The following is a 66,704-nucleotide window of genomic DNA, read 5'->3' as shown; positions in this document are numbered from 1 at the left end:
CTCTTTCATAGAAAACAGCGTGGACAAAGTCAACGTTGAAGAAAGTTTTATTCTCGAAAGCAGATTGGCTCACGCAAGTCTATGAATGTTTGTTCCAACCAATACAAGACGAAACAGTGCAATATTTAATGGGTAGAGATTGTGTGCCATGATCAGCGAAGAAAAACTGCATGTTCAGTTACGACCTGGGTCCACCCTGATAGCATCTTAAACAATGTCACAGAGTGTGTGCATCGCACTAGTTACTAAGAGGAAACGGCTGGGAAATGTGGGTGTATCTGTAAGGCAGTGCAACTGCAGCCACAGTGTCTCAAGGTGCTGGCTGCCACAACAGAAGAATGGGAGAAACTGTTGTACTCTGCCTATTTCTATGCGATGCGACACACGTGTTCTTGCTCGTACTATGCGACGCGATGCAAGTGCCAATCATCCCAAACAACTATAGTTGTCATTGGCACGAACTTTCGCCGAATTGTTCAATAAAGAATTTAATGAAAGATTGTGACCTAATGGTTAGAGCATCTGGCTATCGTGTTGAGGGGTCGAGGTTAGGTTGTACCATCACACTTTTTTTTTTTAATTGAAGACGCCATGAACAATGTGAGACGGGAATCTACCTACCTCAGAGTGCCTGATATGAGCAAAAAGTATGCTTAGCACTAATAGTGTGTTCCACGATGCTGTAGAGTGCTCCAACACAACCATATGCTATGGCGTCTGAATCGTCAAATGTTGCATCCTACACACATTTATGTCAGCTGCTGGCGAGTGCTTCCCCACTCGGATCTGTCGGGCTCGGCAAATGCCAATGCATAGAACTGTATGAGGCCCGATTTGTTACTGTACTATATAAGATACGTCCCCGACAAGCAGCTCTGTTTAGCAATACAGCCGGAAGACATGTGCTTCGAGCTTTCACAGTGAGAGCGGTCAAGGGTATATATTTCATCAAGATTTCGTGACATCTGTCACATGTACATATATGTCATGCTTGTCTGGCAGAAATTGCCAGTCAAGCAGCTGTAGCAATTTTAGTCGGCTTCCTTTGCGCTCTAGTGACCTTGGCATCAATTCAAAACTGAGTGCATCTGTCCAGCTCCCTTCCTAAAATTTGCAAATAGAGTCCCTTTGTGGGTGGATACAATTTGTTGTTTTGAGTAAAAAAAAATAAAGTGTACTAGTGCTGGAGCCTTTTGCTCGTCTATCTGCTGTTGTTCTTGGTTAATAATGTGATCGCTACCACGATTCCTTTTGTTACGAACTACTCTTGCTACAAAGTATAATGTATGATATAGGCCATGCATTCTATATAAAGAAAGAAAATGCTGAGAAATCATTCGGAGCATTTAGTCTATCATTATGTATGCTACGTATAATTAAAGGGAAACTAAAACACAAAAACCATATGTAGTGCGCTTGTGGAACACTCACTGTTCCTGCGACAAACAATTCACCGACAATTATGATACTCCCTAATGCGAAATTTGAGCACAGCTCTATACGTGTTTACATTTCGTGTTATAGTACTGGCTGGTGCAGACAATCTGTCTCGTGCGGCACGTTGGAAACGGATCAAAGTGTGGCGTGACTGCCTCACTAACCGGGAAAGTGTGAGAGGCAGCGCGTGGCTGACATGTGGGCACGTTTCACAGCAGACAGACCTGCTAGACAAACGTGCACTAACCTGGCACCATTTCGTAGCCATCGTCGTCGCACTACGCCTTCCTTCTCGCGTCTTTCATCCCCCGCAGTTGCTCTTTCATCTTCACTGTGCTCATTCGTTTTGTTACGCTGACCAAGATCTGATTGTGGAGCATAGGGCCCTCCGGAATAATTTTTACCACCAATACACGGTATAAGCTCGTTTTTGCATTTCGCCCGTCGAAATGTAGCCGCTGGGGTCAGGATTTGACCCAGCGACTGGGCAGCCAGCAGCGAAATGCCAAAGTCACTAAGCGACCATGGTGGTTAGAACGAGGAATGGGTTACACTGATTTACACAATCAGTCAATAAATTTTATTAAAGTGCGCAGGAAGAATCAGGTAGTCTTGGTTGGAGCGGCTCTAATTCCAGTATCAAATAGCCAGTGCCAAGATAGCCAGGCTATCATGGTAATGGGGAACCAGCGCTGGAGTTTTGACGACGCCTGCAGCGCCGCCCCGGCGGTCAGAACGTGCACAATGCAGCCGCACCTGCGGAAGAAAATTGCTACTGGTAGTGGCGTTGCGCGCCCCGAAAATCGAAGGAAAACAAAAGGACGCCGACGATACTGTTGCGTATACAGGTGCCACAACTACGTCGGCATGAGGGAGGATGTATCCTTCAGCGTCTTTCTATCTGAACCCTAAGAGCAAGAACGGAGGCGGCGTTGGATCCAAGCAGTCAGGCGAGCGGAGTAAGTTCCCGTCTTGTCGCCCTGTCAAGCGGTGTCGGGCTGGTTTCTAAATCGAATTTCGCGTGTGTGCTTGGTTTATTCGATAGTGAAGACGGTCAGCCATGACAGAAAGTACCAAACAGCAGAATCTGCAGTTGACATTTCGTCGGAAACAAAATGAGCAATAGCATGCACCATCCGGCATATGTAAAACCATTTTTCCTTCGCAATACCACCACCACGCCCCTTCCAACGCTACCGCACCAAGCGAACGATACGAAAGGTAAATATTATCCATTCATTGCCAAGAATTATGTGGTAGGGAAGCTGCCTTGTAATACGAGTTGTGTGTGCATACTGCCGGCGCACGCGCGACTAAGCCGCCTATGTGTTTTTAAAAATGCGCATGCGGATGAGGACACTGCGCTGAGATGCATCCGGTAAATTTATGTAATTAGTGCTAAATGTAGCCAGCGTTTTTACGGATCCAGCAGCGGAGCACTCAAACCTTTGCTTACGCGAGTCAGCTGGTGCGATAAAGCTTTCTTTTCCATTGACTGCTGTGGCGAGGTAACGTCAGAATTTTTTATGTGTATCCAGAGAAATATGGAATGCCTTCAGGCCAACTAATACTTCCGAAACCATAGCGCAGCACGAACGGAGCCATAACTGCTAGATTTGTGAGGCAGCCACTCAAGCATGACAACGGACCACAGCGCAACCATATGGCGCAACCGTTAAAGAAACACACGTGCTCGCTGCGACACACTGTGAAAAATATATAAAGCTTAAAAAGCTTCTTTCGTCATTTTTTCACTTGATGGCGCTAGCTTCTTCACGAAAACTGTCCGCTTGAAGCGGCGGGAAAACGGAAACATACGAACTAAATACGGCCGCGCACGTGTGTGTCGTCTGGTCGAGAGGCTGGAATATGCCGCGTTTCGTCGCCAGGACGGCGTGCAACGCACTCTTTTCGAGTGCGTTTTCGAGTGCGTTTTGCTTTAAATCAGGGATACAATCAGGACTCGACGGGAACCAAAGGTCAGTGGGTCGCCTCGCATTGGGCGCTCACGGGAAGACTACAAATGAAACTGTGCAAGGGGATATGGGCTGGACTAGTTTTGAAGTGAGGGAAGCTCGCAGTAAAATTGAGTATGAAGAACGGCTGAGGAATATGGAGGAAAGTAAATGGGCTGGGAGAGTGTTCAGGTATCTGTACAGGCAAAACATTGATTCACAGTGGAGGAAAAGAACTAGGAAGCTTACCAGCAAGTATGCGGCCTGTGGGGTGGGCAACACAGCAACAAAGAAGGTCAAGCGGAAAGTCAGAGAGGCTGAATTAATCTCATGGGTGGCGGCAATGGAAAAGAAACCTGCCATGAGTAACTACTTAAGGGGAAAAAACGAAATTAGGAAAGAAACCATTTATGATAACTCAAAGGGAAGCTCATTACTTTTCGAAGCGAGATCGGGATGCCTTAGAACACGCACCTATAAAGCGAGATATAAGAAGGAAGAAGAAGCATGTGCTTGCTGCGGTAAAGCTAGGGAAACGACGAAGCATATTTTATGTGAAGACGTATATCCAGCGGTCGATTTAGGCACCACTGGCCTCCTTGAAGCCCTTGGGTTCAGCGGGAGCAGTGGTAAAGCAAACAGGTCCGCAATAGACATCAGTAAGAGGCGATTGGAGGATTGGTGGAAGAAAAGTAGGGAAACGACAAAAGACGGAGACGTACAAAAGCACAGTTCGCAATAATGTATCAGAAAATTTGGACGTGGTAGTTCGTGTTTTTTTTTTTTTTTCATTGGTTAACCTAGGTAGGATATTAGGCAGCATAGTAGCAAGAGCTTGGTGGCGCAAGCCACCGCCCCGTTCCAAAGGGGACGCTCATAACATCCATCCATCCATCCATCGACGCGCCGCCTATCCAGCGCTGGTTCCCCATGGCCTTGATGCGTTTCCTTCCTTGAAAACGCCGCACCCGCTACTTTCCTGTCGGGAATGCTATGTCATGCTGATAAGGCGCATGCCGTTCGTTACTGGAAAGTACCGGGCTCGTAGCGTTAAAGAAAGGAAACACGTCAAGGCAGATGACGACTATCGTGTGGCAGATATACCCTCCAAAAGGTGCAAACATCTTTTAGAGTGGACGAGGCTTTGAAATTTGTGCCGGGAAGCGGAAGTTTTGCAAAATGCTATTCTGCGTTTTCATCAAGATGACGAAACGTGACGTGAGCTGCAAATTTTATCGACTAATACATTAACATTTATTGACTAATACAAGCTATATTGCGACGTTAGCGCTTCAAAAAGAATGTGAGCGGTAGCGTACAGAAGCCAGTGCAATGCATCTGCAATTTCGCGAATATGTGGTGGTGATCCAAGATATGCGCCATGCCAAGTTGCCGATTGGCTGAAGGCATAGAGTTTCTCACTATAACACCTAGAAGGTAATCTGGCGCCACCGTCTATGGGAGTTTCTTAAGGGGGCACCGTGCCGTCATGGGCTGCCGCTAAATCGGTGAAATAACCCGCCGTGGTTGCTCAGTGGCTATGTTGTTGGGCTGCTGAGCACGAGGTCGCGGGATCGAATCCCGGCCACGGCGGCCGCATTTTGATGGGGGCGAAATGCGAGAACACCCGTGTGCTTAGATTTAGGTGCACGTTAAAGAACCCCAGGTGGTCAAAATTTCCGGAGTCCTCCACTACGGCGTGCCTCATAATCAGAAAGTGATTTTGGCACGTAAAACCCCAAATACTAATTAATTAATTAAATCGGTGAAATAGCGTTCCGAACGCAAAACCAACGCGCAAAACCCAAACACAGCTTGCGTCACGCGCATGCGCAGTGGCTTCAATGCTATTTCTTTGGGGTCCCAAAACGTTTGGGTCCCCTATTCTAAATCTCTCTAAAGTCTGTCCGACGTACCTTCAGAGGCAAAGTTCTGACTGATGTTGCAGAATTCGCAGGGTGCGGTAGTGCTGAACTTAGCGTCACAAGTTGGCGGCTAGACGTAATTATGTTTATTCTACCGTGTTTCTTACTAAATGTAACAACGCGTCAATATTTCGCATTACTGGCAGCGCCTCCAGGACACCAAATCCTGAACCCGGACTGGTCCGTGGGTTAGGGCTGGCAAGCTTGGGTCTCCGCGGCCCCAACCCACAGGCCGCCCTGCTCCCAGCTTTGATCCCCCTGCTACCCCTGGGAGATCCTGCGCCGCATGCTTTATTATAAACTCGGGCGCTCTTCTGAGGCCTCCGTTAGCCAGTTCCATGTGCCCTCCTGGTGCAGTGCTTGTCAAAAAATCCAAGCTATCGTCGCGACAAAAAAAAAAAAAAAAAAAAAGCGGCCCGCGACTTGCACAACACTAGTCAGAACCTTGCGCCTTCAGACCCACCGATCATCAAATGGGGCGTTCGTGCCCACTTTCTCACCGCGCTGGCAGCTAGCGGCGGAGCGTAAACAAATTCGACCACACTGCGCAATGCCGGGATGTCTAGGGGACAAACGCATACAGAACGTGCTGAGAAACCTCCTCCGTAGTGCCTAGGCAGAGTCATATATTCAAGGAACAAAATCCACCAGATTTTCTCTCTCGCGCCCGCTCTTACTCGCGCCTGCGCACGAACGACTGGCGATCCCTCAAGTTAACGTCTCGTTTACCGGTGGGGACACTTGTGACGTCACACGAAGAGCTTCGCTCGGCTGCTTGGTCAGGTTTCGATTTCGTTTTTGCGCTTTTTTGTTTATTTAAACTTATTTTCGAATTTGCGTAACAAGTCTACTATCAGACGCGTGGCAGGGGGGTGTCGGGAACCTAAATATGCCTTTACCTTGACAAGGTCAAAAAATCGCCGGAGTTGTACTGTAAGCGCTCCCCACACTTGGGCCGATCTAGAGGCTAGTGCAATACCGGGCCGCCCCGCGGCGGAGGTGACGCTGTGGTTAAGCACTCCCCATACGTGGGCCGATCCCCAAGATAGCGCAATATCGGGCCGACCCGCGGCGGATGTGCAGTGCAGTTCGCCATTAAGGGATCCACATACACAGCTTCGCTAGTGATACTTCTTCAGAGTGGAAGGTCACTGAGGTTTTGTTTGATATCGATCTAGCGCCTGCTATTCTTTCCCTGAATTACCATTGCAATTTTCGAATCAACCATATGCACCCAACTGAATGCTGCAAGACACGTAGGGGTGGTTGTCCGGCTGTGTATGCACCCTTCCTTTATTAGAGTGTGCCATTACCATGATACTGTGGCTATCTTGGTACTGGCTATCTTGATACTGGAATTATAGCCACTCTAACCAAGACTACCAGATTCTTCCTGCGCACTTTAACAAAATTGATTAGTTGATTGATTGATTGTGTAAATCAATGTAACCCATTCCTCATTCTAAACCACCGTGGTTGCTTAGTGACTTTGGCGTTTCGCTGCTGGCTGCCCAGTCGCTGGGTCAAATCCTGAACCCAGCGGCCACATTTTGACGGGGCGAAATGCAAAAACGGCCGTATACCGTGCATTGGTGGTCAAAATTAATCCGGAGTGCCCTACTACGACGTGCTCCACAATCAGATCTTGGTCAGCATAACAGAATGAACGAGCACAGTGAAGATGAAAGAGCAACTGCGGGGTATGAAAGACGCGAGGAGGAAGGCGTAGTGCGGCAACGATGGCTACGAAATGGCGCCAGGGTAGTGTGCGTTCGTCTGGGAGGTCTGTCTGGTGTGAATCGTGCCCACGTGTCAGCCACGCGCTGCCTCTCACACTTTCCCGGTTAGTGAGGCAGTCACGCCACACTTTGATCTGTTTCCAACGTGCCGCACGAGACAGATTGTCCGCACCAGCCAGTACTATAATGCGAAATGTAAACACGTATAGAGCTGTGCTCAAATTTCGCATTAGGAAGTATCGTAATCGTCGGTGAATTTTTCGTCGCAGGAACAGTGAGTGTTCCATAAGTGCACTACATATGGCTTTTGTCTTTTAGTTGCCCTTTACTTATACGTAGCATACATAATGATAGACTAAATGCTCGGAATGATTTCTCAGTATCTTCTTTCTTTATGTAGAATGCAGGGCCTATATTCATATATTATACTTTGTAGCAAGAGTAGTTTGTAACAAGGTATCTTGAACCTGCGTCTACAACTAGATGTTCAAAATCCCCGGGCCCTGATAAAATCCCAAATGCGTTTCTTAAGCGTTATGCAGAACAACTTACCCCCTTTTTGCATAAAATATTTACGCCTTTACTGAAAAATGGTGCAGTTCCGACAGACTGGCTTCGCGCTAGAATAATCCCAATTCATAAGAGTGGTAACAAACTTTCTGTGGAAACGTATCGACCCATATCAATAACTACTTGTTGTTGCAAATTGATGGAGCATATCCTCAACAAAGCCATCATGGACTGCCTAGAGTCTAACAATATACTGTACCCTAAACAGCACGGCTTCTGTAGAGGGCTGTCCACGGTAACACAACTTGCGGAAATAACTCATGACTCATGACTTTGCTGGCATAATTGATTCTAAACTTCAAGTTGATGCAATACTCATAGACTTTGCGAAAGCATTCGATCGCGTACCTCATTCTAAATTAATAGCCAAGCTTGAATCGATTGGCATTAAAGGGCCCCTGAAACGGTTCGAACAAATTTTGTAGAAGCGCAGGGTACAGCTTAAGTAGAACATTCGCACCACAATTTAAGTTAAGCGTTACGTATTAATGGAGCTACAAGCGATTACAAGTTACCCTCCTCGTTAGCCATGCTTTTCCTCCTCAACCCATTCACCAAGCAATCGGGGCTAAGCTCCGCCTTCACAGTTTCTGCGTGACGATGCGATGTCACATCGTCCACTTCCGGTTGTTTTGCAGCCTGCCCCCGCCCGTGCGAAACGTCTCCGCTAGCAGCTTGGCCGTCAACTCCAAGCGAGAGCTATTGAAGCAGCGTGTGTTGCGAGCATTCTGTCGTAGCGCCGAACGTGTATGGTATTCCGGTAATCACACACTAGCAGAGTGTTTCGACGGAACGGTGAAGGCATAAACTCAAGCTGATGAAGGAACTTTAGCGTAGATGTACGTGAGCTGCCTGATCGGTCTTCAGGGTCCAGCCACCCGCTGGCGCAGAGCTTAACCTGCCAAAGAAAAAGCTAATATTGCTCTAACCAAGTGTAAAACATTTCAAACATTTACAAAAACGTGTTATGCACTCCTGCGAAAAATTTACACCAGCAGCAAAGAAGAATACATTTTGTTACTGCTACTGTGTGTGGTTGAGCTTTATGCCACCAGGTAACTGCACCGTGCAGACCATTCAGATTTGCGCTTCTGTACATCCCCTGAAACGACCCACAAGGGAACACGGCCAGGCCCTGTACCCTTGCGCTTGCGTTTACCCTAATACCGGACTCGCGAAACGCTATTGCGTTAGTAATCTTCTGGTGTAAAGTGACGGCCGCAATCGCGCAAATCCTGGCGTACAGTGACGTTCAGTGTACAAGCTTTACGTACAGTGTACAAGCTTTACATACAGTGACCAAGCTTTCAATGTGGATCAATTCATTTTAAGGGAATGCCAACTTGCAATGTTTTGTTAATAACTCAATCGAACTATCGGTATAACTCTTTTTTGGTCATTAAGTGAAGCCGTTTGTGCAAGCAAAACCTTTATCCATTTCAGGTGTGCAGAGACTGATTGAATTAGACAATTTGACAACAGAAAAGCCAGTCAATACAAGAAATTACAGAAAGCCAATCACAAGTATAACTATTAATGTCAAGAGTGCTGACAAGTTGTTTTGCCTGGCTTCACCAGAAATTCCCTCATCGTTACTGAGGAACATCCCACCAGCTGACCTATTTTCGCAATCCTTCCTCAGCACAGCCATAAGACCTCGCCCTTCTCCACACTGTGACTGGACGCCACCAACGCCCTAGATTCACTCGTAGCATCTCACGAGCGCAGCCCTGGCTTACAACCGGTTTGTTGGCCCAGAATTTTTCACTGTTGATCTAATAATGTCTGATTACAAGAGCCTGCAGCATAAGAGCTGTCCACTGCATCATTTGTAGCTGCTGAAAGATGTGCAAATCTCCCCAAATTTCTTACTCTAACTTGCATATTGTGCAGACAACATTTCATTAACACAGAGCATAAAGGCTTAGTTTGAACATTATGTATGTGACAGGGCATGCCATTAACTTAACATGGCATGCACAGATGCTTAGTTTATTGCTTAGTTTGTTGTGTGACACTTCAGTGTCACACAACAAACTAAGCAGATTTTTTTATCTACATGAAAAGCCATTGGGCACCTTTGGAATCACCAGCATCGAGATTCATTTTGTGACACACTACACCTTTATCACTGTGAATGCCCTCAACTATCCTCTGAAGTTTAGTTCATACTTCAACTTGTTCTTCAGCATACTTGTACTGTAGTTGCATTACAGCAACGCTACAGAGTGCCTTATCCTTTTGTAAGCATGAAATTAATCATGCAACATTCAAAGCTTGGTCCTTGTTACATGCAATACAAGGGATGTAGTAAAAGAAATGTCAAGAACTTGTGCAGGCAGCAAAGGATTTGTACTTGGTGCTGTAAATCAATAAGATCCAAAGCATATAGATGAAATAGAGCAACACGCACTGCATTTGAAAGAGTTGAAGCCAAATCACAGCCAAGAAAATGAAGATACCAAATCAGTAACTGTACTATGCAAACAAAGACACAATTACTGAAACAAAGCAGACAGTGTCAGGCCCGTAAAACCTGCCCACCAGCGACACTCTTACTACGACTAGAAAGGGCAGATCTATAGTGTAATTTCAATTCAGACAAACTAGGTGATGGATGTTGACGAGAAAAAAGGGACACAGTGAAAATATATGGTTGTAAAAAAACAAGAGAACTTACAGATTATGTTTTGAAAATATATGCAAGGGTGCCGACTATGCAGGAAACAACAAGAAATAGACTGTACAGAGAACGCATCTTGAAATGGTCCATTCCAGACCCAACAAATAACCACTGCTAATGACTCACTGCGAATGCTCTAGTATACGCAGGGCAGAGCGTGCAGTAGAGGAACAATTAGACACACAGGGCACAATAGCACAAAAATGAATGAGGTAATTTACACTGATTGCCAAGTGTTGAGGGTGGTAAGGTGTGTAATGATGTTGGCATAATGATTGCGTTCTGCTTATTAACACTACTACTTTCAAGCTCGACAGCTGATAGAACTCCAACAGTAACTACTGGCAAATAAGAAATAAAAATACCCGATTTATACATCCAACATGCATATCCCATCAAACACACACTTCTGGACATACACCATCATGTCAAAGTGTTTTCGAAAGCATAAAGTTAATTCTTCTGCCAAACAGTTTTTGACAAATGACATTGAAGTAGGCCCTTCTGAACAAGTTTTTGGACTTTTAACCTTGTGGAAGAGATATGCACAGAGGTGGAAAGTGACCTTTGACATCATTTGCATGACTTAACAAAGCACCGGTGTTAGGGCCGACACGTTAAATATAGATCTTGGAAATTATAGATATTCGTTTATATTACGACAAGTATACATTATGCCCCTAAAACATAACTATGGTGTAGTAGAGGTGCAGGTATACACTCTCAGTTGCATTCGAACAGGCACACAGTTGCAGCAGGCACATGGACTACGATCGGGTCAATTTTAGAACTGAGGTTAAACATCGCGAAAAAGACGAGGACACAAGGAAACAAATACCACAGACAAGCGCTGACTGCCAACTGGAAGTTTACTTGAAATTCACCGGACATATATACCAATTTCCGCATAGGCATGCGCACACCAGTCGCAAAAACATCTGCAAATCAGCAACATTATAATCATTCATCCAAAAATGTCATTTCTTTTCCCGACAAGGCAAGAGAGGGGGTGCTTACACATTTATCTCCTTCCTTTCTAATGTGAAAAGCCTCTACTATTTCCCTTTCCCTCTTACCTTTTCCTTTCCCTGTGAATTTTGTCTTTTCAAATATGGGGGTGCAGTGACACTTGTTACAGTGTGCAGCTAAATGACTCCCATAACCATTCTTTAGGTTACTGCTGTGCTGACGAGTTCTTTCATTGAAGCACTGTCCCTATCGACCTATATACGATTTTCCACAACTTAGTGGTATCTGATCGATAATGTTGCGCCTGTACTCAGTGAAACGAGTTTTTTGATTTGTGGTGCACAAGTGCCTTTCGCACTTGTTCATGCGATCACATATTGAGGACAGCTTACAAGGGGCACTGAAAACCAAATTAATATTAAGTCTATTGGAAACTTTCTTAAGATTGTGTGACAACTTGTGCAAGTATGGCACTTCGTAAAGTAATGACACTCTCCTCCTCCGCCTTCACTTCTCCTCGTTTCTCCTCTCTTTCAAGCTCCCTCCTCGACTGTGGCGCCGCCTACACTGCTTGAGCGTAGCAACGGCGCCAACATGCGCTCCTCGCCACTCCGTAGACGCTTCTCGAGCAAAAATGGCGCTGATGCACATCGCGAGAGCCCACGTGATGCTATTAGGCCAATAGCGACGCGGCATCGGCCAAAGCACGCGAGGAGGAGGTGGCATTCTTCAAAGCGTGCCACGACTTTACGAAGGAGCTTTAGGCTGGATGGATGGATGGATGGATGTTAGGAGCGTCCCCTTTGGAACGGGGCGGTGGGTTGCGCCACGAAGCTCTTGCTATTATACTGCCTAATGCCCTAAATAGGTTAAACAACAAAAAAGAAAAAAAAACCACTATGAACTACCACACCCAATTTTCTGAGCCCCTAGTGCGAACTGTGCTTTTGTACGTCTCCGTCTTTTGTCATTTCCCTACTTTTCTTCCACCAATCCTCCAATCGCCTCTTACTAATGCCTATTACGAACATGGTTACTTTACCACTGCTCCCGCTGAACCCAAGGGCTTCAAGGAGGCCAGTGGTGCCTAAATCGACCGCTGGGCAGACGTCTTCACATTCTAATAAAACATGCTCCATAGTTTCCCTAGCTTCACCGCAGCAAGCACATGCTTCTTCTTCCATCTTATATGTCGCTTTATAGGTGCATGTTCTAAGGCATCCTGATCTCGCTTCGAAAAGTAATGAGCTCCCCTTTGAGTTATCATAAATTGTTTCTTTCCTGATTTCTTTTTTTCCTCTTAACTAGTTACTCATGGCAGGTTTCTTTTCCATTGCCGCCACCCATGAGATTATTTCAGCCTCTCTGACTTTCCGCTTGACCGTTGCTGTGTTGCCCACCCTACAGGCCGCCTACTTGCTGGTAAGCTTCTTGTTCTTTTCCTCCACTGTGAATTAATGTTTTTCCTGTACAGATACCTGAACACTCTCCCAGCCCATTTACTTTCTTCCATATTCCTCAGCCGTTCTTCGTACTCAATTTTACTGCGAGCTTCCCTCACTTCAAAACTAGTCCAGCCCATATCACCCTGCACAGCTTCATATGTAGTCTTCCGGTGAGTGCCCAATGCGAGGCGACCCACTGACCTTTGGTTTCCGTCGAGTCCTGATTGTACCCCTGATTTAAAGCAAACAACCGCATTTCCAAAAGCAAGTCCTGAAACCATTACACCTTTCCACATACCTCGGAGGACCTCGTACCTATTGTATCCCCATAGCGCTCTGTGCTTCATTTTGGCTGAATTTCTCTTCCCCTGCACTGTTTTTGTTTTTTTCCTGTATTTCCAAATATCTATTGCCTTTGTTTATCCATATACCAAGGTATTTATATTCTGTTACCCAAGGTATTTCCTGGCCCTGTATCTCCACTGTCTGTTCACTGTTTTCATTGAATGCCATAACACCTGATTTTTTAACACTAAATTTCAAACCTCAATTGTTGCCTTCCTGTCCACAGATATTAGCCAGACGTTGCAAATCACTTTGCTTGTAGGCTAGCAACAGAATGTCGTCCGCATAAAATAAACCTGGGAGCTGCTGCTCTACTACTGTTCCCGCCTGTTTGTATGAGAGATTAAACCCGATATTACTTCCTTCTAGCGCCCTCACCATCCTCACCATGTACATCATAAGCAGCAGCGGGGATAAAGAGCACCCCTGCCTCAGTCCCTTGTTGATATGAACTTTCTCCTCGCTCCTCATCCCTTCCCATTCAACGTAAACGGTATTTTTTAGGTAAATCTCTCTCAAAAGGTGTAGACAATCGTCACCTAATCCTTCCCCTTCCAGAATATCCCACAAAATGTTGCGGTCTACGTTGTCATAGGCTCCTGTAATATCTAAAAAGGCCACATACAACGGTCTGTTTTCTACTTTTGATATTTCAATACACTGAGTAAGAACAAACATGTTATCATCCAAACGCCTACCTATTCTGAAGCCATTCTGAAGTTCTCCCAAAATGCCATTATTCTCTGCCCATGCTTGAAGCTTTAATTTGATTGCCTGCATTGCCAGCCTGTATATTACCGATGTAATGGTCAACGGTCTATACGAGTGAATTCTATGTTTCTCGCCCTTACCTTTATAAATTAAATTCATTCTACTTTGTCGCCAACTGTCTGGTATTCGTCTATCTTTTAAAGTTTTTTCCACTGCTTTCACCAGAGCTTCCTTGCTTTTTAGTCCTAGTTCATTAATCAGCCTAACGAGAACCTCGTCTAGTCCTGTGGCTGTGCGCTTAGGAATTTTCTCTTCCGCTTTCTTCCAGTTGGAATTTGTCAGCACCAGCTCCTTTTCCACTTGGGTCTCTTTCATGCTCTTTTTTTTCTTCAAGTACAACCTCGTCATTGCCTTGGAAAGATTCGGCTGTTACTTTTCGGATGTAATTTCTTGCCGCTTCTCCTTCCAGTCTGTTTTCATCTTCGTCTAGGATATGGTGTTATATTGTTGTTGACTTCCTGCCTAATAATTTTATGTGGTTCCAAAATATGCTAGGTACGGCCTTCTTTTTCTCACGTATTTCCGACAACGTTCACTTTCCCCTTTTAATTTTGCTTGCACCAGTATTTGAACCATAGACTTTTTCTCCAGGTATATTTCCCATTCACTGGTTACTTCATCCGGTGGCAACTGCGCCTTCTTTGCCTGCCTGTGCTCTCGAGATGCTTTCTGTCGTTCGGCGATCGCTTCCCGTATCTCCCTGTTCCACCAGATTTTCGGTTTCTTTTTTCCTTTCCACCGAACATGTTGTTTTTCTTTCCGTATTTCTGTCGTTATTACAATTAGAAGGTCACCATATTCCCAATCTTTACTTGGCCATTTGCCAAGTTCTTCCTCGACTCTAGTGACTATATTTGCTATTTGTTCAGCGTTCAAATTTGGACTGGCCATTTCACGCTCCTTGCTCTCTTTCCCAACTACATATCCCATCTTCAAAATGATGCGTTTATGGCCAATCCCTATGCTGCTAAACCCTTCCTCATCAATGACCATTTCTCTCAATTTATCATGAATTCCTTCTGTCATCAGACAATAATCAATGGTCGATTGCCGGTTTCCCACTTCCCACGTGATCTGCCCTTCACGCTTAGGCCCTGTATTCACGATAACGAGGTTATGTTGCTCATAAAGGTCTAGCATTGACTTCCCGTTGTTGTCGGTAGGCAAGGAGTGACGGAGTCGCCATCTGTCGGAAGCGCCTCCCTTGCGTAGTATGAGGGATCACGCGGCGCGCTTCTCATAGGTTTCGCTTACGGCGCTCAATAAAAACAACGCGCGGCAGCCCTCCTGGACATTTATGTAGGTACTCTCAAAACGAGGGAAGTTTTTGACTGTCGATGTAGTAATCTTGGGCAGACTGAAAGCACAGAATCGTTTACAGAGGCTATTTACCGAATACGTACAGTGAACGCCACTGCGCGCAGTCGCCGCGATGGAGTCTCCTGAACCGGCTTCTTGCGTGAAAGGTAGGCAAATGCTGAGAGTAAACTATGTGAAATATGTTCTTATATGGGCTGTCTGTATAACCAAATGGGGCATAACAGAATGAAGCCTCAATGCAGCGATCGCACGGGTTTGCAGCAACCGACTGCGCGTCTGCATGCACGTCCGCGCACAATGTTTGGCTTTCGCTGTGAGCGCGTTTTCGCACCATGCCGTGAGCGTTAGGGCGCAGCATATGAGAATTTGACAGCACACTAGCAACTTGCGTGGACGCTATCAGAACTGTTCGAAAATAATTTCGTTATAGAGACTTCGACGCCTACTACGACTGTGATGTGCCGTCGCGACGATTCAATCTTTCTTTTTTGTATTGTAAATTTTTGGAAATTTCAATATTATTTCTCAAGTTGCGTCGCACTGTATGTTTATCGGTCTCCTCAGCGTGCGATTTCCCTCTGCTTCTTTTTCCTAATCCAGTGCATTAATTCATAACACAAACATGACCATATGCCACGCCTTTTTTTTTAACGTGCGTCTTGCCGCTCCCTTTCCGTTGCAGTGAACTTGCCAGTATCTAGCATCAACAAGTTAGTAGGCCAAATCGCCATGACATTAGCCGGACAGCGGGCGCGGACGAGCGTCTCAGTGCACGTTTTCTTCTACTCACCGAACATCGCGCAGTCCCAGCGCCGCAGCATAAATCTTCCTCGCGTGTGTGCTTGCTGCATACCCGAGTTGTAGCAGATGGCTGTCTGCCGGTTTTAAGTTTCGCCAGCCAAGCTTCACGCAGTTCCTTGCCCTGCGGCTACGTGTGAATAGACAGTTTTAGTACTGCGTCTCCGCGATACGTACGGAGCACGCAAGCGCGTTGCGGAACGCAGCAGCGCGTGTCGCGTTAGGGCTTTTAGTACTGCGAAAACGCTACGTACGTAAGCCTACTGCGCCATCTCGTATATAAAAATGAAAGCTCTTGTTGTCTAGAGTTAAGCCAAGCCAATTAGAATCCACTAGCCTGATTCCTAGCCAGAATATGGCACAGTAGACGCATACGAGTCGATAAGGCTGACACCGGGCTCCGTTGCGTACGTCCGGCACTGCGGCACCGAGCAGTAGCCTACCATGCTGCACGCCTCCAAAGGCAGCCACTGCCTATTATGGTACTTCCAAATGTTGTCAAGCAGACACACAAGGCGGTAAAGCCTCACCACTTAATCAGAACCGCGGCGCAGGTAGCACTTTAAACTTTCGTTTTCAGCTCGCTTCGGCGCTTCCGAAGCAGCCGACGCGGCCGCTGTGTCCACGTGATCCCTCATGCCACGTCACGCCGACGGTGGCGTCAGCTTTTCCAGTGGTGGAGCTCGCCCCCATATGACTCTGCCTAGGCACTACGGAGGAGGTTTCTTAGCGCGTGTTGTATGCGTTTGTCCCTTAGACACGCCGGCATTGCGGCGTGCGGTCGAGTTTGTTTACGCTCCGCCACTGGCTGCCCGGGTGGTGAGGCAGTGGGCACGGACGCCCCATTTGGTGATGGCTGTGTCTGAAGGGGCAAGGTTCTGACTGGTGTTGTATAAGTTGCGGGTCGCTTTTTTCGTCGCGATGACAGATTAAATTTTTTACAAGCACTGCTCCAGAGGAGGGCACATGTAACCGGCAAGCTGAGGCCTCAGGAGACCACCTGAGGTTATAATAAAGCAGGCGGTGCAGGATCTCCAGGGCACCCAAGGGGTACCGGAGGGATCAAAGCTGTAAGCAGGGCGGCCCGTGGGTTGGGGCCGTGGAGGCCGAAGCTTGCCAGGGGTGTTCCCATAAAATGTTCCGCGGACAGCCGATCTGTACACCCTGGCACGCGCCTTTTGTAAGTTACCCTTTGTAAATATACTTTGTAGATATTCTCCAGTCTTAATCCTTCGTTCGGGTAACAATATCGTGAATACAAAACACGTATAGAGCTGCGCTCAAAGTTCGCCTTAGGGAGTATCGTAATCTTCGGTGAATTTTTGCATTCGCACCAGGGTCGGATTAAGAAAAATTGGGGCCCTGGGCTAATGCGCATGCAGGCCAGGAAAAATGGCCAGGCCAGGAAATTACAAAACATTATTTGAAAATAATTTCGCTACAGGTAAGACCTCCTCCCCCCAATCAAGGACGACACCAAATAAACGTGGCACTATCAAAAACAACAAAAATACAGTTCTTTATAAGCACGCTAAATATCACAAGAAGAACAAACAAGGGACGAACAACGAAGATTTGCATATCTTGAATTACACTGCTCAGCGTTTCATTGGCAACGTGGAGGCTGGGAGGCGACACAACGAACTTATTGGAACTATTCATGTATAGCGCAAACAGTCCTCTGTTAAAATGGCATCTTTCGCGCCTTCGCTTTGGCGAAATCAGATATAGTCTGTTCGAAGTATAGATGGCGGAGCAGGTCACTTTTAATGGACATGATAGAAAGCGAGTTCACCTTGTCGTCAAGGAGGCTCGAACGAAGGCGATTTTTTATCAGCGACAACTTGGAAAGCGATCGTTCGGTCTCACAGTTGGCCACGGGTATGCTTAAGTGCATTAGCAAAGCAATAGAAAGGTTCAAAAACACACCAATGAGCTTTCTTTCGTGCAGCAACTTCATTATTCCCGGAGGACTCGTGTCCTGGCACACAGAGTTGTGCAGAAAGTTCGCAAACTGAACGATTTCAGCGGGAAATGCTGGCTCCAAATAATTTTTGTATGTTTTCACCAACTTCCCAGCCTGCTGTGCCAGAGAGGTCTCGCTCCCAACTTGTGTCAGCAATTTTAAGAATCCGAACCTTCCGCAGAGTTCAGTGTAGGCAGACTTTCGCACTCGCAAAGCAGAGCCTAGGCTGTCAAGTACAACATTGTAGGCCTCTACGATAAACTTTTTTCTCCCTTGTAGCGCACTATCGCTTTTTCCGTCCGGGTGCTTACTCAAAACGATGCGTTCGCCCTCATCCTGATAACATTGATTGGTACTTAGCGTGCGTGCTCTCTCTTCGAAGGTATCAAAGATAGGTCGCAAAGAATTAACAAAGCCTTCTAGAGAGCTCAGCAGGTCTACAGCAGTTGAAATGTCTAGGCCTGGTCTCTGAAGTGCTACGCTCGTTTTGTCAAAGCGCTCCAAGATTTCACTCCAGAAAATTGCCATGAATGCAGTCTCTAGTTTTGTCAGTTCCTTGAAGAGAAAGTGCGCTTCGTTCCTAGTGCCATCGTTTTCTTCCTCGTTCTTTGATATAGCTTCAAGGCAACACAAGACTGCATTGAAATTTTTCAGAATGGGCTTACATGATTCAGAGTATCTTGACCATCTGGTCTCAGAGAGACTTATCAGGACAAGCTACTGGCCAGTTCCGCCCATGCTGTTCAAAAGATAACTGCTTAGGTGGGGCAGCAAAGAACACATACAGTCCCTGAATTGCAGTGAAAAATGTGACTGCCTCAAGGCAACTGTCAACGCTACACGCGCCAACTAAGTTCAGTGAATGACCAGCACCACGGGACTTAGATTGCCAATTCGTTCAAGTGTTTGATTTGAGCTTGCAGTCCTTTGTATTTTCCTGACATATTACTCGCTTTATCATAAGCTTGGCGCCTACAATCATTAATTAAGATGCCATTGTTCAAGAGGGACATCACGGTATCGAAAAGATACAAGCCGGTATGCAATTAAGTTGGAACAAATCCAGAAAGCGTTCGTACACTTTCCCATTTAAATAGTATCGTAAAACAACTGACAGCTGATCAACGTGAGTAAGGTCTGGAGTCGAATCAACGATTAAAGAGAAGCATTTTGCGCGTTTCACTTCGTCAACGAGACGTTCCTTGACAGCCTTTGCTATATGCTTGATAAATACATCACAAATGGCTTTTGACAGATACGATGGGTGACCTTTTCCTTTGTTCCCGTAGCGTTTGATGTGCTCCTCTAGAAAAGGATCAAACTTGGCAATGGCCTCAATCACTCCCATATAATTGCCATTTCTCGGTGAACCAAAAATCTCCCCAGTGCCCCTAAACGCTAGGTTGCGCTCAGCTAGAAGCTTAACTACAACGACTACGCGCTTCAACACCTCTGCCCAATAAGCGGTCTCAGTGACAAGATGCTTAACCAGCTCCTTGTCAATTGTGCTGCTCGAGTTAGAACGGGCGAGCCATGCTGTCACGTAGTTTCGGTGCTCGACACTATTTTCATGTGAGCAAACCTTTTCTTCTGCTCTTTTCCAATCAGAAAAGCCGCGCGTGGTGAAAGCACTGGGGTTGCTTGAAATCGAAAATAATTTGCACATTAAACAGTAAATGGAACCTTTGGACTCCGAGTACATTAACCAGTGTCGCTCGTACGCCTCCCCATTTACAGCCTTTCGCACGAAAAGATGAGGTGACATATAGCGTTTCTGAGTTTTGTATCACCTTTCGGAAGACGGAAAATTTTCTACCCGATTTTGAATATACAATGGCCCTTTCTCAAGGCATACACTACGAAAGCTGTCAATAATAACGTCCGGCCACTTACAGGATGACTTCGGATAATCTCGCAACGTACCTCTTGCTGCGGGGGTGTCTGTACTTCTCTGTGGCCGCAACGCGAAGCCATCTCGAGAGAATCCGTCCTCTCGAGGCACACTTTATGGGCACACTTTCCTGCCTGGTGGCTGCGCCCGCGAAGGTGCGCAGCCACCAGGCAGGAATGGGCCCTGGAGACAGGCCTTTGTGTCCAGCTCTCCAACTTCCCCCTTCCCTCTTCCACAACCCTTGCCCGAACAGTGAACATTCCATGCCCCACGGCACGCGGACAAAGGCACGTACGACGTCTTCTTTCCTTTCCTGGTTAGACTCTGCCATCAGACTCATCATCATCTGCTATCGGACTCATCCTCCCCCGCCCAAATTACCATCCCGGTAAAGAAAAGTCGAATGGGAGGCACTGTTGGGTACTGCAGCACATTCTTTCTATGGGAAGGACAGCGGCGGAAATATATGAGAGGTGGAGGGGGGCCTGGTGGTGACGAGGGGCAAGGGAGATTTAGGTCCTCATCCCACATTACATGTTTTAGGTGTTTCCCCCTTGCCCCTCCTCCCCAGACAGCACTGGACAGTCGGACTGACAGGAAACCACGAAATCTCTTCCAAGCAAACGCACCTCGCTTCGTAAGAAAGCGGGCTTCGCCGGGGTGGCGGGGGATTCCTGTTTTTGCAGCTCGACAAGCTCTCCTCAAATGATCGGGCTAAACGCGTGCTGTTACATTAGGCGGGTGGCCCCGTCTGCTCGTTCTGGTTTTCTCGCTTGATGCATGTCGCTCGAAGTTCCGTTGCCCATGGTTCCACATACTAAGCAGGTTAGAATAAATGGGCCCCCTTCTCTTACTGTCCGAGGTGAGGCCCTGGGCTGCAGCCCCCTTAGCCCCTCCCCTCCCCCCCCCCCCCCCAATCCAGCGCTGATTTATTAAGAAACATTTATGTAATTGCTTTCCGACGGAGTATGTGAATTCGGTAAAATACACCGCATTATTTTTTATGATAATCTTTCTTGGCACAGCCATTTAACATGCATCCGTACTAGACTCGGGAGTGTTGCGTGTTTATTATTCAGTATAATATCGTTTCTTCCGATGTCTTTTCAAAGCGCGCTCATGCACTTGCTCGCGTAGTATATTGAGGTACGGAAAAGTGTTTGCATTTTCTTCTGTTCGTTGGACGTGCAGAATCGATGCCATTTTAAATAGAATTTTGAAAAGCATCGCTTACAGTTCTCCTGTGAGGAACAGCGCAGATATGTTTTCGTCTGATTGCTTGGCTTCCTTCAATTCACTGTTTATGCAAACAGTTTTCAGGAGAGAGAGAGAGAGAAAGAGAGAGAGAGTAAAACATCTTTATTAATAATATTTGAATGGCGAGAGCAGCGTGGGAGGAACCCTCAGTCCAGGGTCCCTAAGGTGATTCCGGCGATGTTTCGAGCCCGTTGTATCACAGCTCGGATGACCTCGGGAGGTCCGTCGCGGAGGGCATCGTCCCACAGCACAGTTTTCAAGCACCACAATTTGAACTACGTTTTGAGGCATGCCTACACTGCGTCGATCACTCCGAAAACTTCCTCGTTTCGTTGTGCCCCGTTGTACTGCGAGATATGGCAAAGCTAGAAGGCGTGCTTATATTCTCCAATTTTCAATGAACTCCCAGACGATATACTCACTGCGACCTCAAAGCGCACCCTATGCAATATGTTAAATCATCATTGACTCGTGTAATGCATCTACTTATTTGTCGACCGTTACCTAATTTCGTGGGAATTTTATCACGTTGTTTTCTGTTTTTATTCAGTTCACGAGGCAGTGACGAGTGATTGTAATCCTGTTGAATGTCTCCTATAATTTTTTCCGTTGCCAATGTTGCGGGGTCCTGTCGCGCACGCCGCTCTGGCTTTGACAGATCCGATGATTCAATGTACAAGCTCAACATGACAATAAAAAATTATTATTATTATGTGTTTTAAAAACATATATGAACTTGACAGGAAAGGGAAAGCTTGTAGTAGGCTGGCAAATGCCACTGGAAGGGGCCAGGTGCCTGCCTCGTGCCTACTCTTCAGAAAGGAGGAGGGGACACAAATTTATAAACCCAACTAATGGAGAAATAGGTGCAGTATATAAACAGTGCAACCTTATATGCATCCATACAACCTCGGCTAAGTAAAAACGCTGCGGTCCCTGCAGTAACCACGTGCTTTTTTTGTTATTTACGACACTGCCAGTCGCGATCGACAGCGTACCAGGTGGACATATTCAGCGTACATAGCAGACTGAAAATGTGATATATATATATATATATATATATATATGCACTTGCACCATACATATTCAACCCATATTTGCGCGTCTGATTTTCGACACTTCCTGCAAGTAACCTACATGATGGAGAACTGTTCTCTTCTCTTGAGTAGTAAGTATAGTTAAAATGAACGTAGAACCGGCAAATGTACAACAAAATTTCCCACACCAAAAAAAGCAAGAAACAACGATATAATAAGAGAAAGGCTATCAGATGATTAAAGAAAAAAAAGTGATTCATAGCGAGACAGTCAGCGTGTTGAAATCGCATATGTGCTGATTGTCAGTTTATAGTTAAACCCTCCATTTTCGTACAGAACTCAGACAGTTATTGCTTATTATTTCGCAATATACTTGGTTCCATTTCGGTGTTGCATATGTAAAAGAATGGTGTTTGAATCCGTTGACCGTGTGAGAATATTTTACCTATGTGTGCAGATGCTTATGTCGGCTTTCATGTCACTGTGAATAAGCGACACATTTAGTGGTCAATTTTATAAGTATTGTGAAGAATTAGGAAGATAAATATTAGTTGGGCCTCTCTGTCTCTCTAGCTTATGATGTCTGAAGGCCAGAGGCAACCAACAGGTTAGTAGGGGAATCCGTATGTTTATCTTTGTTATCAATAAATGTAACAGTCTTACGTTGAACAGTTTCTAGCTCTTTAATGTTAGTTTTTGATCGCGGAAATCATACTGTATTAGCATACTCTAAAACAGGTCTCGCGAAGCTTGTGTAGGCTGTAGGTGTTCGGTAGACGGGGATCTATAGCCATTTTATTTGGGTTTCATTCCCTTCTTGTCCTCCGTCGCACCGAGTGACCGAAACCGGCAAAACTGGTGGCGCGATGACCATTACCATGTGTGCGAATGACATCATTGCTTTTTCTTGAGTGACATTCGATGCGTACTTGCTCCCAGTTTCCAATTAAGGCCAGTTGTCAACATGAGCGCTCGTATGAGCCAACTCGCTTCGTTACTGCTTCTTTTTCTCTGCTTTAGCGGTGAAAGGCTTGGGAGAAGACTAACGAAGGAAAGGGTGTATAAAGATGACAATAAATATATCTTTGTTAAAATACTAAGTGCGAAGAATTGTTGCAAAGTTCAAGCCTCGGATTTTTTTTTTCAGCTATCCGTTTCTGCTGCTGCAGCCTTACTTTTGAGCTGTTCGTATACGTAACGCTGAGCGCAATGCATCACATGTGGTGGAAGATGTTCTTTTACGTCACTGAGTTCTTGCTGTCAGTCCTTTCAAACCATGCACAAAGAAGCAACTGCAAAGATAGCTCTGGCAGGATTGCGTTGCTTCTGCCAAGAAGTTTCTTTCGCCTCATGTTGTCAGCCTGGTTTCACCAGTGGACGAGCACTGAAAGAGCGCTGTAAGTCGACGAACTCGAAAGAGTCGCCAATAAAGCTAATTAATTCAATAACGTTCACAGATTTTCGTAGGGCATACCAGATTTAGATCCAAATGTCCCGTTGCCGAAATAGGATGCCTTTAGTAAGACACGGGGAGCCTGTGCATGGAATTGGTGACGAATACTCTCTAGGGGCTGGTAATGGCAGCTTAAACATTAGGGGCGCAATAATGTTGACCTTATATGAGCAGTTGATGAAAGTAGTGACAGACACAAGAAGGTCTCAAACGCACACTCATATCCAGCTTCTAAACGCACGCAACTACATTTGTATGTTCTATCTGCTCCACCTGTCAGGTCTGATGTGACGTTAAATCGCAACGTCTGTTCGCAACTTTGAAGAAATGGGTAATTATTAAAATTCACTTTAACTCGGGGGTTTCACTTCCCAAAATCACAGTATGTTCATGAGGCACGTCGTATACCAGGGCTCGGGAATGGTTTTGACCACCTGGGGGTTCTTTATAACGTGCACGTAATGCACGGTACACGCACGTTCTTGGCATTTCGCCCCCATCGAAATGCAGCGGTCGGGATTTGATCCCACACCCTCGGGCTTCGCAGCGCAACGTGGAAAGCACTATGCCACCATGGCGGTTTGAGATGATAAAACGTGAAACTTGTAAATCAAGGTTTGTTGCGTTGTGTTATGAGTACGAGCTAAGTGGACAAGTCAACTATGTGCCGTACCGTAAGCAACGAAGTTCATTACCGGAAGGAATGCGCCATGGGAACTGAATGGTTGCGCTCAGACTTGAGAAGTCAATGCTAGCGAACCTGTCCTGACTGTGCTTCTGCTGAAGGCGAGCAAGGTGGCGCTTGTGGGGGTGGCGAATTGTTAGTGATTATGAGGCTAGCGATGCAAATGAACGAAACTAACGGTCGAAGTGTCAACGTTTTAGAACATCGGCCCCAACTCTTATATAATAACTCGCAAGACGCCTTAGAGGGTATAATAAGTTATGATGGTGATGATAGTGATGAAGTGAAACAAGGTCCACGGTGAACCTCCTAGATGGTGTCAGGTGTCGCGCATACAATGACAAAGTAGCGCAAGCTGAGAGGGATACACGTTACTGAAAGGGACAGAGGTGCAAACACGCATGCAAGAAGGAACTAAGAGAACAGAAACGCCCAACTAATGACTGAAATGTCGCACATTGGCTGAAAAAACAAGGCACAAGACTTACCTGCCCGTATGTTCCAGGGAAGCCAGCGCCAACCCTTCAGTCATGGACACGTGCGATCACCCGTGAAAGATAACTGTTTAGGTATGGCAATTCATTTTCGTGAAAGGTAATCGAGGTCTGTCTTATGAGAAAGGCTTGGTCCTTTTTCAGTCCATGCAAGAGGTTTGTTTGTTTATTTGCTTATTGACAAAACAACGCTCAAGAGCGGTTTGTCTTGGTGCCAAGGCAAAAGGCGGCACTAAAAGCCAGCTGACTAGGCCTTTGACACCAGACAGCACGCACAGCAGACAATATGAGCGCAACATGCTTCAAAACACACTGCAAAATATCAAACACATACAAATTAAAACGCACGTACAGAGTATCAAACACGATAAAGCAATGTAAGGAAGAATGACAGTATTAGTCGTCAACACATTCATTATCAACGTGACACAAAACTATTAAGGCCAATGGACTACAATTTGATTGAAAAGAACAAGACGAATGCACACCAGAATTACATCTGTTGGAGGAAATACATTTTAGTTAGTTTTCTGAAAGCAAGCAAAGAGGGAAAACTCTCCATTGTATCTAATAACGATGGATAACAATTCAGAAGGTTCGGAATTTGTAATTTTAATAATTGCATACCGTATCTAGTTCTCGTTTTAATTTTTACGAAGTTTTTGTTTCTGAAATGATATGGTGTCTCCGTATTTGTATATGTATGAAAAAACAGCTCACGATTTGCCTTTAATTCGAGAAAAATCAATGCCAACAAACGCTGTTTATACAACATTTCGATATGAAGTATCCGGTTCTCGAAAAAATATGTATGATCATGACTAGATATACTTTAAATGAATCGTATACCTTTCTTCTGCATTATGTATAGTCGTTCGAAATTATACTTTGATGTAACCCCCTAAACTACTTGACAATATTGTATACGGGAATGTACTGTACTAAAATAAAGGTGACGTTTTAATCTTGTTGGCAACAACGTCCGAAATCTATTTAGCATTCCAATTGATTTAGCAATGATACCTTTTATAAAATACACCTGACTTGTCCATCGAAGATCCTCATGAAATAGTACCCCTGAAAACTTGTATTCTGAAATCTGCTCTTATGGACATGATTTAAACGTTATAGAGCTATCAAGGGGAACTGGTTTATTAATGGATGAGAAGACAATGTATTTGGTTTTCCTTACATTCGATAAGAGTGTATTTGCATTTAACCAGCAGGACAAATTTTGAAGCCATAAATTAACAGTACGGGTGAGAGAGCAAAGGTTATTAGATGTGGAAAAAAAATGGTATCATTTGCGTAGAGGACAATGTCTGTGGTCAGCGGGATGTTGATAATATCGTTTATATACAGCAAGAATATTGTTGGTCCTAATATAGATCCTTGCGGAACTCCATGACTTGTGAATTCTGTATCCGACTGTACGTTATTAATTACAACGAACTGAGTACGGTTAGTCAGGTAACTACGCAGTAACTTAAGTGCAAGTCCTCTTATTCCATAATACGGTAAATTTGCCAACAGTATGGGATGTTTAATAAAATCGAAGGCTTTGTTAAAATCTAAGAAAATACCTATTGCGTACAGCTGATTTTCTATATTAGTTACTAATTTTTCCCTGATGTTTAATAATGCTGACCCAGTCGATTTGCCTTGCTGAAATCCAAAGGTCAAAATGATGTTCCTGTGTTGGCTATACCACCCCTCCCCCCAAGCTGAAGTAGCACGGGAACGGAGACGTGAACAAATGAGAGAAGCCGCAAAACAACGTACGTCATGCAGTCGTCGTCTCCGTCGTCGTCATGCGTCGTAGTCGATGTCACCAACAATCTGTCGTCGTCACTTTATTGGCGTAAAGAAAAATGGTTCCTGCCAAATACCACAGCTCATGTCTTCATGAACATGTTCATGCGTTCAAAGTTCACGAATTCGGGAATGCACAAGGACGTTCATACATTACGGTATTCACTGCTCAGGTGCCGAACTATTAAATGCCATCGGAGTTACAAATGAGTGGTTTGATCCCCAGTTTTCTTGTTTTACTTGCATAAATAAGTGACTACCGATTAAGGAGGCTGCGCTAACACAAGCTTTACTGCAACATTTTTGATGAAAAAATAAGTAAAGCCATAAATAAAAGTCGAACGTCCGATTTCCAGAATGTGAGTGCAGTTTTCGCGCTTAAATTATGGTGTCGCAGTTTTTGAAGCAGCCTTCCTGAAGCAGCCTTCACTTTCAGGTGCTTAATTCGTAGCCTCAGTGTTGATACTTTGGCCATCTCTATAAGTGAGCATTGTTGTAGAGGCAAGAATGAAGATGAAGCCCGAGAGCGAGGGTATATCTTTCTGCCTTCTTTCTTTTTGTGTGTGGCACATTTTGTCGCCTTGTAGCGCTAGCAATTAAAGAAGAAATATGTTATTAAAATTACTCCTGACTGCTTTCAGTATTACTTTACTTATATTTAACTCACTGCTAACGAGGCTATAGCCTCGTTAGCAATGAGTCCCGCTAGCGGCTAAGTGTGTATACACACTTGGCCGCCGCAAAGTGCGTTCGCCAAACACGCTCGCCGACGAGTGCGCTCTTCACTAAATGTCACTAAGCGTTCCCGCGTGGCAACCGGCGAATGACACTAGCGGCGCGGTGCACTCGCTCAAAGTGCACTTAAGTTCGCCCGTGTGACTGGGGTATCAGATTGATAAGCTGATTGATGCTGACATTTGATCTGATGACAGTCTTTTGCGACCTTTTCTTTGCCGGCTAAGAGAGGGCTGTCAAAATTCTATCTTTCGTCAAGATCGTTGGAGACGCATGACTCTTGATCTTGAAGTTCGTCAACCTAAATGCCCAAAATGTCGCGAACAAGCCTGCTGTAAGATAATCCGTACTTTTCGCTGTCCGTCCTGGCGTTCTATATATATGCTCTGCTTGGAGTCTGCCCTCGGAAGATCGTGCCCACACGATGCAGACCTCATTCGATGATCAGATCAAGCGACTTAAAGCAGCACGGTTCCCTGATTCGTCGTTGAAATCAGTCACCGAAACCCTTTTACGGAAGTTTAAAGGTACCAGAGCCATAAGGGAGGAAGAAAGAGCCAGAACCGCAGGACTTGCAGTGATTCCTTATGTTAGTAATGTCTCCCATAACCCCAAGGAGGTAGCAGGCCGGTATGGCGTACCCATTGCCTTTTCTTCCCTCGTCAAACTAGTCCGACTCTCTTCGGGAACCACTCGCGAGGAGACCGGTTCGCAAGGCTGTGGCAAAAAACATGGCGCGTCCTACAGGAAATGCACCACGGGGGTGGTGTGCCAAATTCCCCTTGAGTGCGGCAAGTCCTACATAGGACAGACTGGACACTGCATAAATTAACGAGCCAGGGAGCATGAACTAAATCTAATGAAAGATGACGTGGCACATTTGCCAGCGCACTGCAAGGCCTGCATGTGCAAACCACGTTTTTCTGAGATTAAGATTTTTGGCAGAAGCAGAAATCAAACAGCACGTGAGCTACTGAAAGCTTATTATATAAAAAATAAAGGCTCAACTTGCATTAACGATACATCTATCTTGCTCTACAAATCGAAACGAGATTGTTTGACTGCTGGATAACGTAGGTTCGTGAACAGCTTGGGCAGGCGTGTATGTGTATATTATTCATAGGTCAATGCCCAAACTAAATCAATTGGAAGTGCCGCCCGTGTTGTCTTCTATGTGTCTTCCTTTTGTGTGTGTTCTAACTTGCGGCAAAAAGCATGTCTTTTAGCAAGCACCAACTAGGCCAACAAGCAGTGGTGTTGCAACATATTTCTGTTTATCTGCTGGAACTAATCCTGCGAATGTTAGCCAGCGCCACCACTCACAAGCCTTGGCGGCGGATCATCATTTCTGCCGCAGGCGTCACGTGTATGCGTCCTTTTATTTGCGAAATCATTACATGTCCTATTACAGGAAAGTCCGGCATCGTCCTCGGCGGCGTGACCGCAAGATGGTACCAAATATGGCCGACGGCGCGTAGAGTAAAAACACGTCAGAATTCTAGGATTGACGTCAAATTTGTCAGGCAGGTTTCTGTAAACAAAGCGCATTAGTCGAACTGAAAAGGAAATTTGGTACGTTCCTGTTTGGGTGGGAATCGCACCTGGGCCTCCGGGGTGCGAGACCAGCGCGCTTGCCCGATGCTACGGTGGCTCCACGGTTATGGTTGACTAAAGTTGTGTCTATAGTGCGTGCGTCGTTGCCCACGTCACGTCACTGCCTCCTACGTGCCACCGGCTCTTCGGATCTCATAATCGCAGTGTCTACTGCGATGCAATCTCGACACCAAATCAAGAGTGTGTGAAATGAGGTGAGCTTATTGCGTGCGTCACTGCACAAGTCACGTCGTTGCCTCGCGCGCGTCACTTCTCCAATTTCATCGGAGCTGTGTCTACTGGGACACAATCCGAAGCGTCTACTTCGGCGGCAGCTGTGAAACGCGGTCGCCTACAGAAGCACGCCTCAGAAGACGAAGCGAGGGTACACAAAAATTCCGTACGACGAGCAGAGGCAGGCGCTCGCTGCAGCTAAAAGCACCACCAGCATGTCTCAAAAGGAACGCCGTGCAAGTTAACAACGTGCATGACGACATGCAGATGAGGACCTGAGGCAAGGTGAGCACGAAGCTAAACGTCGAATGCAGGTACAGGATGAAGCACTCAGACAGCGCCAGGACGAAGCATCACGTGGAAAGCGTGGACAGCATGAATCACTTCGACACTGCGAGGCTGAAGCAAAACGTCGAAAGCGTGAACGAGATGAATTCAGTCAGCGTGATGCCGAAGCCCAACGTCAAAGGAGGGAACAGGATGAAGCACTTCGACAGCGCGAGGCCGAAGCTAAACGTCAGAGACGGAAAGAGCAGGCCGAAGCTCGAGTCAAAGTGCCTCATCAAGCCGCAACCAGTCGTTTCAACAAGGCATTTGTGTAGAATCCGCTCGACAGTGTTTGTGTGTAGCGTGTATTACTCTGGTTTGTGAACGACATGACAAATGCGCCAGGATCAACACACACTCTACTGCAACAACACGTCCCTGGACAGCACGTTATAACGTTTAAAGTGTGTCTAACGTGCCTCGTATCGCTGCGGAAGGATACGCTACCAAATTTTTCCACCACCAACGGGTATGTGTACCTTCCGAAGCCAGCGCACCAGCCTCCGCTGTACTTGGTGAGCGAAAGACTGATTTCTCCGCGTGTGCCGTTTTTGCACATTGGTCGACTTCTGTACCACACATCTGGACTGTTGGCCATCAGCGGACCAGTCGTCGACGTTCCCATTGACGTTGCGGAAACCGTCGCCATGCTGCCCAACAATCTGGAAAACGATCTCGCCATTCACGTCAACTTCAAACGCTGTATAAGCTACAAAACCTCATACGTTCAAGGTATGGTCAAGAAATCCGATCTCATTGTCAGGCTATACTTTCTAGCGGACTCGGAACTGTATAAATTTTACAGCATTAAGGTAGACATGGCGGTGGTGGATGCCATCTGTGAGAACTTGGACGAATTCTCAGATGATAAAGTGGAACAATTTGAACATCATTTGGACTACATGCACGAACCTATGAAGGCTGCTCTGGCAGTTTCGCTTGGTCAGCAAACCCTGATCATTGACGACAATCAAGCGCTTGCCATGGCACCGGGTGAAGGCCGAAGACCACGGAACATCATCTGTGACGAGTACGCGGAGTTGTCCTTCCCACAAATTTTCTTCGGTCACCCCCGAAACACACCCTGACGCCAAACCGTGCGTGACCGCCGAAGAGCCACCCCTCGTCATGTGCTATACATGGCCTTGAAGGTAATGCGGTACCGTGTTCCAAATTCGATGGCCACCATGTTCCGCAACAATAGACTGATAACATCACAAGGGCGCAGTTGGAAGACAAGGAGCTCATCGGGAAAGCAGTTCATCATGACATGGGGTACATGGCAAGGATTCCGAACAGCGTCACTTACTGGCATGCTCGGAAACAGGATGTTTTCGCTATGATTCGACAACTCGGAAAGCCTTCGGCTTTCTTGGCACTTTCCGTGTCCGAGGTGCATTGGGAAGGCCTTCTCGCTCTATTGCAAAGACTCAAGATAAATCCCGAAGCGTGGATTCTGTGCAACAAGAGCATTTCACCATTTGTACCCTACTACATTGTCGAACATTTCAAGCGTGTAGAGATTCAGCCTCGGGGAAGCGCACACGCACGCATCCTGCTTTGGCTTAACGGTGCACCCTACGAACTACTCGGCCCCGACCCCATGCCAGAAACCATCAATATAACCGAACATCTCGTATCGGTAGACTACAGCCTCAAGTCCTTGGGCCGCGCTGTCAGATCCATCATCATAACCACACGTGTTTCAAGATTGGCAGCACGAGGTGTCGCTTCAGTGCACCATTCTGGCCGATGGAAAAAAAAAGCATGATAATCAAGCCACGCCCACCTCCAAACACTGACGAAGAGGTGGTTCGGCGCGCACAAACCAAGGCGCGGCACGACGCATAGACGCCGCACTTGTGGGCACAGCGTACGACGATTTGCATCACGGCATCGCGGACATAGAGGAGGAAATCTCCATTATCTGTGGCGGGTACACGAGACCATGCGTCATGTTAAAACGCCACACGACTCAAACCAACGTAAATTTCTTCAATTCGTGGATTGCCTATGTCCTCGATTCAAACATGGACATTCAAGCTAATTGTCCTCGATGCCTACTCGTGCGCCGCGTATGTCGTGGAGTACTTCAACAAGGCGAAGATAGACATGTCGAAGTTGCACCAGGAGATTTAGAAGATCATTGAGAAATCACCCGATGCCGAGATGGCGTACAGCAAGGCACTGTGGCAGATCAACCTCAAAATGCCCAATGCCGTTGAATTATCCGCTCAAGAAGCCGCATGGTTTCTCCTGCAGCTGGACATGTCGAACAAGAGCAGGGATGTGGTCATCGCAAACACGCAATGGCCCGAGCAGCGCGTACGCGTGCGCAAAACTCGCAGAAATGGGCAAAGAAGGGCTCGACGAGTCAAGCACTGACGTGTAGAAGTCGGCCATGGAACGCTACGTGGACAAGGACAAACGGCTTCGTCACATTACTTTCGTGGATTACATCACGATATACAGGCCACCGAACGATGTGTTGCGGAGGCAACCGGAAGTTCTTCGGTGCCGTTGCTATCTGGAAAAAGACATTCTAAATTATGAACGGGAACACGTCATGCTCTTCCATCTATTTGACAAAAAAGCTGACATCTTGGATGGAAACAAATTTGTCGAAATGTTTTACAAAGACTACGTTGACATCATGAACGAGAATAAGTGCTCACAAAGTTGACATTCACCAACTGCACAGAACATGTGAGGGGGTCATCGATGAGCCACTCGTGGCAAAGATATTCGGCAAGCAGAAGAAAAGGAACATCGACGAGAACAGGCATACGCGTCTGCTACGGTGCGACTTCTAACCACTGCGGTCAACACAGACATTCTTCAAGAACTAGGCGTGCAAGCCCAGGTATTTGCGCCAGGATGTCACACGGCGCAGTCGAGAACACACATTTTGCCCACAGGCCGTGTTCCTGCAGAAAATGCGTTTCGTACATTATGGGCAGTTTGAAATTCTGCTTGAAGTGATACATCGTCTCACAACGTCAAGTTCCACGTCGCTACGGATTTTCACGGTGCAGCGGGCTGTGGAAATACGTTCGTCTTAAGGCTCTTTATGGATCTCTACAATAGATACTGCAACGTTGGTGACGCAGACCACAGTGTCAATGCATACATAGTGTGCGCAACGACTGGAGAGGCAGCAGTAGCGCTTGGGGCCGTCGCCGTACACTCTGCCTTCAAGCTGACCATGACGGCTGGCAACCATGACCAAGGTCTCGGCAACAGTCATCTCAACACCTTCCGCAACGCGTTCAAAAGCATTCGATGTGTCATAGTCGATGAGGTCAGCATGATGTCTGCGGACTCGCTCCTCCTGGTGTACCAACGCCTCCGCAGCATTTCTGTGCGCTTCAACGAGCCATTCGGAGGTTACGTTGAAATTCTTTGCGGAGATCTGAGGCAACTGCCTCCGGTCAGAGCGTCCGAGGTGTACAAACGGTCATCCCTTATGAGCAGCGTCTTCAACACAGCTCGTATGCCATGGCACTACTTGTCATACTGCTGCCTCACGCGAGTTGCGACGCAGTCCGACAACACATATTCTCCACACTGATAAACAAAATATACGACGGGGCACATTTGAAAGAGGATGAAGTCGCCTTCATCGAAAGCAGATTTGTCACCGTTGAGCATGTTGCAAAGTGCTGCCTGAAGGATATAAGACTCTTCTCAAACTAAGACACCGAAAAGTACAAAGCACAAGCTGCTGCTACGTTCGAAGGCGTCGTAGAAACGTTCTACGCCACGGACAACATAACAGGATACCGATCCAATGAAGAAATAGAGTTGGCGCAAGCAAAAGTTGCAACTCTCTCAAAGGCCGATACTCGATCTCTGTCCGCGAAGTTTTCCCTGTGCGTAGGACACCCGTACATGATTGTACGCAAGATTGATGCCACAGACGGATTACTCAATGGCACTGTGCGAAAACTGCGCTTCGTCCAACACGATATTCACGGAAGAGTGGTGGGGATGTAGATGCAAATCTCAGATGGCATAGGTACTGTAGCACACCGTCTCAGAATGCACGAGGTAGCCATCTTGCCAACGTGGGTACCATAAACAACCTTGTCCACTTGGCATCTCAAGGGCAAAGGCGTCTCTTACATAATTCTCAAACGGACCCAATTTCCCGTAGGGCAGGCGATTGCGATCACAATTCACAAGTCGCAAGGCAGCACATATGATTCAGTTGTGATGAAATACACAAAGCCGTACTCCCAGAACTTGGTTTACGTGGCATTGAGCTGAGTCTCCAACCTCAACGGAATCTACCTCACAATGAAAAGAGCAAATTGTAATTTATACCACGCAAAGAAAATCGAGGCCACGCATTGGCCGATGAATTTGCACGATTACGAGAACATCCATTAGAAACAGTCACGAAAGAACGTGCCGAGTTGGCTAAGACGGCACCACTGCTCGTTGGATGCGTGAACGTCAGGTCCCTGCCGAAACACAATTAAGACGTAGCCCATGACGTTAACCTCAACAAAGCTTCCGTTCTCTGCTTCACGGAAGCGTGGATGAATCCAAATGATAGCAGAAACATCCCGGGGTACCACTTCGTACGCGGTGCGCAGAGACCAGCAAACGCTGCCGCAGGAGTTGTCATCTACACCAAACCCGAAGTCGAACTCCCAACCATCGACCTGGCAAGTGGACTCATCATAGTATACGCCTATCTGCCACCAAACACATCCGAATACGACGCAGCATCCTTCGTCATGCGCAATATACATAAAGACATCAGATCGAAATCATTCGTACTGCTGGGCGACTTTAATCAGAACGCAAGGACAAATGGGAAATTCTTCCACACGCTTTACGGTGATCTCCAGATTGTGCTCACAGCACCACGCACAGCCATCACTTCGACAGGAACATGCAACGACTTAGCCTTCCATAACAAGAACGTTGTGAAGGACTCGAAATACATCTCAACTTACTTCACGGAACATAACGCAATGGTCATTTCATGCGACCTTAATCCACCACCGCCGACACCACCGCAATAATTACGACGCGAAGATGGCACGTCAGACATATATCCCGCTGATGAAAAACACAATGTCGCAATAGAAGATGACATAATCACGAAAGACCTACAGTTAGGTATAAAATAATATTCATCTTTCTGCAGCAAAATGGTTCGAGTGTTTCCGGTCTGTGGCCAACGTATACGTGAACAGACACGCCGATTCAGCAGAAAGAACTTTAATGCATGCCGAAAACATCAATCGAAAACATTTAACCTAAGTGGTTATAATTCTTTTGCATTCCCACACGTAAGCAGTGTCTCTGCTGAACTTTCTTTTTTCGGGTGAAGTGAACTGGTCAATAAACCTACGCATGGTACCCATAGGCAGCAATGCTGCCGAATTCAAGACCCTCACTTCGACACCCTCGCGTAATGTGAAGACGTGGGTTTGTGTCCAACTTGGGGCCAGTTTTTTTTTCATCCACTTTCATTTCCACTAATTTATTATTTATTCAATTCAATTAATGAGCACTAGTTCCCTGTGAAGTCTGTCGTGTCTGTTCGTTGGTTTCCTATGATATGACTAATAAAAATAGGGCCCCTCGATTTTCTTTCTTCTGTCAGTATACAGTGCTTTTAGGGCGAAGGACATATTGCCCACGAAGCGAAAAATCCGGCGTTAACATCGGATGGCAATAAAAAAAAACTCACGTGACCAAATGATGACGTCACATTCCCGGCGCTGAACCTGCTGCGACTCGCACTGCGAAATCCCGCGGTGAACAGCCGCGGTGTCGGCCGGACGCCGTGGCCCATGCCAAAAAAAAAAAAACGACCTGGTTCACTCCCAACATTGGATTAAAGTAGATTAAAGTAGATTAAAGTAGGTTAATGTGCTGGTGAATTAAGGTAGAATAAGGTTGGAGGGGCGTAGCCAGGGGAGGGGCTTATGCCCCCCCCCCCCCAGGAAATTTTTTCGTGCTGTCCATGCACCGCCTACCAAAGCAACCCCCGGCGCCGGAAATCATTCTGGATTTTGTCTAGAGCGTCTTTTTCACGCTCGAAAAGCCATTTCACCGTGAAAATTGCGCTCTCGGGTTGGATTTCGCGGCAACGCCCATGCACCGGGAGTCACATAACGCAAGCAGCCCCATCCGATCACAAAGTTTCAAGGATGTTTTTATGGCGAACTGGCTCGCCGCGGCATCTCGCGGAAGCTTCGGAATCTACACTCTATCATGGTATTTACGGAGCGCGTGGATGTCAATTCCGAAACTTTATGCGTATACAGTGCTCATAAACTTTTGATGTGAAAGGTGCATTGACATTTCCAAACGTGTGCTTTAGATTTTCAATTGCGGAACTTTGTAAGCTTAATTCTCCAATAAATATTTGACTCCAAAGGTGCATTGATTTTTCCCAAGTCGTACATCAGGCCATACAACCAGAGAAGCCAAATCAACACACTATCAGACAAGTTGACAAAGCCTGCAGCGAGGCCCGATGAAACGAAGCGTCGTGGTGGTTCATTCTTGCCGTCATGTCACATAAAGAAATATCAACATTTTTTTTTCACCTGCGCCAAAGCATCCAGTGAAGACACTAAAGCCAGACAAGGTAACTACGTTCTTATTTATTTTTTCTACTTTGACTTCTAATCGCGATGACACATTGAGCCTCTTCAATTCTTTTTGTTCTGGTTACCATACCCACGGGCTGCCAGAGCCAGCCAGAGCGCATGCATTTTTCTCGTGTTGCCCCGACCACCGCGCGGCGCACTTCGGTGCGCGTTCGGTTTTCTCTGGCCGAGTGCATTTTCGCCTGGCAGGGCTTTGGGCGCTTTCTGGCTAGCAGACTAGAAAAAGAAACAATGGTCGCTGGCCGCCATCACTGTGGGGACTCGACGGATTGCACCGCGTTCGCTCGAGCGCAACCTCTCCAGAAAGTCTTGTCTCGCCGGTGTATGATACCGAGCAGTATGCGCATGGTTCTTGGTGGACCAAGCGTCTCGTGTTTTCTTCGATATTCCTTTAATAGCCACATTAGTTGCCCAAAGTAGGCATTCGATTGTGACCAACATACTTTGCGTTTTTTTTTTTCATTGCGGTGCCCCCGCCCCACAAAAGGAAAAAGAAAGCGTTGTTGCGGTGCAGCGAATTGTCGCATGGTGAAAGTTCTATTTTGTTACTTCTTTTGCGGAAAGTAATCGGCCATGGGACGCTTCAGTTGCCGGATACTCTTATTATGTTATTGCGATAGCAACTATATGGACACTCTAGGTGCATTCCTGGCGTCGCCGTCGCCCTTATGTTCCGCATAAAGTCCAAGGGCGATAACATCGTGACCCCGCGCCGCATGCTGTTTGTGCGAGTGAAAGCGTGTGAGGGGGTGGGGGGGAATGGGTGAGCCGACGATGGTGGCTCAGTCTTGCGTGCGCAAGGGAGAAGAGGGAGGAGCAAGCGCGCCATCTTCTGTCGCGCGCGATACATCGGGCTGAGTGGATGGCATGGGGGCAGGATCTATGATTCTGTGAATCCGTGATTGCGCATCATGTTTATTTGCCTTGTTTGACGCATTATATACCGTGACTTTTTCTTAGATACGTAGATTTATTGGATACCTACTTATACGTATGTTTAAATATCTTGTTGCTAGCTTTTGTGGGTACGTGCAGTGAACTTTGTTTCCAGTGGCACTTTTTTGCCCTTTATCAAGCTGTATCTTCGCATTTGTATATTCCATTGTATCTCCGCATTTCTGATGTACGACGGCGAGTCAAATGAAAGTGAGCTTACCCACCCCGCGCAATTATGGTTCTGTTCATTATCTCCAAGGCCTGCGCGTAGCACACAGGCATCTCTCATTTACAAAAGTGACACGCAGGTGTGAGGATAAATGTTCTTTAATGCTCTCATACACTGGGTTCAACATGGTTGCGTGCCGTAATGGACGCTCCAGAAGTTTAGCAGCGTGGTGCCGTGAGGTTTTTGACAGCTGAAGGTGTTTCCGAAAGAGAAATCAGCCGCCGTATGGCTGCCGTGTAAATTGAACGTTGCATTTCATTGGCCACTGTGAAGCGTTAGAACAAAAGGTTCAAAGAAAGACGGGAAAGTTGCAAAGACGATCCCAGACGGGGCAAAATCCATCGTGCAATCGTCCCTAACAAAATTGCAAAGGTTGATGAGGTGATGAGACAAGAACGGAGGATAAGCATCGATGAATTGGCAGAGCGTGTGAACATCAGTCACGGTTTGGTTCACGCCATAATACGCTGCAACATCCGCCATATAGCTCAGGCCTGTCGCCTTGCGACTTCCACATTTTGAGGCAACCGAAAAAACAGCTCAAGGGAACCAGATTCGTCTCGGACGATGACGTGAAATTCAGTTGCGAACGTTTTGAAGCAGCAACCCAAGGAGCTTTATGAGACGGGAATGGCGCGACTCATTATTCAATGGGACAAATGTCTAAATGCTCATGGGGGCTACTTTTTATTAAAATATCCCGTTTTTCATATATTCGCATTGGCTCACTTTCATCTGACTCGCCCTCGTATATTCTGCAGAACTCCTGCTTTTTATACGTGCTCTCTGTTGCGACTATAATTTCGGTGCAATTACTCACGATACACGACCGATGACAGCTGCTGCTGCCGCATAATACATTGGAACAAATGAGAGCGTCATTGAGATTTTTCACTGGCCGTTGCATATGTACAGAATGTAAACAAGAAACTTGAATGACAAAGCGTCATTGACATATTTGTCCTCAACTCGTTCATTTCATGGTCTTTGCATTTTTCATAGCAGCGACATGCACTGCTTTGCTGGTTTCGAACTTATGTAGTTCTAAAATTCCTGTGATATTTTCTGTACTTATTAAATAGACAAAAAGCATGGAAGCATTGACATCAGTTATGTTGGGCATAATTTTTCGCACATACGAGTATATTCTTTTATGAAAAAATACATATTTTACGTTCAAGAATTCGTTTGCAGCATCTTTGGCAATGACAATGCAGTTATTATTCGTATATTTAATCCCTAGGCAAATTGTTTAAGAGGGAGCTTTAGCCCGGGCGCAACTCCGACGCGGCCTATTCAGATACATGTGAAACGCAGAAACGCTTTTCTGAGATAACTGCTGGATCGCTTTTAATGAAATTTGTTGCATTTGAGAGAGTAAGTTAAATTCTAGTGTCTGTTGGAAGCGGAATTTCGATTTAGGACCTGAACTTTGTTTAAAATATTTTGAAAAATTCGAGAGCTAAAAAAAATATAGAAGCATGAAGTTTACAAATTAATAGCTCTGCATGAAGAACAGATATCGCGGTTCTGTAATCGGCATCCATTACACCTTTCAAAGCGGACAAATTCGATATGTCAATTTGTATCTTACGTGAATTGGTTGTGTCATGTACAAGGGTTCTGCAAAAGCTGTATTTCCATAATACTTATTTTTTTAGACTCATGTGTAACATATCAATTTTGTCCGCTGTAGATGTACTATTATGTGCAATTCACATAATTGTGATATCAATTTTCATTGCTGATTTACAGAGTTGTAAACTTAATTGTTTCGTTTTCTGAAAATTTTCGATTTTTACCACTTTTCAATAAAATATTGACGACCTAAATCGAAGATTCGAGACAAACAGTCACTATAATTAAAGTTTTTCTTTCAAATGCAACAAACCTCGTCAAATTTGGTGCAGTGGTTGCCGAGGAAAACGAATTCTCCTTCTATATGTATTTAGATAGGAGCATCCAACCTAATGTTTCCTCTTAAGGAGGCCGAGCTACAACGTGAGCTCCCCCCGAACGAAATTTCTGGCTACGCCACTGTAAGGTTGGTACAAATTAGAGCAAGGTGGAGTTTTAAGGTGGTAACTTAGAGAAGTCCAAGTTTTCGCATTCAAAACGCGTAAGGATACTTAGGTGACTTTCGCTTTCCCGCTATAGAGCTGTGCGAAGCTTCCGATCGGATGCACAGTCACTTCAGCAGCAGGGGTGAGACAATTGCCTTATTGTACCTAATAGCCCAGCTACATTTTACACCACCTTGTTACGTCAAAGACGGTTGCACCGCGAGCTGCGTTTCGCCCAGTACGCGTTCGTAATCAACGAATAATTCCTGGCCACTTATTAACAAGAACGGTAAGGTATGCGAATGGAGACCGGAACGGACAAAAGAGGTCCGCTAATAAATTGAAGCCATAGAACAACGTGAGTTTATGTGAAACAACGTGAATGCTTCGAAGATTGGGCTCTTGCGTTCTACTATCGTTCGTATCCCCCCATCGGATTTTTTTTTTTTTTTTTACCGCGAAGCTGTTAGTCTTTCACTGGTCGGCATTTTTCGCGTTCGTCCGGAAACAAAAATTTATCATCCTCAGCAATGGCTGAGGATGAAAACCTAGCTCTCATCATCGTCAGCCTATTTGAAGTCCACTGCCCGACAAAGGCATCTGCCTGCGATCTCCAATTAACCCTGTCCTGTCTTGCGCCAAACCATTCAAACTAGCGCCTGCGAATTTCTTAATTTTGTCCCCCCACCTAGTCTTCTGCCATCCTCGAATGCCCTTCCCTTCTCTTGGCACCCATTCAGTAACCCTAATGGTCCACCGGTTATCTAACCTACGCATTAAATATCCTGCCCAGCTCCATTTTTTTTTCTCTTAACGTCAATTAGAATATCGACTATATCCCCGTTTGCTCTCTGATGCACACCGCTCTCTTCCTATCTCTTTACGTCTCTTCCTATCCTTTCCTATCTCTTTACCCCTAACAGTCTTCGTTCCATCGCTCTTTGCGTGGTCCTTAACTTGCTTTTGAGCTTCTTTGTCAGTCTCGAATTTTCTGCCCCACATGTTAGCACCGGCAGAATGCACTGATCATACACCTTTCTTTTTAATGGTAATATTAAGCTTCCAGTCAAGGAATCAAAAATGCAATGGCTAATCCCCCTCGTAATGCAGAGGCTACAAGCGCTCCGCAAAGTGAAGCGAACATTGTATACATTCAGTGCAATCGCCCATACAACCCACAGAACGGCATACGTTTCAATAAAGGACAAGCTCAAAACAAGAATTTGAATAATCAATGAAGCTTTGCATAACCACCTAAGCAGTAGTAGTAATGGTTTTGCAACAGCTTCGCTCGACATCCACTTTCGCAGGGCCGGGATGGCGAGTCAGTATTTTTTTTATTTTATTGAAGAAGCCAGAAAGTGGGCTAAACCTACCGCAAAGTACTTGACACGATGCAAAAATGCTTTGCATTTGTTCGCAATGTACGTTGAGGAGCACGCGGGTGTTAAAAATACACGGTGTTTACTGGTGATGAGGCATGTGAGCACCTGAGTCTAATTAACTGGCGAGCGAAAACCACGAAGGTCTCTAACGCTGACCTTTCTTAGACGTCCCTTTTGCACCGGTAGCACACCACACAATAGCTTTTTGTTTTTTTTCCTCAAAGTCCCCGCACGAAGTTGCCGTGACGTCATTGACTCTGACCGCGTCTGCACGGACATATAGCTTTTTTTTATCCGTAAAGACAGGACTACATTGTTTTCTAAAAAAGTCAGGAACTGAATCTAGCAAGTTTCAACAACTTTTGCTAAGCCACAAGGCCCCATATAAGAAATTTCAAAATCCTTGATGCTAGACTGGCGTATTGGCGCTGGGGTTTTGGAGTAAAATTGCAAAAAGTGTAACTTTGACATTCGTTTCCTCTTCTAATAATGGACCTATTACCGCAATATTACCGAAAATAGAGTTTTGAAACAATACTATTTTATCAGCGTAAACTGCTTTATTGTTTCTTTTTGGTAACCCATTAAATGCACTTCTATCGCCTTACACTCATGCAAACAAAAAAGAAAGTAAACAGAAAGAAAAGGCTCCGAATTCATTCATCGCTTGAATAGGTCATATGCAATGTTTTTGGCACTTCAGCTGTTCGCAGGGGCTTTCACTCAAGGCACATGTCAAAATGAATCTCTGCTTTTCTTTCTTCGCATCTGGTGAAAATATACTTATTATGTTTTGTCGAACGAAATATTCAATACTGAGGCGGCGGCATCGAGGAGAACAAATTGTCAAATCTCCTCAGCGTGCACGCTTGACTACACGAGCTTCGTTTTCTTATTTCACATGGCTCGTTCCAGACCAATTTCCACAGCACTGCACGGTTTTATGGGAGCAGAACAAAGGTACAGAGAAAGTACGCACAAACACATGCCGTTGTTGCATGGCTCGACAGGCTTACGAATAGCCCGAAACGCAGGGGCCTGCACATTGTTGAGCCAGCTTCATCCGAGACTGCGATCGAGACGTGTCCGCAAAAGACGCTCATCCGAACACTACGTTTTGGGCAGACGCAAAAAAAGAAAGAAAAAAGTTTAGTAGTTTGTTTCAATCTTGCAGCACTTGCAGCATGTCATCTTTAGCAATTAAAGTGCCTGGCAAGCGTTAAAATGCCGCGGCTCTCACATAAAAACACAAAGCCGCTAAAAGGTCCAACGTGGCGTTTTGTGCGGACAGCCGGATGTTGACGGGCGCCGGCGTAGAATAAGGTTTTTTCTACATAGTGTGAAGATGTTGGCGTTAGTGGTGCCACTTCTTTTGTGCGCTTGCTGCCTCGCCGAAGAATCTGGTTTTACTCTGACCGTGTTGCACACAAATGACGTGCACGCGCATATTGAAGAAAGCACAAAGTACGGTGCTATGTGCAGCGACGAAGATAAGAAAAGCAAGAGCTGCGTTGGAGGCGTTGCTCGGATCAAGGCAAAGGTATGTGCACACCCTTCGAATACCCTTTGTTGTTTGACGAGGGTGTGCGAAATCTGACGCGTGTTTCGTTCATGCGTGTATTCTTCCGATTGTATTGGTGGTTTGATTAATCTCAGAAATGCTAATCACTTACGAACAATTATCAAATCAAAATAATCGTTCTTTGCTGCAGTAATTCTGTATTACATTTATGTTGCGACTCTAAGGTGCATAAATACTGAACCATAATTGTTCTGTCAAATCAAAATTACACTTGATTTCTTGTAGAAAGCTACTGCGCATGCTAAGCGTCTTTCAGCTTATCTTTCATCGCGCTTTTACACCAGGTCACAGACTTGAAGAAACGATATCCAGGAGCCTTATTTATGAACGCCGGTGACTTCTTCCAAGGAACCGCATGGTACACTGTGCTGAAGGAAAAAATTATATCAGCCGTCATGTCGGAAATGGATTACGATTATGTGGTAAGAGACAGTTTCTGTGTTAAAGCGATAGAAGCCGCGTGGACGTTCTTAGATAGTACGAGCGTCGCTGAACTGCAACTCATAGGCAATCTTGCACAGTCTGCCTACACATATATGTCACATCTTGCTAAGCAACTTATGAGGGGTGTTCTATAGAATTGAAATTGTAAAATTATGTATGTTGCGTAATTGCGTGTTCCGTTGTTGATATATAATTTAATATGCTCACTAGTATGAAACATAGAAGTAATTTAGTGAAGGCACGCGTGCACGCACACACGCACACACGCACATAAATTGTTTAGAAGCCGTTGAAGGTATTAGAAAGCTCTTCACTTTAAGAAAGAAATTATTGCTCTGAAGGCTTATATTTGTCAGTGAGAACATCTCGGTAGCTTTGTTGCTATATTGCGCTCATTCGGTAGAGGACTGAGCCTTTAATTAGCAGATCTGCAGTCGTTCCGGAGCCCTTTCCTGCAGCCGCCACAGTGGGAGGAGGCGGCAAGAGAGCAGGACAGTCCTTACTGAGTGCGGCGGCATATAAACAGTCTGAACCTTTAGACGCCCTCAAGCTCTCACGTGACAGCTATAGTGTCGAGATACCCGTCTGCTCGCTTATGCACACAACCATGTTATGAAGGCATGACTTCAACGGAGCCAATTTGTAGCTTCGCATTGTCGCCCATTGCCTACTTCACAACCTCTTGAATAGTCCTGGCTATGTTTAGTGAAATTTGACGAAATAATTATTTACCGGTATAACAGATCGGACTTCTTGGACGACGACAAAAAAAAAAGGGGGGGGGGACAAGGAGAAGCGCTGACTTCCAAATGGGAATGTTTATTGAACACGAAAGATATTCATTTGTTGTTTGTTTATGCTTTACACAACGTGCATATAAGCGAGAAGAGCCGTACAGATTAAAATGACAGTGAAAATCGTGACTTGTTATTGCGCAAAGCGGAAAATTTGAGCCAGTTGGAACATCGACATTTCATGCATTTCCTGCGCTTTAAAGAAATAGGAAAAATTAAGAGGAGAACAAAGCTGTCTTTTCGTCTTTCTTCGTTTCTTAATTTTTTCCATTTCTTTAGAGCGCTGGAATTGCTATTACTCATTCTGCATGAACGCCCTCCCCCCAAAATAAACGAGTCTTTCCTGTGATAAACTGACGGATGGTTTACTAACCCGTGGTGCGCCTTCGTGCGTCATCTGAGCAGCTTCAGTAATTACGCGTGTGCGTTGATTCTCATGTCTGCCGAGGACCATGGCTTGTTCAAACTTCATAGTGCAACCACAGATCTGACGGTGAATGACTGAATAAAAAAAAAGCTTCTTCTCCATAGCGCACATTGTTATTGTGCTCACGCAGATGGTTTAACCGTCTCCCTGTCCAGCCTACGTAGCAGCTGCCGCACGAAGAAAGACAGCCGTACTTCCTTTCACTAGACGACAGCTGAATAATTTTCAACTCACGCTCAATGGACTAACCTTGATGTTTTTGAAAGAGCCTAAATTTCTTGGCGTTATTCTAGACCGCCAGCTGACATGGGAATCACACGTCTGCGCAATTGAAAAGCAGACCAATGCTGTAATAAACGTAATTCGGTGACTCGCTGGCACAATGTGTGGGAAGATCAGTCACTTCACTATTAAAAGTTCAAAACGCACTCATAAAACGATTGCTTATTCGGCACTTACTCTTCATGGTTTCTCGCAAACTTCTGAGGAACGTCTTGAACGTTTACTGGCAAGAGGCCTGCGAGTTTGTCTTGGTCTAAGAGTTTGTCGATCATACCTCCCTCGACACGCCTACCTGCAAGAATTCGTCAAGCTGAATCAACCCGACGTCATAGCATTGCAGGAAACCAACACGCAGAACGTCCGACTGCAAGGACACTCCACATATGCACAAACCCGACGCGCTGCCATATTGGCGAAGAAAACTCTCACAGCCCAAAAACACGACGTAGAGAACACCGAGACAGACCACACCCTAATCGAAGTCTTACCGGAACGAAAGACGCAGAAAAGCCTATTCGTGGCCAGCGTGTACAGCCCGCGTCGCGACCAGCTACCGGACTTGCAAAATGCAAAATTAAAACTCATCGCCATATTTAGTCATTCCATGCAATACACCACGGACAAACCGTTCATGCGCGCTTCTCTAAGGAAGAAAAAAACAGGAATTTGGCCATTTTCTCTCGTGCTACTAATTAACCGACACACCTAAAAGTTTGCTCACATATCACCCATAATATTGCCTTCAAGCTGTCCAAAATATTAACTCGCTGCCACTCTACCAGCACACCGAGAAAACATGAGCATAACACGCGAATGTTTTTGTATTTGGACTAATAGCTTCGTGGAGAAACGAGAAATGCACGGACAAAAAGCAGGGCAGCAGGCGACTCACAACTCAATTCGTTTTTCCCCATTGTGCTTGAAACTCCATTCAACTGTCATTTTTTCGTAGGTTCCGCTCGTCAACGTCAAGTGTGGTGATTCAAAATTGTGCATGATGCACATCTACTGACTACACAGGTGCATGATATTGCCGTTAAAGCATATGTGAGCATAAGCGTTGTCGTCACTGCTATGCGCGAACACATCGCCCGGTAATGCCCCTGTAAACTTCGGTAATATACAAGGCTTATGCCAGGTAGCGCACGCGGATAGCAGTGAGCTGCATAGTCACGCGATCTTCATTCACCACTCATTGTTGCATTTTATAACATCCCTGACGTATTACGGAACGTTTCAGCGAAGGCGAAATAACTTCATGCAGAAAGTACACGTGCTCCTCTAAATTTTAATTATTTTTGTTCCTTGTGAGTGCTATACGTCGATAATACGTTCGTGCTTTCATTGAAGCAAGAAGTGCAATGACGTATGCATTAATATTACAATATTCTAAAGATAGACATACACGGAAGGAAAACAGTATTGAAAGCTGATATTGCTAAAACTTCTCAGTCAAAAAGCATTTCAGACCTCCACGTTTATAAAACGTCCGAAGCGCCGGAACAGTGCGGCTTGAAAGGTAGGGAGACGAGGATACGGGAACTTACGAACAATCTTTTTGCTCTGTATTACCTATTTATGCTCTTACAGAGTGGGAGCTAAAGTTCCAACTCAGGTGATGTGTCCATATTTCTCGTTTCTAGTTCTGTTTGTACATTATCTACATGGAAACTGAGTGCCAACTGAGTGACATATTGAATATGTTACTAACGAACGCTTTACGCCAGTCGATATATAGAATATGAAAGGTCACTGCAGCCTTATGGGCTCTTTGCATACACGATGCATCATAAAAGATGTCACTACCAGCGTTGTTGCTGTTGTACACCTCTGCGGTGATCCGCTATTGCGCAAACGGCAATACGTTGACCGACAAGGTAAAACTCTGCAGCGGTATTTGCGCCATCATGCAGATACTTCTTATTGACGTTCTCGTAATTAGATGGCTACCCGCTAGCTGGCAGGCAAGCATAGGAGCGACTCCCATCAATTACATAAGCGACAAACAAATACCACTGACAGCGCAAACTATTAAGAGCATTCATGTCCAAGCAGCAAAAGCGACCCCAATAAATTGCCCTGGAATGATAATATTATACTTCGAGCAAGGAAGACAAAAATTTTAAGATACTAACATTCACTTCATTCAAATAAAACAGGGTTGGTCAGAGTTAAGAAATTTCCAAGCAAACATTTTTGTGCATAACCGTTTGCTGCTCATTATACTATAGATTTATGATAAGAAGCTTGCGAATGTATCGAAGTACCTTAAGGTACAGATGGAAAATATCGTACTGGATACAATAACTGTGGTAGCATCATGTATTTGTATCTCAAATACTTGTTGCCCGGGTATTTTGTATCCCATCATGATGCAACTGCAAAGTATCTTTGCCCAGCCCTGGCCTTGTGTAACCCTTGTATGTGTATGCGTCTTTAATACTAGTTTTCCTCTTAATTAAACAGCACGAGCCAAAGCTTGCGGACGGCATTCACTAGGACAACTCGCAAACACGCTCATGTGCGTTAAAAAAAAAACGGGGACGAGTAAACATGCAGAAAAATCTGATTTGCGGGTTCTAAGGGCGTAGCTGCAATGTTCAGGGTTGGGGCTTTTTTTTAGAGTAAAATGGGGTGTGGGCGTGATACATTTGAACGACAGCACGCGTCACTACAATTGCCGAACAAAGGAGTCGCGATACAACAAGGGGGCTGCCCTAAAATGGATATGTAGATATTTCCTAAATGTCTGAAGGGACAGGGTGATGCCCTGCTGCACATGCATTATTCGAAAAAATAATCTAATGATGACATAGTACATAGATTCAAGGTCATGATTTACTAAAGTGCACAATCACCCTAAGACAAGCTGATAGTTACTATAGTACACTTCTTTATTTTTTCTCGCGTGCCATTCCAGTGCCTTGGGAACCACGAGTTCGACGATGGTCCAGAAGCGCTCGCGCTGTTTCTTGAAGCCATGAAAAAGGCTAACGTGACAGTCGTAAGCACGAATACCGACTTTTCGACGGAGCCGGCTTTACAAAATATCAGCCTTCCGAAATCAGTGACGATCAAGGTGAACGGCGTATCTGTGGGCATCGTCGGTGCAGTACTTCCCGAAACTCGATTTCTGTCTAATACTGGTAAGCTCAAAGAACTATATTGTGGCATAATCCCAGAATTTTTTACATATGTTAAGCTGAGCTTGTAAAAGTTGGCTCAGAGGTGCCTCACTTTAACCAGGTGGACACAAAATGCGGTGCAGGTGGCGCTTCTGAATGATTAGATAAAGTTAATGACCATACAATTATCGATTTACTGGTCAAGTTTACACCACATTATTGAATACAGCCGTTATTTGATGCAGAACCCTTCGCAGTCAGCGATGAGGCCTGCATTCCGACGCGCCGGCGTCTGATGGTGGATAATCAGCAGCATATATCAAAGCGAACAAAATCAGCAAGCGCTCACTCTCATCCTTTCGAGGAGTGGCTTTGAGTCACAGTTAGAGCCTTCAGTAATAAGAACAGGCGAGTAATAGGAACATACGAGCTGAGTAATATACAATTCTCTCGGGTATACGTGGAAACGCTCAGAAAAATGACAAAAGATGGGTTATTCTTGGCTAACGCTCTTTTGCAATGGTTAAAATGCATTCATACAAAAGGTCGGTAAATAAGAGCATCAGCACTACTAATTGCGATGCTAACTATTTAATCCTTCCTACACAAAATAATATAGACCTCTGTATATTTCCACGTACCTAAAAGGTGCAGCTACGTAGGTAAAGCTTGTTTAGTGACTGCAGCTTATTCTACATTCTTTTTTTTTAACCAGTCTTTAGGTACTTGCTAGATCTGACGCAGCTGTGATAAGCTTCGGAGGAGCGTAGGAGTTTCTTTTCGAGTACCTTATCCTTGCTGTTACAATCTGTATATTGGGCGCACTTAAAACAAAAAAACTCCGTTATATCCTAAGAGGAAAAGTAAATCTAAACATGATAGGCAGTCGGGGGTCAGTAAATTTTATATACCCGATAAGTCCGGCTTTTTTTCAAAAAAGGCGGCGTTTTTCTTAACCAGCCTAATGTAACGATCACATTTCAATGCTATTTCTTTGCGTTCTTCGTAAGTCGGATGACTGGCGCTCTGCCCACTGTATCGGCCGGCTTTGAATGGCAGACGATATGAAAGGAATACAATAGAGTGAAAAAATCGTCACAAGATGCTGGCCATCGCCTCCGTTAATCACGTTTATTCGGCATTCAGCGATGCACAAGCGTTATCTTCAGTGATGTGATTGTGCGCAGATACACCGGTTCTTCTTTTTTTATTAACGTTCCAGGACCTTTCTGATAGTTTGTCGGGGTGTACATTATAACCTTATTACAAAGATTTTTACGTTCCTTCTGCTTGCATCAGTCGATCAGATGAAAAATCCGTGAAGAAGCGTTATACAAAGCAGTTAAACATCCTCAACGTCAGAAGTATGGCTTGGAGGCGAATTGCTGATCACCGGGACCCAGATTGCAGTTAGAATTCTCGCCCTGTATTCAAATTGCAGAGCTTACGGTAGAACATGCGCCGGCCGATCTAATTAGTCAGCATAATATTAATAAAAGCTACGAACAATGATAATCTTAAGAACCAAAAGTTTTTTTTATATTCTAGTCCTCATTTGTGGCAGTGTTTTTATTTCGACCACAGATTGTTATGTGTATCACCTCGCGTTCACCCTATAATAATTAGCTACTTTACCGCGTAGTTCTAATGTCCGTAATAAAAGATAAAGCTTCAACTAAAAAAAAAAAACAGCGGTGACTATACCTAATGTAAATGTATAGCCTCAGTTGACGAAAGAAAATACGCGTTCAGAAGGGGAGAAGAAGAAAAGAAACTGCGGCGCTCACGTGCCTGCATCAATGTAACCGTGAGATACAATATCATAGTAAAAATACTCTCAGACGATCGCATCTTGTGGACAGTTCATTGTCGTTCTATTTCAGGACTTTCGGCTATGGCAATAAACATTTTTACAAATTTAAATGTTCTAAAATAAAAAAAGAGCACTATGCATTGTAGAACGTACCGAATATTTGAGAACGCACATAGGAAAGAGAGAGAAAGATAAAATAGGGGAGAGAGTGGCGGTAAGTCAACCAGACGAGCGTCCGGTTTCTGACCTACACTATGGGAATAGAAAGGGGAAGCAGAAAGAGGGAGAGAGTGAGCAAAGCACGGAGAAGGGGTCACAGGAGGACTATATAAACGGTAACTCAGGCTAGCGCGCTTCAACAACTGCACTATATATAGTGTGCAAGATTAAGTGCGTTGGCGTGAACGGCAAACTTAGCGAGAATAGTTGCTTTACCCCGTGCTCCTGTTTCTTACAGGTAAAGTGGAATTTGAAGATGAAATTACGAGCATTAAACAAGAAGCAGAAAACCTCGAGAAAAACGGTGTGAAAGTGATTGTGGCAATAACGCACTCGGGATACCCACGAGACATCGAAATCGTGAAGCAAGTGAAGCAATTGGATCTGCTCGTCGGCGGACACACAAACACGTTTCTGTATCATGGTACTGAATCATCTGGCATTCCTTCCTTTTCTTGTTGAAAAGCGGCTCGGACACAGCTTGATTTGTTGTGAGAAGCTGCTAACGTGGATTCGCAGAGTAATATTGTTTTCCAGAAATTTACCTCCATTTGTGGTTAGTCACAGCAGAACCTTTCTCATCTTCCCGGCATGTTCTCTTCATTTGCGTCATGGTTACGTTCGCCACTTACCGTTTAACATTTCCGCAGGTGGGCTGACTTTGTGGACGCTTAATACGTCACCGAAAATGGCTAGGTAATATTAAGACCGAGGCCTTGCAGTCTTTCAGAAGTTAATCGCGAGAGCGAAAGATCATTTGAAAGGCAACTTAAGAATAAAAAGCCGAGGACGCTTAAGCACTTCTCATAAGTTGTGAATGTGAAAGCACTAATGTCCAATTGAACGCCGCAGAGCGGTCTTTCGCGTTATTGACTTCTCACGGGAAAGAGAGCGCGCTTTGACTTGACCTTATAGAGGCGCAGTTAGAACGCTGGCGGCTTGCGCGGTCAAGGAACGCACGGACAACACAGGCTTCCACGAGCAAGATCAAGGGTGACGTGAGGTCGCTTTGATAGAGAGAGAGAATAAACATTTATTTCGTAAAGCGAGTAGAAAATTTCCTCGATGAGTGGGGCCTTCAGTCCAGGGCTCCATTGCCATGCGCGACTTCGCGAGCCCGCTGGATCAGCCGTTGCTGTTCCTGATACCCACTCCCCTCATGGAACACAGCAAGTGTACCCTTTCGCCAACTCTCTTCCGTCCGGGCGCGAGTTAGCACGCGCGAGCCAGCGTCACGAATGCGTGGTGGGCGCTCGGGGCATGGAGTCGCAGCCAATGGCAGGTTTCGCTGCTATAGACGCCGCCAGCATTTTTGATCAATGGGCCATTTGATCCCTTTGCATCGATAATGACGCCCCGGCAATCTTGTTGCGGCTGACTGATAAGGTTTCATGGGGATGCCGTAGCCCCAAGAGGGCCTGCCCAGCAGGCCGTAACCATGCCCCACGCGTTCCTTTTTTTTAAAGGAAGGGGACGGCGACACACACGGGAAAATATTATTTTCTGGTGCGCGGTACTTAATGGCAACAACAAGCATAGTGTCGGCGTCGCCCAAGATCTTGCAGGTACCCGTTATTTGCACTTGGCTACCTTCCCGGACGCCCAACTTTACTCAACAGAGTACCCTCGAGACCTCGTCAGTTGTCCACAGGTGGAATACGGTGAGGAGCGCACTTATTCTCCTGCCATCGCAAGGAGCACAGCCAGACACTTGTAGAGGGCAAGCAACCGCCGCCCATGATGGACAGGACCAGTGATGCTCAGACCACTCCGTACGGTAGCAAGAATCGTGATGATGACGCTGCATCACAGTACGGAGGTGTCCAGATGGCAACAAGTCGTCGCTGGACCAGAAATCGAGTTGCTGAGCTTATGTCGACGATGGTAGTGCGCACGCTTTTATGCGGAGAACAGTGGTTGGCTCGTTACAGTTCTGCTGCTGGGCTCTGCCCTCGGCTCACAATGGCGGCAGCGATCCATCGAACATGGAACGTTGCTGCTGCTGCTGCTGCAAAAAAAAAAAGAACGGAAAAGGCTCGCTTGCTGATGTTTAGGTGTGGTATCTTCGGCAGACCACCAGCAGGCGAACCTTAATGGCCATCGGCTCGTGCGGCAATGTACGTTTATGATCCCTCATAGAGCATATCCTAAGCCCCACGTTGAGCGCCGATACGAAGCTGTGACCTCGGAGTACCCTTCAGCAGGATCCAGTCGTTGAGTGTATTCCTCCTCATTTTAGATGCCCTTTAATACGATGCCACGAAGGCGGCTTGTTCTAGTGTCACTTAGCTCCGAATCACCACAGGTCTAACGTCTCGAAGCGGCAGCAGGGCTATTAGAGACGCTGCAGGTGAGAGCTACGAATTAATTTCGACCAGCTGGTGTTCTTTAGCGCGCACCTACATCAGAATACAGTATTTTTTTTATATCTTATCTCCGCTGGAATGAGGCAGATACAGCCTAGATTCGAACCCTCGATATCGTGCTGAGCAGCAGAACACCGCAGCCACTGTATCAGCAGGGTATGTGTCCTAGCGCACTGATTAACAATGCTTCAACTACATTAGCGCTCGCTGTTTGCTCCCGAAAAGGCACAAGATCGCCAAAACGAGACGTTGGCTGCATTGTCTCCAGCCCATAAATGACTATTTGCTGAGGTGTGGAAAGGAGATAGCGAACAAACGTGAGGAGTAATAAGACAAAACGTGCTAGTTCGAACAGACGGGTAATATAGGTAGCGTTCGCGAACGGGGCTACGCCAGCGCGATCTAGATAGCAGGCATTCGTACTCTGCTTTATGACGTCGTGCTACATGGACCAAAATTTCGATTGCCAAGCCCAGCGTGACGAAAGCGGTGACGTCAAAATCACCGCGGCTTTCCCGTGAGCGTCCCCATTCTATTCTATGGTAGTTGGGCACGGTAGCATGACGTCAGGGGTCGAAGTGCTATATAGGAGGCTTTCGGTACGCACAGCAGGCAGGAAGTTTCGGTGACGCGTCGTCAGGCGATCTCAAAAGCAGTTCACGACTCGCAAGAATGGCAACCTTCAAAGGCGTATAACTACGGTGTACGGCGCTGTGATAATTGTGTTTGAGGACTAGTTACACTTAATCAATACCCTCCGCGTTTGACTCACTGTCTCAACTGTGTTGCAGGAAGCGTTCCAGGAACTCTTTAAGGCATCAAGTATTTGTATGGAACAGGAAAAGCGGCACCGAAGTATTGAAGATTTCAATTAGAATGCAGCGTTCGGGGTGTAAAATTCAATATTCGAAAGACTTTTTCTATAGTTCATGGGGAAACGTTCCATGCATATATTTTTCGTGTTGGCATAATTTTGTGCGTTGCAAATATCGTTTTTTTTTACCTGGTTATTAGGTTGGAAGTTATACAGTGTGTTAGTGCTTAGATATATTTTTCTGGATGCGGACTGAAACAGAGTAACGAAACGTCACTGCTACGCGCTAAAGCCATGATCTGTGAAGTATAGGCACGTTGGCTGTTATTGGCAGATTCGAAAACATGACGCGAGATACGTAAGCAGCCCTACCTGTCGGTAATTGCTGGCATATGACTGTTGTTTAGGAAAGAGAGAACATAAAACACATATAGCCAAACATTAACACTCGCGTAAAGCACCTTCTTCAGTGTTAACCTTCTTGCTTTCAACACACTTTCAGAATAAGTCGATCTGTTTACAGTTTGCCAGATTCTTCGCAAAACTGATGAATTGATTCGGCCGCTTCCTGAACACAGCACCAAAATGTTTAATTACAGGTGAAGGCTTTCCTAATGAAAACGTTCCAGAAGGAGACTACCCTACCGTAGTGAACAGAAGTGACGGTAGCAGAGGTCTTGTCGTGCAAGACTACTGGTTCGGAAAGTTTCTCGGCTTCTTGCAGGTCAACTTTGACAGCGAAGGAAAAATTGTAAACTGGACAGGAAATCCTATCCTGTTAAACAACTCAGTGGAAGAAGGTAAGAAGCAATAAGAAACATGCATACGGCAGAGCCAGCATTTCAGAATGCCCTGTCGCTATCGGGCATGGTCTCGACTTTGTTTACGAAAGTTGCGGCATGTACAGAGTATAATAATGAGGGCAAAACTGGTATGACAGACGTATTTTCCTGGAAAAAGATGGGGACAAAGTCGACGAAGAAGCTCATTTATAAAAAGCGACATTAAATTAACAGCTGCTCAGAGATGGCTCCAGTAAAAGGCAGTCTACGTGACCAAATGAAAACTAAGTGGACGATATGAGGAGAAGAACAGGTGCGTGTGCTCATTGAAATATCAAACGCGCCCGTAGAAATAATATTTAGCGGGGGTATAGGGGGAGAAGCTGAAAGCATGTGCTTCTTCCTAAACCATTTCATTTCATTTCTATATGGATTAAAGCGCTTTGAATGTTGGAGATGATTTGAAAAATGAAAAAAAAGGCAAAAATAGTTTGGGACGTAATGTGACGCTTGAGATTAAGGTTGAAAAAAAAGTCAAAGGTTTGAACGAAGTATTTGAGGCAACGTTGCAAGAAACAATGATGTTCCTCACTGGAAATGTAATTATTGCCCTCTTTACAATGTCAAGAGAAGGCCATGGTCCCAGAATGAACCTTAAGAGGAGCGCATGATTCTTAATTGCTGCAAATTTGACGCAAAGTTTTCGTTTTTGCAGGTCACAAAGCGGACAGGCTAACACACGTGAGATGTCCTCATCTGTTTCACCACACAAGAACATGATGATTCAGCGCGCACTATTTTATGTAGGAAGTGGGTGGTGAAGGCCACACCTAGTCGAAGTCGATTAATAAAATTTTGACCTCTCTCGGAAAGCTAGCAGAAAGTCGCGACTTTTGTTCTGTACGGCCCTAGATACAGAATAGTTATTTCCGCCTGTTCACCGCAATGTGTTGTTGGAGACCATTCTGTGGAAATTGTCTTCATAATGTACGTTATGTCAGATCTGAAGAAAGTTATAATGTGTATGTCGCCGTGTTCATGAGGCCGTCTTTTTTTTTATTTCGTGTGACTGGTCGCTCCCAAATAATTCAGTGTGGCTGGGTACTCACGGAACTGCAAGACACGTGCACACGATTCAGCACTGTGGGTATATTCTACAATCGAAGCAATAGTTTCACTATATGATGTCTTGGACCGGATGTTATACCGAAGCTCTACTGCCGACTTCGAGTCGGATCATACCACTAAGTTCTGGAATAACAATGTTGAAAAAGCTCAATCGCATGCTGAGCCATCCTGAATACAATACCCATCTGTGAATACCCATTTCTTGCATTTTGATTCTCGTGCAGTTGAAGCAAAACAAGCTGGACAGCAGGCAAGGATTGAACTTCGCATTTCTTCTTCTTACCTGCTTCCTGTACACACGCTTGTATATGTATGCGGGGAAATCCATAGTTTCTGCAGATCACTATAACGCATGTATATAGGGTAATGCTTAGATGATATCGGGCCCTTTTGAATACAGTTAAGACCCGCTTTTTAAAGTTTACGTTGTCGAGTGTGTATGGTACTTATGGTGCGTAAACGTATGGAAGAAGTGGCATGTGTTTTTCTTGTCGTGGCAAAGTTATAGTCAGCTCTCGTGCATCTTACACGACCAGTGTCCTTGACGTAGCATTCGGAACACAACGGTAGATAAACTATCCGTGCCATTATCAAATGCAACTTGTTCTCCACCGAATACGATAATTCTCGCAGTACCGGTAACGAGTATCTGAGCGTTGGCCGTTTACCAACGCCACGTGGAGCATGAGCAAGGTGTCCGTTGAGCTCTCCTGTATAGTGCCTGTCAAGTAGCGCAAGAAACTCACCACTTTGTTCAGGTTCGACACCAGCAATTCAAAATGTCAATGGCATGCATATATTTCCATTGTCCAGTACTACTCTCAGAAAGCGACTGTGCGTTTTACGAAAATAGTTTACTTGGACTTGAGCACTTCGTCGTTTATTTCCATCTTTTGTCCGTTGTCGTGCCGTGCACATCAGCAAAATATTGAAATAGTGTACGAGCGCATACACTCATGCAGCGGCATTCTCTGTTCCTTCAGACACAAGTATGCTGGACCTCGTCAAATGTTACAAGGAGAACGTGACGAGAGCCATCAATGAGGTCATCGGCCGCTCGAAGGTGGAGCTAGAGCAGGCGGACAGTATATGCCGGCTACGCGAGTGTAACCTTGGGAACTTGATGGCGGATGGCTTGTTCGCCTACTACGCGGACAAGGAAAGCAGCGAGCCCGACTTCTGGTCTGATGTCAACGGCGCCATTTTCAACGGAGGTGGTGTCCGCGCGCCCATCCCTCAAGCTGGTGAGCATTTGACACTGACAAAAAAAATGAACTCAAAAATAACGGCATGTCTTTGTTGCATCGTAGCTGGAATGTTGTAAAGTGTCGCTGCATGGGCTGTGTGAAACATTTACAAGTATAACTTAAGATTAGCAATTAGCGTAAAGTCAGTCGTTGTTCAATACGATCAGTACATTGATAAAACAGAATGTAAATTGGGAAGTTCAGTCTCGAAACTAGTGTGCTTTGATGGCCGCCATAATAAAGGGCTGCGGATTGCTCTTCGCCACCTGTTATACAGGTATATGAGGGGTGATGCCCAAACACATCTTGAGAGAGCGATAGAGGTAACCTAAATAGGAAAGAAAAAAAATATAGTCAATCAGTCAGGGCACTAAATTAGGGATCGAAATCTGAAAACTTTCCTTTTCGTGTAGGAACTGCTTATTTTCGGCCAGCCACGTTCGCTAACAAGTTTCGCTATCACGATTAGGCTGGTGAGTGTACTTAAGAATGAGTCTAGCCTACTAATTGCTTTCAGAACATGGATCCACGTTTACTTGGGGGAGGGAACATGCATATGAAGAGTAACAGAGGTCTGAAGACTAAAAAACAGGCAACAAACAAGCCGGTGCGACCATGTTGTATTCTTTAAGGCGATCACGAGAGAGAGAGAGAGAGAGAGAGAGAGACAGAGAGGGAGAGAGAGAAATGTTTAATGGCAGAAAGATGGAGTGGTCGGCCTGAGTGAAGTGCCTCTAGCCTGCTACCCCACGCTGGGGAAGGGGTTCGGAGGAGCGACAGAGACAGAATGTGAATAGGAAGGAGGGTGGTGGTATGGTGAATATTATGATGATGAGGGCTCCACAGCATACTGTATTTGTGCAACACGTAAGAGTACATTCAACAGCACAGCACAGTCATCTTCGCGGGCAGAGGTAGAAGTTACTGCGGTGTAGCTAGGAGACTGTCTATAGCGTCCATAATTTTTGCCTCCGTTAGCGCAACTGGCTCATTTAAACCAGACAGTAGCAGCTGCAGGGCGTCGATTATTTGTAGCAGCATGGCGTTGAGGACAGAGTCCGATGGTGATTCTTCATTGCACTGTCCTTGCTCGCGCTGACAGTCCAAGGCCCGTGTGAGTGGTGGCAAGTGTGGCCATGTATTAGATTCCGGGCTTTCGCGGCTCGCTGGAAGCAACGGTTCCGAGAGATCAATCGATGCCGATTCAACTACCTTTTGCTGGACCTGCGGAATTGGAGCCATGGAGCTCTCGTTTGGACTTACAGCTTGTCCACGTCGATGGCGGCATCGTCTCCTCCGGTGTTGCACTGACGCTACCGCCTCCTTGTCGGTTATTGCCAGCTTTAAGTACAAAGTGAGGGCTGGCAACTCTTTTTCTGGCAGCAACTCTATTTTAGAGGCTTCAGCCTTTCCAGATAGCCCCACCTCAAAGGCAGAGCTGTGTTATCGGCCACAGTCAGTATTTAAGATTTGCAGCTAATTCAAAGGCACTTAATGCTTATAAACGTGAGACCTTAAATTACTGTGGATGCCATCCAAGAGATAGGTAATAATGAATCAGCACCCAACATAACTTTGCTAATGGGAGCATGGTTCTCATCCTACGACGAACCAAGTCTTTCAAATAAATCTAGGTAAAAAAAGGTACACTTGCTATCAAACCTCGTCGAAAAAAAACTATATGTCTTAATCTAGCATTTATTCAGTACATACTGCATTTAGAAGACAGAGCAGGGTATGTGAATGTAATGTAATGTAATGTATAAATAAATAAATAAATAAATAAATAAATAAATTAATTAATTAACACCAATGGGATTCCATGTAAAAACCCGTATGTGTCCATATGACATGGCATACGGAACATGTGCAGGTATATGGAACTCCTACAGTGCCACATGTATAATATGCGACATTTTTCATATGATATATCAGAACATACTGGTTGTTATATGGTATACCCATATGTTCGTATATTGTATATGGGAGTTATTGGGCATGCGCGACTTTTTCGGTAGGAAGTTCCAAATGGAGACGTGGGTTTTTATATGGGAACCCCATTAGTTCTTCCGAGGTAAATTAAATATGAGACGTATTAGTTATCCCGATATGGAAGACGAGATATTTTGTTAGATGGCGGCAATATGAATTATTACGAAACCAGCAAGGCAACATTCTGGCTCTTCCATTCGGTGCTCCACTGAAATAAACAAATAATTATTCCTGCTGTTCAATCAATCAGAGCAGAGGAAATAGGAATGGTTATTTATGCTTGACTGATTTGAAGGTCATTAGAAGTGGCTAGTATACAGCTACTCCTTGCAGAAGTGCGTGGCCTCATACCATGTTACAACCGTTGTTATACCGTATATACAGCGCAGGGTTCCAAAATTTCAAGTATGAAATACTCGTATTCAGCAGAAACTGAACAGCCAGAGCTCCTAGAAAACTTGAATGCGCGCTTACTCCTACTTACGTACTTCACCGCTTACTATTTTTGTTTCTTTCTTAATACAGTATTAGAGAGGGCCAACACTTATCCACAATGACAAAATTGCTTTTTTGTCTTTTATATTTGTTTGTAAATTGGACATCCAAGCTCATTTTAAAGGTTTCTTTCTTGAAGCGAAGCTTTGTTCGCCTCTTCCTTGGACTCTTCCACTGCTGCTGCTGCTGTCTTGCAGGCTGCTTCGGGATGTGGTTCAGAGCGTGCATATACATAGCAGCAGCTTGGTAGAGACGAAAGGCGATGCAAGAGATTCGTTAGGAGCTTCCCAATAAAGGTCGTCACAATGCCCTCTGGAGCTCCCTGCCCGTTGACACAATGCCATCTTGACAGCTGTAACTATCCATGACCCACCCCAAAAGCATTGCAGAAACTGTCACACTTACCTTTCTACTACTGTGGAACAGCTCAGAGGGGAGATGGATAGAATGGTAGAGAGGAGGTATGGAGAGGTGGCAGGTAATCGGTAGAACCGATGCAGCCGCGAAACGAGTGAATGACAGTCTTGCCACTCTTCGCTCGCAGTTCTAATACACGGGTCTGGGGGTTAGACGGAAAAAGTGACGTCAGAAGGCGAGAAAACGCTACTACTACACATGGCAGCTGTTGCGGACAAGCTGGATAAATTTACGTTCAAGGTACGGGGCGGTACGTTTCTGCGACTTCTGGAAAATAAACGCCATGCAGATTTGTCAAGCGGGAAAATGACGGACGGCGTGCAGACGCAACACCCCATTAAAGCACCGTAGCGTCTAGGCGACACTACGGAAGCGGTCGCACGTCAAATCAACACTTATGGGCCCGTCGTGGTATATAGCGTTGAGGCTATGGCATTGCTAGAGGCCGCGGGCTCTATTCCGACAGCAGCAGCCACATTTCGAGGGGGCGAAATAAAGGAAGTTCGTGTGCTTAGATTTAGATGTTCGTTAAAGAACCTGAGTGGGTAAGAATTATTCCGTGGTCCGCCACTGCGGCATGCATCTTAACGCGACTGTGGTTTGGCAAATACAAGCCCCATAATTCAATTAATGTTTAACCCTTCTGCCTTGATGCGATGTGCCTTGTGAGGCAATGACAATGCTGAACTTCTCGGAGGTTATGAACAGTGGCGCACAACAACGTCTCAAGCAAAGATGTCTTACTGAGTGTTGTGTTCTACTCAGACAAACAGCAATATTGCTCGCAAAGTAACGTTTGCCATCAACTTATATCTCGTGTTTTACTAAATGCTGAAGAAATTCACCGTCAAGATCACCACTAATTATCGTGAATTAAAGCAAACAGCATATAGAAGGGTTTGCTTACGTAGATTTCCACAGTGCAAAGGATGCACACAATTTTTTTTTACTTGAGTGCTCCTTCCTAATGAACTACCTCTGTTACATGCTGTTTTCTCGGCATTTATTACAGCTGCTCTTTCAAGCAGTAGCTGAGAGTCAATCAAAATTGAAAGATCGGCTCATCGATAACATACTTTTGTCTCTTTTCCTCTTACAACGAAGCTCCCATAACGATGGGCCATATATTGGCTACAATGCCTTTCGGCATGTCGGCCGTCATCATGACACTCAATGGCTCCGAGCTACGAAGCATGTTTGAGTACTCAGTCTCTGAGTACAGTTACCAAAAGAAGCAGGGCCGATTCTTGCAAGTATCGGGTGAGTTATAACATTCTTTGGCTACATATTTATATTAATGTCTCGTAGTCCAGATAACTTTTGAGACTGTGGTACCTTGCTAGTTTTCCCGGGCACTCACTTGCTTAGATACACATGCAAGCACAGAACGTGCGTGCTTCTAAGGGCACAAACCAAAATATATTCACCAAGTGACAAAATTTACTGGTAAGTCCAAAGCAACCAGAGTCAGTCTGCATGTGGATAAAGCGTAAAAGAAGCTTACGGCAAGCGCATTCCTTTTTGTCTTCAAAGGATGCCTGTGAGGAACAGCCAAGATGATTATTGGGGGCGAGGACTTACGGAGTCGCCATCTGTCGGAAGCGCCACCCTTGCGTAGTATGAGGGATCACGCAGCATGCTAATCATAGGTTTGGCTTTCGGCGCTTAATAAAAACACCACGAGGTAGCCCTCTTGTACATTTAAGTAAGTACTCTCAAAACGAGGGAACTTTACTATTGTCGAAATAATAACCTTGGGCAAACTGAAAGCACAGAATCGTTTACAGACGCCATCTCTTTACCGAATACGCACAGCGGAAGCCACCTCGCGATGGCCGCAATGGAGTCTCCCAAATCTGCTTGTGTGAAAGATCGGCAATCGCTGAGCGCAAACTTTGTGAAATATGTTCTTATAGTTGGCGGTCTGTATAACCAAATGGCGCATAACAGAACGAAGCCTCAGTGCATGCAGTGATCGCATGGGTTCGCGGTGACCGACTGCGCGTCTGCATGCATGTCCACGCACAATGTTTCGCTTTCACTGGGAGCGTTTTCGCACCGTGCTGTGAGCTGTGGCCGCAGAATATGAGCATTTGAAAGTCCACAAGGAACCATTGTTGCGTGGACGTTCTCAGAGCTGTTCAAACACAATTTCGTTTTGACAAGGGACTTCGACGCCTACGCGGCGACTGTGATATGCCGTCGCGACGATTCAATAATTTTTTTTGTTCTAAATTCTTGGACTTTTCAATAATATTTCTACAGTTGCATCGCACTGTATGCACTCAGCGGACGATTTCGCACTGCTTCTTTTTCGTAATCAAGTGCGTTAATTCATAACACAAACATGACCATATGCTATGCCTTTGTTTAATGTGCTTCTTACCACTTCCTTTCCATTCCAGTAAACTTGCCAGTGTCTAGCATCAACAAGTTCATATACCAAACTGTCGCGACATTAGCCGGGCAGCAAGCGCGGGCGAACGTCTCAGTGCGCGTTTTCTGCTACTCACCGAACATCGCAGTCCCGGCGCCGCAGCAGAAATATTCCTCGCGTGTGTTCTTGCTGCATACCCGAGTTGTAACCGATAGCTGTTTGCCGGTTCTAACTCTCGCGAGCCAAGCTTCACGCAGCTTCTTGTTCTGGAACTACATGTGTATATGGCTGAAACCGGGCTCCTTCGCGTACGTCCGGCACTGCGGCACCGAGCAGTAGCCTACCATGCTACACGCCTCCTAAGGCAGCCACTGCCTATTTTAGTGATTTCAAATGTTGTCAAGCAGACAACCAAGGCGAAAAAAACCTCACCACTTAATCAGAACCGCAGCGCAGGTGTGACTTCAAATTTTGTTTTCATTTTCAGCTCGCTTCGGCGCTTCCGAAGCAGCCGACGCGGCCGCTGTGTTCACGTGATCCCTGAAGTCACGTCACGCCGACGGTGGCGCCAGCTTTTCCAGTGGTGGAGCTCGCCCCCAATTCTCGAAATGTTGGAAGCGAATCTCTTCGAGATACAATATAATACACGACACGGTGTTCTTCGTTGCGGGAAGATTTTGTAAAATATTGATGCAATTTTCTTGCTATCATGGTATTTATTCGGTACTATTAATATTTCTAGAGCATTGCATCTGCGGCACAAGAACGTGCTGACTTTGATCATGATGATGAATTGTATTTTAATGGCGCAGGAGCGGTGCAGATTATAATGCGTTTATACACGTTTGTTTATGTTACTGGTTTGAACTTTGTTTTGTGTGTTACTTGACTTGGTTCAGTTAACAGTCGAAAATATTTGGTCCATTAAAAGGGCGAGGGGCATAATATTTCCAATAAATATCGTTACGTAAAACGACGCGATGTGTGGCTATTTACAATGCATTTACGCCGAGATACACAGCAGCAACCAAGATGGTGGACAGCTTGCACACCAGACAGGCCTGTCCTCTTCGTCGTCTGCTCCAGGCAGAATGTCTCTCTCAGAATGAGTTGGCTTCGTAATATTACCTCCGGCGGTAGGAGCGCCGTCTCGCTGCAATTTAAACATTGATAGGAGGAGGGCGTTACGCTTTGAGTCTGCTGACGTGAACTATGTCACTCGGAGTGATCGTAGTTGGCACAGTCTGCGAAACGGGAACAATTTGGTAGGTGACGTCCGTGGCCTGGCGGACGATCCGGCAAGGGCCCGCGTACCGAGATAACAACTTCTTTGACAAGCCAACACGACGGAATGGACACCACAGAAGAATAAATGCAACGGGTGAGAAACGAACGTCGTGATGCCGGCTATCATAAAGGCGCTTCCGGGTCGCTTGCGAGGCCGACGACAGCTTAGCGCGGGCGATCTGACGCGCGTGATCGGCACGAGCAGTGGCATCACGTGCACGTTCGCAAGGCGGCGCTGTAGCAGCCGGAAGCAGGGTGTCCAGTGGTAACGTCGGTTCATGGCCAAAGATGATATAAAAGGGTGTATAACCGGTGGTGTCGCAACGCTACGAATTGTAGGCGAAAGTCACGTAACGTAGCGCGAGGTCCCAGTCACGGTGGTCAGATGAAACATACTTTGAGAGCATGTCCGTGAGGGTGCGATTTAGGCGCTCGGTGAGGCAATTTGTTTAGGAACGGCAGGAAGTTGTCAACTGGTTCTGCGTTGACGAGGGGAGCAAAATATCGTTGATTGCGGGGGACAAAAATGCGCGGCCTCGATCTGTGAGCAATTGTCGAGGGGCGCCTTGGTGTAGAATAACATATATATGTAGTCGTCCACGTAAATGTATATATTTAACTGTGTGTGCGTACCTTTCGTCACGATGACCAGCGATCAAGACAATAGGTGTGTTCGTACCTTTGTTCAAAATTCTGTGTCACTTCTGCGCGGTAAGCTGAACAGCTTCGCTGGTCATCCACCTTGACAGACTGGAATGACTGGAATGATGTGTTTTTCTCATTCCGGGCGATAGCAGCAAACGCGCCGGCAGTTGACACCATCGCCAACCACAACGGCTACTGGAATGAGCCCATAACACCTTACGCTGTAAAAAATAAAAGAACAGTATAATTTCACTCTATGAAAGAGGATGAATAGCGAAGATGTGTATCTGTTGCCCTTAATGGTGAACTGTCGATTACCGGGTGTCAAACGCCGTATTCACATAAATAGAAGGCGAGGCGCTACTTGTCGCTGCTCCACGATGTCGCTGCTCCACGATAAAACAAATGAAAGAAAGAAGATTCATCAGTATATTCAAGAGAAATGTGTTAGCATTACGTGGCACCTCTATGAGGTCCGGGATAAATGATTTCAACCACGTTCCCCACATTGCGAAGGTGTTCAGGAGCTCACTCAACCCACGTGCCGCCTCTTCGCGGAGCGAAGTGCAGTTGACGGGTGTACCGTAACAGAACCCCATCCTCCCCCACCCCCCACCCGGGATCTCTACCACGTGACCGGCTTCCAACACTTAACATACATACATTTCTTCCCACTTTGACACTCCTAATGCTACTGCGTTAAAAGGAAAGACCGATTGAAAGAGCTTTATAACTGGCTTAAACACTTAATTGATGACAATTGAAGCTGAGTTCTTGCTACCGTTACACTACATGTCGTACGTATGGGTCTATATATTACCTATTGTTGGACATTTACATTTCAACAACTGTTCCAACTGTTGCAAACTTATGTCTAACAACGTTGTGTAACAACGGTCTTAGGCATTAGGTATAAACAACCGCATTACTCAACACACTGATGCTGCACAAAAATGAACACTGATGTTTCCTATTCTTTTTTTTCCTTTTCTTTGGTAAGGTAGCTCTCACATCCCCCGAAATCACGGATGTGCTGTCCAACATAGAGTAAGACAACTACGGCAATTTTTTCTCTCCAAATAATCTTTTCCACCTTTCACACCCCGAGTAATACAAAGAATGATAACACCACAGCTGCGGCAACCTTGTACTTGACTTGTCTGTGTTCAAACAAGAAACTGGAAACATACGACGCGTCCAATTCTAACAAATTATTGTAAAGCCTGTCAAAAAGTTGAGTCGTAGCATCCAACGACGTGGTCAAAGTCTTCATTTTTTGTGCGCCTGTTAAAAGCGCCAATACCTTAGAAGCCTTGGGGAAACAGCATCGAATTAACCGCTATCATTAAAGCTGGGGCCGCATTCCATGACCATTTCTAGCTTTCACGTAAGTTTACTGTTAAAATTCATTGCAGCAATATTTAAGTTCGAAGGAGTATGTTATTTTCTGAAAGCTTCCTTTTCGTTGTTTCACATTTACGTCTGTGTAGAGTTGAGGAGAAAAAATATTTTCTATTGCTATTTGCTTTTAGAGCTGTTTGCATGACCAGTACTGCTGTAAGTAATACATCTGGCGAAAATTATTTTTCAATGACCCTGGCCGGCTTTCCTGCGTAGGGTAAAGGCAAAAATCCTCAGGCGGATTTCCCCGCCTTTCGCCCGTCAGCGAGCGATTTACTTATCTTCACTAAACTGCCGTGGTAACTCTTTCGATTTGCAACGTATTCTTAGATTCTGGAGCAGTACTGCTAGTGCTTTGCCTGCAACTAAGGAGTAATTAGTCCCCCTTTTGGACACTGGCTTGAACCGGACGCTCTATCTGCTTGTTACCATGTGTACTTGTGGTTGGTAATAGCGCATGCTGTATATCCGGGTGTACTGTGTAGCAGTGGGTCAGTTCATGCGTCAACCAATCTTTTTTAGAGTAGCATGCTAAGCGTATCGCCAGGCGAACATCTCGAGCGACTCATTAAAGAGTGCTTCTCTCTCTGTCTTGCAGGTATTCGCGTGACGTATAACGTGGGGTATCCTCGTAACTGTCGCGTCGTATCACTACAAGTCCTGTGCAGAAAGTGCAAGGTGCCTCGATACGAGGAAGTAAGTGACACCGGGGTTTACCGAATTGTCACCACCGACTACATTACGAGAGGAGGAGATGGCTATAACAAATCAACGAATGCCACAAGCGGAGGTGAGGAAGAGGTCGAAGTTTGTGTATAGTGTTTGGACTTGAACACACCTAAACCCACGTTACAAATCACTCTGCCGATCTGATCGTCGCTTATTAACTTATTGTTTGATGTAGAATAATGTAGAAAAGCTGCGGCAGAAGCCAGAAGCACATCGAACAATATGCGGCGCTTCGTCTAGAAGGATTACCCGCAGTGTCCGCTTAAATCACGTGGTACACGGCTGCGGACGGAGTTTTTTTTCTCTTGGAGCTCTGGAACAAGGCACGCAATTAAGGGCAGACGTTCCTCGACGCCCGAGTAAATCTGCCCGTTACTCTTGCAATAGAAATATGCGATCGCTTTTCTTGTAAAGTATTCTAAGAGACCACATATGGGTGTATGTGGACAAGTGATTTTCATGGGACTTCGCTATGCCGCAATTACACTCATTTATTGAATAAAGAAGAGCTTACTTAGACGTCATCCGACCACACCTTCAGTATAGTAAAGAAGGCCGGCTGTCCAGAATGAAAGATTTCACGGATACGGGGAGTCTTCAAAAGACCCAAGAAGTTTGTTGTGCGCTTGCGCGTGCAAGGCAATCTGAAGTTTCCACGGCGAAAGAAAAGAGCTCTTCGCGATCGTTCTCACACGCGCTCCTACATGATACGAGTGCTACGTACGTTTATCATTAAGCATGCATGCATCCCTTTAGACAGCGGCATAAAAGCTGCGTAACGATAGCTAGCCTAGGGCCCTCTCCCCATGGGATGGGGCTGGTCAGGTTCAATTTGCCATGCGGATTTCACTTTGACATTTCAATACACTTTTGTTTCACTACTCTTTTCTGCAGGTCCTTCAGATTACACAGTTCTTGTGAACCATGTCAGGAAGATGACGCCGGTGAAGTCAGCCCTTGAGGGACGCATAACAATATTCAATGGATCTGAACGTGCAACGATTCCAGGTGACTCTGTCACCAACCCATCGCTCAGGAGGAAAGAGACACTATCCGCAAGGCTGCTTTCACGCCCCATAGAAAAAATAAGAGCATTTTCTTATTTACTAGCGCGTTTATTCAAAACAAACCAGAAAATTTCAAACAAATAATTGTTTAATCGGTGCGAAACATTGCATAGCATCGCCCATTGCATTCTTTAATTCAGGAAACGCAGTTTTTTTTTAATGTGTTAGATATCACTAAACTAAATTTTAATGTATTGAAAGAATTTAACAGCAGCTATGCTTAATAAAAAGAACTGTTGAGTGTTTTCTAGTGGTGGCGTCACTGTACAGTTATAACGAACCAATTGCACATCCCGTTGTACTTGGCTCTACGAGAAAGAGAGAGAGAGAGAGATGCGAAGGGCGGAGTGGGTAACTGGAACATAAATATCGAGTCTGCTACCTTGCACTGGGGAATGAGTGAGGGGAGACGAAACCTAAAGAAGAAAATTGCAAAAAAGAGAGAGAAAATAGGAAATAAAAGTGAGCAGCTATTTCTAGTCAAGTCGAAACTTTCTGCAACACACTGACGTGTGCCACCTTTGACAATGCTTTTAGTTTGCAAGCCGACACAAGCGAGCCGACAAAAGCGACGCAAGC

At 45.5% G+C, this 66,704-nt stretch overlaps 1 protein-coding gene across 1 annotated transcript; it reads left to right on the top strand.

Annotated features, from left to right (window-relative positions):
* Positions 1–40,959: 40,959 nt before the first annotated feature.
* On the top strand, positions 40,960–66,231 carry LOC142572182 (snake venom 5'-nucleotidase-like). Its single transcript, XM_075681115.1, has 9 exons — positions 40,960–42,232; positions 42,559–42,696; positions 47,142–47,367; positions 49,617–49,802; positions 53,164–53,358; positions 55,452–55,712; positions 59,724–59,879; positions 64,928–65,119; positions 65,953–66,231. Exons 1-9 carry the CDS (start codon positions 42,038–42,040, stop codon positions 66,207–66,209), a joined length of 1,806 nt encoding a protein of 601 aa, XP_075537230.1. The 5' UTR covers positions 40,960–42,037; the 3' UTR covers positions 66,210–66,231.
* The last annotated feature ends 473 nt before the right edge of the window (positions 66,232–66,704 follow it).

Source organism: Dermacentor variabilis, chromosome 2, assembly GCF_050947875.1.
Source record: "Dermacentor variabilis isolate Ectoservices chromosome 2, ASM5094787v1, whole genome shotgun sequence".
Lineage (NCBI taxonomy): Eukaryota > Metazoa > Arthropoda > Arachnida > Ixodida > Ixodidae > Dermacentor > Dermacentor variabilis.
This window is presented reverse-complemented; position numbering and strand designations above follow the sequence as displayed.

Excerpts from the sequence above, each read along its gene's own strand:
- LOC142572182 (XM_075681115.1), top strand. The coding sequence starts at position 42,038 with ATGTTGGCGTTAGTGGTGCCACTTCTTTTGTGCGCTTGCTGCCTCGCC. Across the intron at positions 49,803-53,163 it reads AAACACGTTTCTGTATCATG|GCTTTCCTAATGAAAACGTT; the intron begins GTACTGAATCAT and ends TTACAGGTGAAG. Across the intron at positions 65,120-65,952 it reads AACGAATGCCACAAGCGGAG|GTCCTTCAGATTACACAGTT; the intron begins GTGAGGAAGAGG and ends TCTTTTCTGCAG.